Source organism: Phalacrocorax carbo, chromosome 2 (assembly GCF_963921805.1).
Source record: "Phalacrocorax carbo chromosome 2, bPhaCar2.1, whole genome shotgun sequence".
NCBI classification, from domain to species: domain Eukaryota; kingdom Metazoa; phylum Chordata; class Aves; order Suliformes; family Phalacrocoracidae; genus Phalacrocorax; species Phalacrocorax carbo.
The window spans coordinates 55519599-55580546 of record NC_087514.1 but is presented as its reverse complement, the minus strand read 5'-3'; the positions used below and the strand labels follow the sequence as shown (position 1 = coordinate 55580546).

Below are 60948 nucleotides of genomic sequence, written 5' to 3'. Positions count from 1 at the left end.
CTGCTATAGTCAGTAATTCAGACTTGACAGGATTAGAGCACCTCTACATTTTCAAATATATAACATATTGCTGTATCTTCTTAAATATCCAGACAAAAATCTTTTTCTCTTCCCCCCCCACCTTTTTTTTTTCCCTTTTCAGCCAACAGCTAGCTTCCCTGGGTTGATAGAGAGAGAAAGAGACTTATGGCGGCTTGTAAATAATTTTCAGGTTTTTGGACATGCATATAAAATTTCTTTGCCCAACTGAGTCAGCACATGTCATTTAAAAAGGCCTAAAAAAATGATCCCACAGACTTCATGATCCAGCGAATAAAGAAATCAGAATATGGATATTTACACATTTTTTTTGCTTTCTTGAAATATTGCAAACCAAACTGTGAATGCTTCCTCTTCATTACCCTCTACTAATATGGTAAAAGTTGCTCTTTATCAGGTAGGACCAAGGCTTAAGAGTGGCCTCAGCTGCCTCAAAGGATTTCAATTAACCGTGTGGTGAACAAACTGTCTGGTTACTTTATGGAAGTAAGAACACTATTACTTGGATGTCCTCTTCATGCAAATTTTTAAAATCTTGAATTTATTGACTTTATTGCCTTAAAATTAAAATGTTTAATTCACCCTACTGATCCAAATGTCCCTCTTTGGATATCACAGTGTGTAAAACTTTCAGATAGCCTCTGCCATCAGGGTGGGTGCCTTGCCCTCTGCAGAGGGCATGCTGTCCCCCTTTTCTGAGCAAATACTACCTCTTTTAGCCTAGGTCTGCTGAGTCCAGTCCTAGATCACCAGCCTCCACCACCAAATAAAGGATTTTGGCTTGGAGAGGGCACAATGGGAGCAATGAACAAATGCAGCGTAGCAGTTCCTCAGTTTCCAGACAATCCTGGGGTTATTAGAAGCCACTGTAATTTAGAGGAGTTTTTATGTCCTCCTGGAAAGTGAAACTGCTGTTAAAGCAGAAGAGTGACATACAAAATGTTCAGATTAAAAATACAGATGAACAAGAAAAAGAATTACTTATCTTTTTGGGTTTTCAGAGCTACTCTATTGTGAAGTATTGTTTCATGGCATCAGTAGGATGTGTTGCCCTTTTACAATGTCATGTAGCATAAATTAAACTGAAAAAATTGACTAAGTCTGAAATTAAGGGACAATTTCAGTTACTTGCCTTCAGAAAGCTTTCTCGGGGAATTCTGTACACAGCTGCATTATCAGTTCATATGCAACATGAATTGATAGAGGAATATACGTAAAATTAAAATACTGTACCTTAAGGTTCTTGCATTCTAATGAAGGGTGTGGTAGTCTGGAAAGGAAAAAAGATCGTTCTTGTATTGTACAGAAGCCCAAATGCACAGATGGTCTCTGTGTTGGTACACACACAGAGAAATCAAAACACAGCTGTAAGGTCTAATTTTAGGGGTCACTAACCTTGATCATGCTCTTTTAATAATCTTTCTATTTGAGAATTCAAAGATTCAAGGAAGGCAGAACCTTGAGGGTCTTAACCAGTCCTTGAAACTGGTATTCACAGCATGAAATCTGATTTTAGAAACAATATTATCAGACTGCACTGGTAAATTGTGGCTTGACTCTGAGATCTTTCTCTGGTGTAGGTACAAAATTAGGATATTTCTGGAAGCTGAAACATCATCTTAAACACAAAAAACACAGAGAGTTCCACAAGGATGTTTCAGAGGAAAGAAATGTGCTAGGAGTCTAATAACACACTCCTGTGTCAATCATAACGCAGATAAAAAGCAGAAGTAAAAGTCCTCCATCCTTCAAAACCCCCGCCAAGCTACCTCTCTTAACAGTTCATCCCTCTGAAGAGGAACTTTGCTGGGGTTTTCTGGTAAACAAATGAGGGATTTCTGAAAAAGTCCTAAAACGGACCTTGTGCTTGAAATTTCTGTCTTTTCCTTCAGCATTCCCAGTTGAATCTCACCAAATTAAAGATTTTATGCATTTTGGACCAGCTGCTGGTTTTAGAAAACTGCAGAATTTGCTACTTTCAAATGTACTATTTATTTGAATCCTTCTTATGTGACAGCTGACTCACAGTAAGCAGACGAAAAGTGTCATTAAAAAGTAACTCTTCATGTAATTTTATTCAGTTATAAAAATCTCTGATATGTAAATGGAATGAAATAAACCAAGTGTATGCATCTATGAAAACATAAAGTATAAGGGAGGTCTCAGTCCTGTCCTCCAGTGACACGGCAGCATTTGAACAATGCCCTGCACAACCAATCTGACAACGCTAGAAGAACAATCCCAATGTACAGTATTTCTGCAGTAGTGAACAGAGCTAAGCTGAGCCCAGGATGAGTTAAACCTCAACCCATCATATACTGGATTCTTGGTTGCTGTTAAGAATCTGTCGTCTGAGCATCATCTGCAGTTTTTAGGTTTGCTTGTGATGGTGTAGATGAATAATATTTCAAATTGGCATTAAAGGAAAGTTCCAGAACAAAATCCACTCCCTATCATATTTTTACCTTATGAGCATAACTCTGTATACTCCCTCCCACATAACTGCTCCGTTGTTTTTCAAAATCAGAGTGATTCCCTACATTCCTGGTTAGCACATTCAGCAGTTAAACATAAACCAGAAACCAACACTGACTATCATTAAGCATTCCTGTGCCAAATACCTTGCTGAAGCAAAATGATAAAAGCTCAGCACGTCATTCGTGGCAGGTATGACTGTTTTTTTTAATTTTTTTATGCTTCTATTAACATTCTTGTTTACTATGTTGTCACAATTACTTTTATTTGTCTATATAATTCCATCTTGTTTAGTCTTGTGAGCCATTATTTCTGATTCAGTCCTGTGTCACGTACTAGAAAAAGGAGGCAGGAGTTCACAGATCATTATTATATATTGTAATGAACTGCTGGGGAGCTACCGTGATACCACGTGAGTTGGCAAATGCTATGTGAAATCTAACTCTAAAAGGCAACCAGAAAAAATGGGCACCTATTTACTCATGTATTATTCCCACTTACCCAGAATGTGCACAGGCTCTGTGTGATGAACACACAGTTTGTTTTCTGCTTCCTACCCAGATTTATGTCTATTAGTACAGACCGTTCCCATCTGACTGTCAAAAACCTTTCCACTGACTGCTTTCTTCAATATGTAGGGATTTTCTTCCTTCCTACTCTCTTCCAGGGGCTCCAGGCACTCCAGAAAAGGGTGGAAAGGAATGAGCAGTGCACAGGCCCTGGTCCCTGCAGCTACAGGTCACGGATCTGAACTGGCTATCAGTGCATCACCCATACAGTATTTTAAACCCTGTATTATCAAAACCCACTCATTCCTGATGGTGCAAATTCGTGAGGTTTTCTGAACTTAGTTGAAAATGGCATCTGAGATAAAACCACAAAACGAAAAATATCAACTAAAGCCTATGGCAATAGTATAGACACATATGGAATGACGTACCATCAGTCTTATATGTTATACCTTGCTGTTTGTGGTCTTCTCCATACACTGATGCATTTATGTAGATTACAGGGTTGACAATGAGAAGGAGTATCTGTCTCTGGAACATTAACAGGCTTGATTACACCTCTCCAGTACTCAGAAGTGACGTACACTACTAGGATATTTCCCAACCCCATTCCTTCTTTTCCAAAGTTTGATAAAAATGAAAATAGTATCAGTACACGAAGTACTTGACTGTGCAATCTGTTCCTCTCCTTTGATAAGTACAGTATTACCATAAATTCATAACACAATGGGTTCTTCTTACACAATAAAACCCACCACCGTATCTGCCCATTTTGAGTCAAGCAAGGACTGGCAGATATAATTTCCAAGAAAGGCTGCCAGACACAGACAGAACAAGTAATGGAAAAAGGTGGAATTCCTCTGGTTTTCTCTTCAAGTGGAAGAATTGAGAGTTAGGATTCCTTTGTTTCCTGATACTTAAAAAAACCTTCCTTATCTTCTTTATAAGGGCTGCTTAAATAGCAAGAGGGGAAACAGTTAAAAAGTGCATGAATGTGTGTAATAAATAAAGTTATTGAATCCTCCTGAATATTTTAAATAGCTTTAAAAATTTTGGCTAGAACCCCTCAAATAGAATTGTCTGCAACAGGGGATCACTGAGATCCTATTTTAAAACTATAATATTGTGATAAAAATGTGAATTGCTTAGCTTTTTCTCGATTAGGTGTAAGAGATTGTAAAGGTGTGAAAGACTGGCAAGCAAAGAGTTTATGTAGATACAGTTTTTTTAAAACCCTGCGTTCTTTGATTTTCAAGCTCCCTATGAAAATAGCCAGCCAAACAAAAATTAAGCTGTGCCCATATAGTTCCCTTATAAGCAAGAACAAACACATTTTGGCATAACAGAGATTTTTCACCTTACCTTTCTGACAAAACTAATTCTGGTTAAATAACTCAGTTTAAGCACTAAAAAGCAAAGATAATCTCTCCTCTCCTCCCCAAGAGCTCTTTCTCTTTTCTCTACTCTTCCAACCACAGATACTGTCTGTATCTTCCCAGAAGATCAAACAACATTATCAAAATTACAAAACCTTCTTCTCCAAGGGTTTTGTGTTTTTCTTCTGCCTAATGATGTTTTCAAACACCCAAAACATAACAAGAATTTCCTTGCCAGACAGAAATCCCCCAAAACACTACTGGAAAAAGCTAAAACAGATAAAAAAATCCCTTTTAAGAGGTTGCTTTCTTGGTAAACTCTCCACTGTAAGTCAGCCAAAATAGTCCACTCTGCTTCTAGAAGATACCTTAGCATTAGTTGTTTCTTTCATTGACTATTTTTCCCTTAGAGAGGGAAAATTCTTGTATTCTTTGTTCTTTCTCACACGTATTTTGCTGTGATTGCCTAAAGCTCCTGCCAACCTTATCAGACTTAGTTGTTACATTTGGGTAGTTCAGAACTTAGTTCTTGGAGAAATAAACCCAAACCAGGACGTTGTAATCTGGAATTCTTCTTTTATGCACACCTGTTAGATATCCTAAGAACTTTTGAGACTAGTAGCACTGGTTTTGGAAGACTTTCTGACTAGCTTTAGAAAGCAAAATTAAGGGAAAACCATTTGGCCATGGACCACACTTTTAGCAAATAGTTATTTTTTGAAATAGGGTCAATGTTCTTTGTCTGTACATCCTGATTTACATTAGCTTTTTGCTTTATTCAGGAATGTTTTCCATCCTCATCTGCTTGCTCATTGCTTGCTGCAGTGTGAAAAATTAATCACTAATGTTTTCAACCATACAAATCACTGTTTATGGACTGTCTTGCACAGAGATAATATTTTCTTCTTTATTATTCTTCCTATTGAAACCAATATTCTAAAAAACAATAGTAAAGAAAGATGTTTTGACCTCTATATATTTAAAGATATACACATTTGCCTAACTATTTAAATCCTGTTCTCATTTAGCTGACGTTAACCAGAATAACTCAGTTGATGCATCATGCAGTGTGATACATCAACTGCATGGGGCATGAATGAAGTGCTGAAGAATTTGATCAAGAAAAAGTGTATTGACTTAGAAAGTAGCTGGGTTTCAAATGCAACTAGCGGGACATAAGAGGAGTAGCAGATGTAGCTCTAACACTGATTTTGTCCAAGAGGAGCAGCTATTAGGCAGTCAGTAGACACCATCCTTCCTTGTGAAGCAGAAGTGGGTTTTCTGCAAGACAACTGTTTGGCTATTGCTGGCTGCGGGCCGAAATACCTGTGACAAATATAAGCATCTGCTTATGAGCAACTGCTAGTCCTGTGTCACATAGGATATGAGATGGGATTGGAAGAAATTCCACACATGAAGCAAGAGATCTTGTAGCAGAAAATTAAAACTTTACAAGATACCTTATCGAGCATGTCCTTAAACTTTTCTTATCCCTACTTATTAAAAATAGAAATAGATCCTTACTAAAAAGTTCTAATTATTAATCTTAAAAAAAATTTGTTATTGATGACATTTTTTGTGATGGTATTCATGACCCCTTTATTTAATGTTTTTTTTTTTCTACTTCTAAATGACCTTATTAGGACCATGTAATTTAATCTAGTTATGTCTAGTTCTAATTTAATCTAGTCCAACTCATAAGAGCAGGAACCCATCTGTTCACCTACTTTATATGTGAAGCCATTTCTTGACCTAGTTTTGCATGAAATATTAAGCTTAATATACTTTTCAACATGCCTGGGCTGAAAAGAGACCTGAGCTTGTAATGAAATATGGAAGGTGTTGATCTGAATGCAATGACTATTGAACAGTAGTCTGATATGCTGCATTTTGTAGAGGACAGCAGTATTCATGTAATGTGTAAGGACATCATGAAAGCATAATATTTTCCATTTGCAGTATTGACAAATGGTCTATTTATGTCATCCTGCTCCTGCTGCTTATTACAATGTCGGCAGATGGATCTCAATGTAGGAGAGACCAATCAAACAACTTTGCCAAACTGAACAAAAGTTACGGTATGAATAACCTGTAAAATGAGCCCAATTAAATATAAGAAGTATGGTGAAAATACAAATTAATGTAGCAATATTACTCTTTCGTAGCAAGTGATCCGGTAATTAACAGGATCCATATTTTTAACTTAGCTTACCCATCCTATAAAAAGGATTAGTAATGGCAAGCCTTTGCAGCCTTTATACTTTCTTACTGTAATTAATCTTATTTTATAATCTCCAGGCCATTCTGAAAGAATTAGGAGTCAGGTTGCTCTGAGACCAGAAGTCATTTCTTACATTACTAAGTTGAATGAAGTGATCATTGTTGGTCTTAAGAATAGTTTTCTGGATGGATCTTCAGAAAGTACATTTTTTTACCAGTCTTTGGGGAATGAAGTACTAGAATGACAACCTTTTCCAAACATGATGAAAGAATGAGAAAGCCACAGCAAAAACAAATTTGCTAGATGAGAAGCCCTTGTCACTGAGAGGGAAAAATTCAAATGCAAAACATTTCAATTCTTTAACCCATAATGCTATTTTAAGTATTGGCATCTCTGGAGTGGAGAGGTCATTTTAGAAAGGGAATAGCAGCTGCTAATTTGAGAGCTAGGAAGACAACCAAAGGTATTTATGGTAGTTGTAATAGTATGAAGTACGACCTCCACAAAATCTCAGGAATCTGCTGGGAATGGACTACTCTAATTATTAACAAAGCTTCAATTACAACCCACACCACATGCCAACAGTTGTCAGTGGCTACCATATCAAAGATACTTAGTGAGCCTACAAGGATGTAGTATAAGCCTGGTTCTCTGTACCCCAGTTGTGAGAACATATTTAATGTTAATATTCCTATGATACTACTGTAAGTATTTCAAACATAAAAGAAAGAATTTTTTTTTGCCAAACATGAAGAATGATAGATCTATTTGGTCAGATCAGAAAGACAGTGAATTGCCTGGGGGGAGGGAGGAAAGTATAGTGTTTTGGTGAACTGAAGTGAATTTTGAACTCCAGTTAAATTCACAATTTTAACCTGAACGTGCTTCTCTGACATCTACTATCTTGTAAATGCCTCTACATTTACATCTAGAAATCACTTCTGAAATAATAATTTTCTTTTTTCACAGGTTGGATATAATAATCAGTGATCACACTTTAATTTGTGGTTACTGAAATGATAATATCTTGAAAATTGGATATCCCTGTCCTACACAAATCAGAGTGGCCAGTTGGTCTGTAAGGGATACTGAAGCCACCAAACATTGAACAAAGAAGCCAAAAGGTAAAGCAAGAATTTAAATAAGGATTTATAAGAGCTAAGCCTCCTGCAGACATGGAAAATTTTGGACAGAAGGAGAGTGGAAAAAAATGGACCAGCTTTCACAGTAGGAGAAACCCAGTTTAACTGTTGGTTGATATCAGCCAAGACAACACAAGTCTCCTTCCTGAATATAGTTGCTGTACCTTCAAAGATTCCCCTGGGGAAAGGTGAGTTACCTTTTACTTTCAGGATGTCTGTTGTTTTTTTTATCTGTACACATTTGGATTCTATTTTTAGCTAAAAGAAAGTGCTACAGTTAGAGATTTGTGAACAGCATGTGTGTAAAGCAGAAAGACTCGAAACTGCATGAGGTTCCTGAGAAGGATGGGTAAGGGGACTCTGAGAAGTCTGTGCTGGGCTCAGTGTCAGGTACTTATATCTCAAAGGCCTGATTGTCAGAGGAGATGGCAGGCAAGGGCCCCCACTTGAAGAACGAGAAGGCCCACAAAAAAGCAATGTCTCATTGGCTTATGCTGAAGTGGAGATGTTCAGTGGGTGAATTTTGATGAGAAATCAACCTTGTTTCCAATTTAGTGTTAAATGAGTGACATAATGTCTACCTACATTCAATTCTGTGTTCCATTCACATATACTTTGCACTTCTATAGGATTTTCTAATGCGGCAAAGCCTTTTTTTAACAAGATCAAATGACCTAACTGTAACCTGTAAAGTAAGCATTTTACCCCTATTTTCGAGGAATCTGATGCACTGGCTGATTAGATGACTGACCTGGTGTTACACCCAATAGAGGTGCGGCAGAACTCAAAGCAGAACATTGATCTTTTCCTATGGCTTATTACCCTGTGACTTTTTATGGCAGAAAGTCAAACTCTTTAGCTTGTTTCCCATCAGTCCATGCCTTTTGTATGTGTACCTCAGCCTCTGAAATCTGCCTACCAATCCCCTCAATGCCTTCATATCCATCCTTCTGCATCTTTTCTGAGGATTGTCAGAATTTCTCAGCAATTCCAGTTGCCATCTTTTCTCCATCGGTGATCTGCGAGGTACGTGCCATAGCTTGGCCAGCAGCCTATGTGTCAGTTGGCTCATCAGCAGGTAGAACACAGAGATGACTAATTAACTTACAGTTTTGCTCAGAAAGACCACTAACTGGGCTTCTCTTCTCCAGTCAGGGGACAGTTTTCATGAAACTTGTATGAATTTAACTGTCTTTAAGATTTTAATTCTCCCATTGTGCCTGTTTAGATTGGCCAGTCAGTTCTTATTGATAGGAGCGGGGTTGACATAAAAGATGTGGTTGCAATACACCTTGCCTTGAAAGAAACCAGTTAAAACCAAACCTAATCTCAATGAAGTATAAACTCCATATATTAAGGAATAAATTACTATCCACTGAAAAAGTAGAAATAAACTTTTATGGGATTGTTCCTAAAACAACTTAATGCTGAGTTTCCTTCACTTTCCTTTGAAACTTCTGGTAATTTTGAATATTTGATGTAAGGAGAGAAATGTCAACAGTCAAGGCACAAATTCTCATTTCTTCTTTTTTCCAGTCAGAAGAGAAATTGCAGTGAGGAATAGATTCCATATGTCAATTGATCTATGAAGCTGAGCTAGATCGTTCAGTCTTTCACCCCTAATTGTTCAATAGATCCATTACACACCATGATTTTTCATAGCCAATTTTTGACTAAGGAAAAGGCCACTGCTTGACAAATGGTTCTTCTGTTCCTGTTCTGTCTGAGCCTCCTGATCCCCCTTTGTTTCCCTGTCTGGCATTAGCCTTCCGTTTGGCTGAGGTACAGGTGGGTAATGTTATTACACCGGGAGTGCTTGGCTTATGTTGCTACATTTCTGTCAGTATTTATCATAACAAACACTTTTTCCCTTTCAGTGGATTCCTAATTAGAGTCTGAAAGCCAACTCAAGGCTGTCTTAATATATCAAGGGCCTAGTTCTTCTTTCAGTTACATAAAAGTAAGTCCAGGGCAGTTAATAGAATCGATATAGATTTATGCCAGTGCGATCAAAGTCTAATTCAAGTTTCTGCTAAGGAATAAATTTTCAGCTATTTGTGAGAAATAAATAACTTGAGGCATTTGTTGTGTTAGTAGCTTGATGAGAAAATGGCAGTTTCCTTCATGATGATGATTTTCCCTCTGCTTTATTCCCGTGGAGGATGCCTGGTCATGATGAACACCTGCGGATGAGAAGGCTGCAGGCAGCATTACTGGAAGTAGCGTCCAGGTTAGCTGTCAGTAGCCGGCATGGGTTAAATGCCTTCAAAGAGCTACAGCAAGAAAAAACTGTGAGGACAGGCTCACTCCACAGCTGGTGACAGGATTGGCCAGAGGCACAAGGTATTTTAGGTCCTCTATTGCCCCTTGCACAGATAATGTCAAGTACAGAAGATTGATAAGGACATTTCTTGCAGGAATGTAATGTCTCCTATCTCAGAAAGAGAGCTAAAGCAGAGATCTATTCACACTCGAGCAAGCATGCTGGAGTGAGCACACTGGCCCTCAGGGCTTGCTTTAGGAGAACATAATACCACAAAAATACCATCAGGACTTCTAGCAGGCTCCCCCAAAGGGAATCTGACATACAGATAATGTAGGTGGGGGATATTTTTTTCATTAGGAGACACTTTACATTTACAGGTGTACTGTAAATGAATCCGCTGAGGGTTGGAGATAGTCACATAACCTACTATAAACACACAGCACAAATGAACAGCCTGGTCCTTTTAGTCTTAACAGGAGACACAGGCTTGTCCAGCACTATCATGCTCATGCTTAAAGCAGTCTGAGCTGGATTTTTTTTTTTAAACTGAATTAATTCAAAACAATCATAGGTGATATTTATTATTTCCAGTAAAAAATGAAGAAATCATACTCTATCTATCATGTAAACATGCATAGGATCTTTGCCTCGTAGAGTCTCATATGGAAATAGATTCTCAGTATGACATTTCTTCTTCCTTAGATTAGTGTGAGTGAAACTATTAATTCCCAAGACTACTATTTTTCTGTTCCTTAATTTGATACTTCAGTTTTAATTCCCCATTTAGTTTGAGTATACCAGTTTATTTCAGTTACAGAGCATCTGAAGTTAATCGTAGCTTTGTCATTGAATTCAACATGCAAACGTGGAATTAGGGCAGTAGAGCAGGAAGCAGATGTCCAAAATTTTGCTGCCAAACCAAGGCTTAACTATGTTAAGTCCAACATAAATGCTTAGCTCTCTGAGTTTCTTTGATCCCAGGTCTGTCTTCTGACCAAAAGGATCAGATTTAGACCAACACTATGTTTATTCTGACTTTTGATAGCTAGAAAGGTCATAACAGAGGAATCAGTTGTTGATAAAGAATGAGCAGGAAGGAAGGCAACCAACGTATTTCCAGACTTGGTCTATGTTTTCTTTGAGGAACCTACGAAATAGACTCTTGCTTTGTACAGGGTAGGTATTTTTATTCCCAGAACCTCAGAACCAATCAGTCTGTATGTAATTCTGGTGGGTACCTCACTTTACCAACTTAGGCTAATTACTTACGGCTTCTGTAAAAAACGGCGCTGTCATGCGGATTCTTACAGCTGTATCTATACCAATTAAATTTGAAGCTGGCCTTAGCAACCCCAGGCACATGAAAAACATGGAGTATCGAGATTTCCAAACTGCTAGAGTGTTTTTCGGAAGTACAGTATCCTGATACCCTGGTTTACAGGAACCAATTGATCCCAGCGTATAATATGCTGAACAACACACTCCTGAAAGGAATTTGCTGATGTATTAACAAATGGTGGTCCCGAGCTGTCCTGTTTTAAACTCGATCAAGGTTTTTTTCCACTGAGCACTTGATATCCTAGCCACATGTAAAAGGGAGGCTCAGTCCTGAGAAGAAAATTAGTGTAATCATTAGTGGAACAGCAGTGGCATCTTTACCAAGGAAGCCAACTGATGAGGCAGGGTGTTTTCAAAACTTTTCTTGTAGACAGATGTTCAGTTGAAAAAGCTCTGATTTTTCTGCAAACTTGCAGGAGGAGGCACAGGCACTTTGGGAAGTAGATTTGTTCATTAAATCACTTCCTTTTGATGTTATCCCTTCACACATGGATAACAAACAAGATAATCAAGCAAATGATCATGGCTGTTAAAATACAACTGTGTTACAAATAAAAGCATGTGCTAGGAATTTCCCACAGAGATGTTTTGAATAATACAGTTACATTGCTGTCCATCATGCAGATGCCTTTTCTCTTTTGCCAAAATTCTATGCACAATATAGAGCTATTTCACATAAAATCTATATGCAAAGGATACTTTACATTTTAATGATTATTTATAGAGAGTTATATAAAATTCAGCACCTTTCATCACAGAAGTGGTAACAGAAAGATAGTTTTAACAAGATTTTACAGAAAGCTACAAGCTTTCTATAAAAAACATAGAGCTAGTTGACTAACAAAGTGTCAGTCTGATATTTGAGATTAAAATGTATAGTGGTGCATTAATTTTAAACTGCTAGGATGACAAATTTCAAAAAATCACAACTTTAGGATGCATTTCCAACAGCTCTGTGCCTATATGACTCAGTGGAATGCTCAGCTTCTTTGAGAAAGTGGTGTTGATTGTAGAATTTTTCAGCTAAAATGAATCTTTAAGTGTCAATGCAGGATCACGAAACAAGGAGTTGCTGTTTTCTTTTCCTGTTTTTCTGTCATTTTAGAAACTAGTTGTCAGTGTTCCTCTCCCCAGAATTAGAAAAGGGGTTTTGGCATGTAGTTTTTGAAATGCATTGAAAAACTGGTGAAGTAGCGATTCATTTCTTCAAAATATACATTAAAACATAAAGCTTCACAAGTTTTAGGAAGTGATAACCGTATGAAAAGCACTGATATTCTAATGGTAATAAAATTTTGCAAGAAATGTCTGTTGTCTGACAATAAATTGATTGTAGTTCATAATAAATTGCAACTCATCTGGTGTCTGGCTGTTTCTAATAGGTTTGTACCCTGGAGTTAGATTTTCTTATTGTCCAGAATTTGTTGAACTTTGAGGCATGTTAGACTTCAAGTCTTATTTGATCTTAAGGCCATTTCCTTTCTTAGGACTCTGCTGAAGGGTGTAGGGGGAAAAGATCTTCCTGATTTTCATAGGTCAAATCTTTATCTTTGGTTAATTAGTTTAATCAAACTGATTTGGTACTTTTAAAGTTATTGCATTCATTTAGGTAATTACAGTGCACATGCCCTCATAATTTAATCAGGTAAATATTTCACCTCTTCAGTGAGGAAATGGCTGACCCTCTTCTAGTAAAACAATGTTGGATAGATTTCAGAATGCTTTTTCACGATCCATGATAGAGCTAGATCCAGCTAAGTGAAGCCAAATGGAGCTAAAGGAAGAAGTAAAATCCTACAGCTGATAGTGTTCAGTTTTCTGCTGCAGAACTAAAGGGAACAAGTTTCTTAAGACTAGACTAGGTGTAGATTACAGCTATTTCTGGCCACCTAGCACATTTAGATCATGTTTCCTTGCAGCCATTTGGTACATGAATTTAGTTTAAATTTTATCTAAAATGTAAGCACATATGGGAGTATATCTGAGGTCCTACGTAGAGATGAACATCCATGAGATCCTGCCTGAATGTTTGGATGGTAGCATTTGGGTAAGATGGGTACCTATCCCTTTCCATCCCAGATTGAACAGGAGCCTGGGCACAGATGCAGGGTCCATATGATCAAGGAAGCAGGATTACATATTCAATGTGGAGCATACCTACTTGTGCAGTACAAACACAATTTCTGGAACTTCAGTCCTTGAAACAAGTATACCTTGGAGTACAGGACCAGTTACATTTAGAATTGGGCTTTTTAAAAGATGAATTAATTAAAAATACAGGGAAAAATCACACAGAAACCTAAATAAATGGTCTGTACGATATGTATAGCATTAAACAATAGATCACCTGGGACAGCTACCTTCTCTGAAGCAAAAGAATATGCCGTGAACAGAAGTACACACACTGTGGTAAATATTGGTGCTGAAGCTGCACAGACATCCAGACCAGTGCTGAACTTGGGCATATATTAAAAATATGATCTGGCTCAGATAAGGCGAGGTAATGATTGTCTGAAACATAATATATGTAATATTTGTAACGAAACACATTACTAGTGGTATAATAGGTAATTGTGCAACTCTTTCAACAAAAGACATGTTTAAAACTGACTGAAAAATGGCAGTCTTTTTGCTAAAAAGGTTCCACTTTTTCTCCGTTTTGAAAGGAGAAAAGATTAAGCTGGTCTTATTTACAGAGTGTGATTACACTCAGCTGAGTGCTGTTAAAAGGCACCTCGTTTAACTTTACCTCAAGACTGCAGAATCAGCAGAAATAAGAAACCATCATGTGAAAACACAAGATCTATGAAATGCCTACCTGAGTTCAGATAAGACATACTAATATGCATCCTATCTTATTTTAGGACTTTAAAGCAGTGGAGCTGCTTTAAGTTAGTTGTCTGTGCTGCCTATTGCTCCAATTCAATGTCAAGTCAATGAGAAGTCAATGAGAAGTCAATGAGAAGAGAGAGGTACATCCAAAAGGGCAATTTTTTCCCAGCTGAAAAAAAGTTTTCTGAGTGGACAAAAATTCCATTAGATAGTTCCAGAAATGAGCCACAGGATCATGCAGCATTTGTTCAGAAGGGCAAAAGGTAAAATTTTCTGGACATGAAATCTTACAATCAATGCCGAAGGAACAGTGCAGTGATGATTCAGGTCTGTCAAGTGTAATGCAAACTGAAGCAAACATTAATTGCAGACCCATATGATTTAAAGTGGTTCCAAAAGTACAATGTGATGTTATTCTAAGGGAATTATGCTTTATTTTAACTATGGAAATAAGAAAGAAGTTCAAAGCAAAATTTGTTTCATGTTCCAGATGTAAAAGCAGTAACAATATGTGTAACTATTTATATATATATATATATTTTTAAGTAGTATCACTTTCTAAACAGGAGATGCAGTTGCATTCCTGCTCTTAAGCTGTTAACCTTCTGATCTAGTACAGCAGTTAAAACTGAGTTTGCTGTATATGCCAAAGAACCATGTTTAGTATGCAGAGACCATATTCTACATATCCTGATATTTTCTAAATCCTAAAATGTAATTTATTCCAGTGATCCTTCTCCAACAAAAATGTAATTTCCCCCAATCAGCAGAGTAAAGGTTAATTGTGATAAAAGGGGAAAGCAAAGGCCTTTATGAATGAGAACATAGAAGAGCTTGCGTCTTGAGTTAGTTGCTGATTGTATTTGCAAAGACAAAATGAGACAGATTCACACAGACTTTAATAGAAGTCTATAGCTTAAACATTATCTCAGAAGATTTCCTGTGACAGTACAGAACTCCCAGAAAGAAAATTCTCTTCAGTAAATCCAAGTCCAAGTAAATCCAAGATTTGCATTTAGAAAGACAGGCTTAATGTTCCAGTTTGTTTCATATATTATTTAAGCATTCTACATTTAAGCCAAGTTCATTTGGTATTACTATTAGACCTAAAATATACTAAAGAACAAACATGAAGATCTTGGAGTGCTAGCAAGCAAAGAAGTTACAATATGGGTTAGGACCATATTTTGTACAATATGGGTTAGGAACCATTAAGACAGACTGAAGGATTGAGGCAGATTTCCAGTGAGCAAGAGAAAAGCAAGAAGTTAAAAATCAGTGCAACAAATCAGTCTACCATACTCTTATCTGTATTTGAGCAATGAGAGCTTAAGTGGAGATAAAAGTACAAGCAATAGGTGATATATCTGAGAAATCTCAGGCAACTGCTGGTGGAAGCAGAAAAGGTAAAATTGCAGTTCTGTGAGGCACAGATAAGGCAATAAGAGAACATAGTCCCTGCCAGGAAAATCACTGCAGGCATCAGCACTGCCTTGGCCCTTAGGTACAGAATTGTTCAAGAGACCAAAATAACCAGTATCACCAAGGCTGTGTAAGCATGGTGGAAACTAAATTCTATCAGTTCACTTAGTGTGATAGCAAATATATTGGTGCACCTTTAATCAGGCAAGTGAGTGTAGGTAAACACCTATAAAAGTAACTATATTTGCTACAAACAAACTATGTGTTTCCAGAAATCTGAGCTTAGACTTAACTGACTGATCCAATTTGAGTGCTTGAATGGTTCATAAAACTGACAAAGCACCTCTGCTGACAAATCTGATTACTAAGCACCTACCTCCTGATTCCCAAGGGCTTATTGAACATGACATGCCCTACATGTAAAAATATTTCACCACATCTGGTATAACACAGACAGACTTCATAAAGCATGATATGACTTGTTGGCTGTCTGTGTCTATATTACATTGGCCAGACAGATTTCCCGGCAGCACACAAAATAGTTCCTATGTTCCAATAATAATAATTCCAAAAATAATAGTAGTAGTAGTAACAGATCTTAAAGGAATTTCGAACATCCAGTTCATCCTTTTGCTGAAACTTTTCAGCTATGACAGTTCCAATATAGAAGAGAGCGAAAGGATAGCTCCCTATGTCTTGTAGAGAATAAGCTCTTTTATAGATCCTAGTTTGGCATTTCCCACCCCTGTTTTTTCTTTCAAGAGTATAACATTGTTAATGGAGGTTTAATTTGTGGTCCACACTAGCCACATGGACTTTTTTCTTTAATTCCTGTCTGTGTCCCTATTTGTGTAACTAAGGAGTTCTACTGCAATGTGATTTTCTTACTGAAAGGTATAAGAATATTTTGAACGGAAAATTTGTCTTCTAGGTTGCTTGAAACCACTTACAGGCCTAATTGGAAAAACATCTTTCTCTACAGTCCAGACCATTAATTTAAATGTGTGATAGTGCCAGATCCATGACAAATTATGGAATCTTTTTGATTGTTATTGTATTTATCCTAATTTGTACACAGTTATCCATTTAGAACATTAATCATAAGCTCTCAAAAAAGAAAGCTTGTTCACAGAAATACCTGGTACAGTCTGAGCACCTACAGAATAAACCTCCTGCATTATGTCAATAAATCCTCATCCATCTGTGGATAAAACAGGCCCATGTAAGAGCTTATGAAAATTAAAAGGGAGACACCCACAGGATGAAAATGAGTGGAACCTGCTGAACTGTTAAACAAAACCAACTGTGTTCTAAGTACTGGTAGAGGTTCTAGGTGTTTTGGGGTTTTTTTGTGGTTGTTTTTGTTAGGGTTTAGTGGTTTTTTTGTTTGTTTGTTTGTTTGTTTTGGTTATGTTCATGTTTTTGTTTTAATTTTGTTTTGTTGTTGGTTTTTATGTTTACTAGCCCTGTCCCACTTTACAGTAACATAGTGCATAATTTTTTATGCACAAATTTTCTTTTTTGGGTAAAAACCTCAATGTTAATATTTGTGTTGATAAGCTTAGCCGGTGCAAGAAAGTTTAGAAGAAGTACAAAGACAATACTGAGTACAACAATAGCATGCTGAATTGTATGAATATAGATTAAAAAAATAAAATTTGGAAGAATTCCTAATGAATGCATACGCCAATTTCTTCATCAAGGAGTCACTTGTTCTTAGAGCAGACTACTCCATAAATTCCTCACTCCAGAGTTCAGAAAGGTAGGATGAGAAACATCTAATCCAAGTTAGAGACAGAATATAAGATAAGATAGAGTGCTAGTATAGCATGGAGTGACAAATATAATAACTTTGTGTATAATCTGATTAAATATCAAACAAAAACTTGATTTGTAAAGCTGCCGAAACTTCTGTTCCTTCTGGCTTTGCAAGAAAATGTGTCCTTTAGCTTCTAGTTAATGTGTTCCTTTTAGTAATTGCTGCTGACATACATCTGCAACACAAATAAAATATTTTAATATAATTTCATATGTCAGATAGATGACAGTCCCTGTTACATTCTTCATTTCCATGTAAGTAAATGACAATAAAAGGCTTTATTTGCCACTAGTGCAAAAGTTTCCAGAATAAGCTTCTTCATGTAACTATATACAGGTACATAGTGTTTTGTACAAGCACAGTGAAATAAAACTAGCTGCATTTAGTGTCCTAGAGGAATCCAATCTGTGGTTTAGTTATCCTAGGGAAAAGTCTATACATACTATATAATGTAAATGAGAAAAAGTCAGTTGTTATTATGTGATATTCAGTTCTTTGGAGCCAATACAGGATTTATGACAGCAACATTATTATTCTTAATATAACACTAATATGCTATTCAGATAATACTAAAAAAAATGAGAAAACAGCTTTAACATCCGCTCAGATACAGTTCCTGACTAATTCCAGAGAGCAGCGGTGACAACACTAAATTGTAACTGAGACCTTTGCATTTTTAGTTGTGATTGGAATGTGGCAAAACCTACACATATGCAAAAACTCCAGCCATGTTTCTCCATAGAAAGTAGATTTCTCCTTATGGGACTGGATTGCACTGAATGCTGCATAGATTTTCCAATAGTCACAAGCCAAAGTATGATTCACTCTAAGTTCTACCAAAGCTGACACGCAAAATACAGAACATAGCCCAAAAGATAGTGCTCTTAAAAGGCAGCGCATGCCATATCTCCATCTGTGGTTATACCGTCACTGCTGAAGGTACTAGGTGTCTGAATGGCCATAAATTAATGGTTTTACACAAGCATATATGTATTGGGTATTAAAGTAAAAAAGGAAAACCAAACAGCCATAAATAATATTCAGGAATATCCCTGGTAAAAATAAATCATGGTGCAAAAAAGAACCAACCAAACAACCACCTGCCCTCTTGCTATGAAACTGCTGGAAACATCTGGAATATGAGAGTAAATTAACAAGATTGAATAGATGCCTATATTTCATGCCATGATTTGCCATGAAATATAAAATGCGAATTTTAAAATCATAAATATTAAACTTTAATTCATACTCTTATGAAGTATAAACGCTAATGCGTCTTCATGGAGGGCTTGGGGATGCATTAACTGTGATAATCCTCTTGTTGCCATACCAATGGTGTGGCATACCGATGATTAGATCCTCTTAGGCAGAACGTACAAGATCTTACAAAGAAACAATTACCATTCTGCCCATTATTAGAAGTCAAGAACATATCTTTTGAAAAAAAATACATTTTTGTGTGATGTCCCTACTCATTAATTGGAATAAAATACTTTTGAAATGTTTCATTCTACCAGTTTTTATATCTTACCAACCTAGATATACCCATTATTGACTTTTTCTGGCTATTTTCAAGGAATGTATCAATAACTGTTTAAGGAATTCATACTTTTTCTGGCTCATACCTCTCAGGCTGGGTTTTATTTTCAATGTAACGATATACTTCAAGCCTCAAATTTCCAAACCTCTCTAAAACTCAGATATAATGGGTCAGAAGGTGCACTTGGTGCATGGATGAGGTAATTGTTTTTCCTTGAGTTCCCTGCCAAAATCCAAGGAACAGAAAACAGGCTGCTGACAATATTTATGCCCTGAAGATTGGCGAGTCTGCTCTGGATGTGATGTGTTGCTGTCTTGTGGATACTGAATTGACATGCCATCCAGACATGAGAGGAAGTGTGGGCCAAAATCTTGGGGCCAATTAAATTTCAAAGTTCTCATATGAAGCACTGTTGTGCTCAAAGGAAGGGTTAAGGATATGGTTATATCTGTACAATGCTATACTGGCTGTTGAACAACTGAATTATCTCGTGGTCTCACATACGAGTGTTGGGGGAGTCATCTTGTGGTAGCCCTTGTCGGGGAGACGAGACAACTATGCTTTATTAGGCAAGGTTTTACAGCTGACAAAACTGTGACACAAGCACAAAATTCACAAATGTAGTAATGACCAAGTAATTATTTGTGTACTCAATATTTGCCTCACCAGGCTAATCCTACTCAATACATTGTACAGCTCTTCCAGTGTTATTTGATGTTTAGAATCAAAAACAGATTAATTTAAGAAAAATAAGTATAACATAAGCATAGTAACTAACAGTAACCCAGGAAGGGAAGACTTTTTCTCAATGAAAAGTAGTAAGTCATCTGTAAAATCTAAAGACTTCCTTGAGGAAGAATATATTAAAGATCTCAAAGCAGATAATTACATAATGAGCCATGAAGTGTTATGAAATTAGATAATTCAATATTAATTTCCAATATAGGAAGGAAAAACTGCTCAAAAAAAAAAAAAAGATTTAGAAATGCTCCATTGTCTAAACCTCTGGAGCTAGAAATAATTGTCATAATATTTAGCGGAATATTTATTATAATGTTTCTAGAATCAAAGATTCTCCTTCAAATATTTTAAAAATTTTGGGAAAGAATGATTTTGGAATATATATATAAACTATTTCAAGGTATAATAGTCAACTTTTATTTTGTCTGATGAAACGAACCTTGACTTCAGAGGTCTAAAAAAGAGATTAACTAAAGCAAGCCTATTAAAGGATTTACTGAAGATTTTTGGATGTCCGCAAATGTAAGTTCTTTCAGACGAACAGCATTAAAATTACATAAAACTGTCTTTCTAGCTATCTTCAAAAGACTTATCTGCAGACAAATCATTGTAGCTTGGACAACCGAGTATCCCAATTTATACCTTCTCATGACCTACACCTGGGTTGGGGCAACAGCCAGTATCGATACAGGCTGGGGGATGAAGGGATTGAGAGCAGCCCTGTGGAAAAGGACTTGGGGGCACTGGTGGATGAAAAGCTGGACATGAGCCAACAATGTGCGCTTGCAGCCCAGAAAGCCAGTCGTATCCTGGGCTACACCAAAAGCAGCGTGGCCAGCAGGTTGAGGGAGGTGATTCTGCCCCTCTGCTCTGCTCTGGTGAGACCCCACCTGGAGTAAACTTGTCCAGCTCTGGGGTCCTTGGCACAGGAAAGACATGGACCTGTTGGAGCAGGTCCAGAGGAGGGCCACAAAAATGACCAGAGGGCTGGAGCACCTCTCCTATGAGGACAGGCTGAGAGAGCTGGGGTTCTTCAGCCTGGAGAAGAGAAGGCTGCGGGGAGACCTGATTGTGGCCTTTCAGTACTTAGAGGGGGCTGATAAGAAAGATGGGGGAAAACTTATTAGTAGGATCTGTAGTGATAGGACAAAGGTTAATGGTTTTAAACTAAAAGAGAGTAGATTCAGACAACACGTAAGGAAGAACTTTTTTATGATGAGGATGGTGAAACACTGGCACAGGTTGCCCAGAGATGCTGAAGATGTCCCTGTTCATTGCAACGAGGTTGGACTAGATGAAATTTAAAGGTGCCTTTCAACCCAAACCATTCTCTGATTCTATGTCCTTTGGCACTGAACCTGTCACCATTCTTTACGGGTTAGTTTTCTGTAAAGTCCGATGCAGATATGATGGTGTTCTAAAACTTGATGCTGCAAGTTTGTGCTGTGGATGCTGTATAATTGTTTCTATTAAATGAGCCAGAGCAGCCAACTTATCTGCTTCTGTTTTCCTCAGGCAAAATTACAGAAGTTGCCTGCAGCAGAAGTTGCTCATGTAAATCCACTGGTAGCTGCTTTGGAGCAGAACAATGATAGGACTAAACCAAGTCTGTTTACATCCATATGCAAACACATAGTGGATCATACAAACAAAACTTTGGAGAGTCATTTATAAATGTCTTTTCATTGCTTTCAGCACAACTGCTGTTAAATCCCATTACTGTCTTATAATGATCAAAAATTATCATCTGGTTCACATTACCCTCTAACCAAATTAGTCCCTTTAATTACAAAACCTGGGAGTTTGCATCTACAATTCTATTTTAGTTAGTAGTTTTAAATCTGCAACTTTTTGGTAGTTCCTCACACTTACTAATTTTACATTTTATGGTACTATTATTCAGGCTGGAGTTTTTACTTGTGATTAATTACATACCATTCATCAGGCATACAGTGAAGAAGTTTTAAACTTTTATTATATTGAGATGGTTTTGTTACTTATAAGATTGTGGACAACAAGTTCTAACAAATGTTACTTACATGGATTCATAATTTGTGAAAAACCCTTTAAAACTGTGTTACTTTGCATGAGAATACCTTTAGGATGCTGCGCCACTAACCGCACGTCTTACAGTTCTTTCTTCCTTTGTATACTTTTTCCTGGGCATTTGCACTTCACAGAACATTATTTAACATTTCCCGAAGTTTCATCAGGCTTAATTAAAATTCACTACCCTTGGAGAGGCAGCATTAATATTCCTGTTCCACAAATGGCCCTGAAGTCCAGTCTTGCCCGGGGTCCTCATGGCTCAGAGGAGAAGAGGCGACTTGAGCTGACTCTAGCCCCAGGTATAATCACTCCCCTGGTGCATAAACCCAAGCCCAGTGAAACCTTCCCTCTGCCCTTTGGAATCCACACGGCTATTTTATAAAGTTTTGTAAAGCTTAATACTACTACAGGAAATTTCAGTTAAATGAAGTTATGCTGGTGAAGCATAGCAAAAGGACTAAACAAAGCTGTTTTAGCAGCTTGTGTTTTATGAGAAACAGAGGTAAAGGAGAAACCACCCACATGTTCCAGGATAGCAGAGGCGGTAAGAGAGTACAGTCCCCTTGAGCTTTTGAGTGCTACGATAATCAACAGAGCTAAATAAAATGCAGAATTCCCTGGGCTTTTGGCAATATGAGCCTTCAGAAGGACATAAAATTATTACCAACACAAGAACTTAAAATCTTGGTTTTAAAAATCCTGCCTGCTTTCTCTAGCAGCAGCACTAAATTGTCCCTGAAGTTGGCTGTGTAGTCTGTCTGATCTCCCTTTTTCAGGATTAGATAAGGGAAATGAGGTTACTGTATTATTGATAAAAACAACTGTATTAATGGCCTCCTTTTGGATTAGGCCAAAGAAAGTCTCTACACTTGATATGCTAAAGTTGAGAGAAAGCTTACAGTGTTTATGAAGCGTGGGACCAGCATGCTGGATATGAATGTGTAAAACAGTCAGCATTAACATGCTGACTACTGCGAATAACAGAGGATAATATTCATTGTGAACTGGTAAGGTTAGTTAGCCCAGCAAAGCAACAAAAATCTTTGCTGAAATCCCCTCTCTCTCTGAATGTGCACCTACGCACTGAGAAAAAGGCGCTCTCTCACACACTGTTGCTCAAAATGCTGAATTTATGAGATCTTTTAATGCAAAACCATCACTTCTTGTTTTCCTCCCAGGGGACTTCTCCATTCATTACCTGAACTCAAGCTACTCCCACTGCAGACTGAGCAGGCAACTACCTTGCTTGCCAAAACAAATGTTGCCAAGTCCGGCACAGGGCTTCTCTAAACTGTGGCATTCAGTTATTATATAAGGCACGTGCTGTTTACTTGGGTAAAAAAAAAAAAAAAACCCAACACTTTGGAGAGTGGAAAGATATTTTGTAAAAAAGAAGATTCCTTTGCACTTACAGTCCTTTAAAGAGAATGCTGGTGTTTAGCGATTGACAACACCAGTCCATATAAAAAAAAAATCTTCATAGTAATGGTATTATTAAGCTTTGGAGCTAGGGATCAATGAAACTTCATGGGGGTTTGTCCGTCTCCATATCCTACTATTTCTTAGGGGGAAATCTTGTTGAAAGGCTGTGGAAACGCTATATAAAATTCTTCCCTTTCTTGCTTCACCACGATCCAGGGACACTACCCCTCAGCCTGGCTCCCCACTCATCTATCCGTCAGGTCCTGGGGTCTGATGTCCCTTTACAGCAACCCTGTTCTGCTGCAGACCTTTGCTGCTGCTTTTATTGCTGGAACTTGCTCCAGATAACATGTATGAAGAAGGAAGGGGTTTGGGCAGCATAGTACAGCTGGCTCCAGCCCTGGCCAACGCACAGGGAGGTACAAGACTGTTCAGAATAAAGCAATGGGATCCAGGCAGGAAATGTTGTTCAAATTCATGCTTAGAGAATTGCAAGAAGGCTGTTTCTGAAAAAGAGTGCTTTAAAGAAGTTAGGAACAAAATATTTTACTAATAGCCCAAACAGAGCCTAATTATGAATCCTTTCAAACTATTTCCTCTTGGCCAGCCTAGTTGAGCTGGAGGGCTGCTGCAGACGGGAGGCAGTATAGCTGTAGCAGCTGAACACTCCAGGAGAGCAGAGATGCAGAACACTTATTCTGTATTCTTAAAGCTGAGGCAGTTAAACTATAAGGTGTAATTGCAACAGCTCAAGTCCAGTTTCCTGGATAATTCCCCAAACTCCCCAAAATGGAATCTAGAGCTGCGTTTTCTTTGTAAATTTGTTTTTAAAATGTGAGATAAACATGAAGATTGGCTATTTAAATAAAGGAACGATGAATGTAAGTAATAAGTGTCTAGTGGCTGATTGATCAGAGAGAGGAAGAGATCGGTACAATTGTAGGGCAATATCATAAATCTTCCATGTTTTAAAATCAAGCACCGGTGCTGATTAGAGGAGTAGGATCACCTCCCTCAACCTGCTGGCAATTCTTTGTCTAATGCAGCCAAGGATACCACTAGTCTTTTTTTCAGAAAGGGCGCATTGATGGCTCATGGTCAACCTGGTGCCCACCAGGACCCCCAGGTACTTTTCTGCTGAGCTGCTTTCCAATAGGGTGGCCCCAGCCTGTACTGGTGCATGGGTTTGTTCCTCCCCAGGTGCAGGACTTGGCACTTCTCCTTGTTGTACTTCATGAGGTTATATTGTGGGAAAGAAAAGAATCTGACCTCTGGAAAAAAAGAATCCTAACACTGGAAACTTTACTTCTCTATGACCATTGAAAAAGGGTCTTCCATTAAAATATATAAGAATATACAAATATATAAGTATATACAATATATTTTATAAGGGGAGATATATATTTTTTTTCTAATTCTTAGGTGCCAAAAAGACACTTCAATTTATCTTTCTTCTGTCTATTTTCTTCTGGCCTGTTTTTAAGGATAAAAACAAATGACAACTGTAGTTTTCATAGGTATGAATACTGATCAACAAAGCGGTAAATATTCATTCATCTTCCTGAAGCCAAGCTAGCTTTTCCCAGGCAGGCCGCATTTCTCAAGTTATCCTCTAATTCTACACTTGGTTTGCACTTGTACTAATTTACTCAGTAAAGAAGTCAGACCTGGAGGCTCCTTGGTCCTGCTGGAGCTTTTAAAAAATGTCTGATACCACATTTGCTGCAGTCCAGTCCTAAGGTGCCACAGGACTCCTAAGCAGAAGTTAGATAGCATTGTTATTAATTTAGCTGTTTCATCCTTGAGATCTCTTAGGGCTCTGAGGGACACAGGATCCAGGCCTGGTGATGTTTGTGGTGTTAATTTTGTCAGTTTGTTCTATGGCCCCTCTTACAGTCACTTCAGTTTCAGACAGACCCTTTGCTGACCCCACTCCAAGAAGGAAGTTACAGAGGGGGAATTTCTCATATTTCCACAGTGAATGCCAAGGCAAAGAATTTGCGTAACATTATATCCTGATCATCAGCTATCCTTACTAAAAATGTGTGGGTTTCTTCTCCCGATGTGTTTAAGGGATTTAGTATTAGGTTTTATTTTATTTGCTAGTTATTAGCTTTAAATTTTGGTTTAGTCTGCCTTATTTTGATTTTCATTCAATATGCCTGAATTTCTGTCGTCCTCTTTGTTATAGTAATTTGAATACGTATGATTTCAGCAACTGGAAAGGTGTTTTCCTGTTTCTGACAAAAACTCCTTTCCTTGCCATTCTGTCTTGTTTTCCTCCTTATTTAAGTCTGTCTTACTGCAATGCAATATGCACATTGCCTGTAAGAATTTAATTTTCTTAGCTCCTCCTTTCAGCCTCCCTTTTCACAAGCTCCCTCATTTTTATATAGTGCTTTTTTTTCATGACTTCATGGAATAGTGCATGAACTGGAAGGTTTGTTTTGCTTGTGTAATCTTTTTCTTATTAGTGGAAAGGTGTACGAGGCCACAAATTATTTTTGTTTCCACAGCACCAATTCCTGTATGCTAAAAACAACGTGATTCAATAGAAATGGACCAGACAACTTCTTGAGTGGTAGTTGAAATAGTCATGGCAGGGAATCATGGTCCAGATGCGATCTCCAGCTCAGGAAGTCGTTACCTAATTGCTGGAAACTGAGATGGCGTACCAGGGGAAATATTACCCTTTATGCATTCTCCATCTCCTGTATACCTCCCTAAGCATACCAATCACTGTCCAAGACAGGATATTGAGCCAAATGGCTTTTTTGATACAACTCCATATGTTTGTTTTTATAAAAAAGTAAATCTGTTAAGAAGGAAATGCTTCATGGAGTGAGTTAGATTTACCCAGATCTCCATTTCATAGGAAAACAGTGGAAAGAGTGATGATGTTATTCAATTATTCATTTTAAAACAACTTTAAGTTTAAAAGTACGCATTAACTTATGAAAAGAAGACAAAAATAAAGTGAAACAATGTTGCTCCAACATAAAGTTTCTCCTGATCCAAAAGTATTTTTCTTCCAGTATCTTCCTTTTCTGAACCATGTCACAATGGTCAGCATTAGATCCTTTCAGAGCATCACAGACTTTGCAACCTATAAAAGCTTTCACAAATCAAAACATTTGAAGCCTTGAAAATACAAACAGCCTCAAGAATGCACAAAATATAAAGCCCTTCCTGGCATATGAGAAGAGATTTGATTATATTGAAATGAAAGGCTCCTGCCATTGGTGTTTTCTTGCAGTTGCTATTATAAAAAGCATTAGGAAAAAAACAGACCAAGAAATGCAAATTTAAAAGTAAGCTACAACCAAGATGCAACCTGAAATGCTTTTGTCCTCTATTACATGCTTCCCAGTCACACTCTACTAAGCTTCTTCACAGCTTGAGTTCACCTTTGTATCTAAGTTCACCTGAAGAAGCCTGGCTGCCTCACCCAGCTTTCATCCTGTTAGTGATGGACATAGTTTTTTTTTAATTTCTATGGAAATGGATTTGATTACAAATATGAACTGACCTTGAGGATATTTATTGGTCATCAGCTTGGAGGAACACACAGTTTGTTATGATTCTGGGCTGCTTCTAATGGTCTGCCCATACAACCTTCTCCACTGGTAATTCCTGTGAATTGGGGTGGCCTGTTAATTTGGCCTACTGTGGAATGTAAAAATTCTGAATTATAGAGTAAATTTTAACTATTAACTATGATAATTTATCAATGCATTCCTAACTGCTTCAGAAAATGTGTCTTGTTCTCCTTGCTGTTTTATTATCCATAAAGTTATACCGGCTTTAATAAACAGAAGTAAATAACATGATTTTAATGAATAATTTTATAATATAACATTAATATATATATATCCTAATTACAAACGTACTAAATCCTATGAAAAGAAGCAGAAATTCGGTCATTCTTAAAAAGTATTACCTGACTTTGAACAGAGCAGCATAACTGAGATAAAAACTGCATTTAAATTAAAATGCAATGCTGTGAAATGAAAGTTTGAAACCTAATCAATTCTACTATGTCCACTGAACACTTAAGTTGCAGGAAAGGCTCAGTACTTTTACTGAAAGAGCTCTCATCTTCAACTACTGGGAAACAAATAAATATTTATATTAATGCTTGTCCTGTATTGGGGCACTTGAGCATATACCTGGTAGGAAACTTACTACATAGGTTTAGTATGTATGGGGCTTTCCCGGCAAGAGAAAAGATAACATTGGTAATTTTATAACCAGCCCTGTAGTAATAGCTTGTGTACAGATATTTGAAGCGACTTGCATATTTCAAAACACTCAGTCCCGAGTTAATTTTCCTTTTGGGGTCTAGCTTTACTTAATAGGAAAGCTTTTTTGAAATAAATCGATTTACTTCGGTAAAAATTCTCAGAAGTACTGCATTTTCCCTTGCTTTTTGTCAGGATGTGAAGCCTTTATATCTTTCCACAATTTCTGCAAAGCCTTGAGCCAGCTCTGCCTGTTTGGCTATAAAGCTGTTACCCAGCTGTCAGCTTGTATGGCAATATTTGTAATCGCTCCAGTATCTCATCCTAAGTCTGCTTAGGCTTTCAGGAAATACGTGTTCTGCCTTGGGCATGCTCAAGCACATGGTGCAGTTGTTAGAATAGTCACTCTATACTAACCATCATCATACCCGTTAAACTGGTGATTTCCCTTGCAATCATGACAGAAGAAAGTGCAATGTTTAAAGCACCATCTCCATTTATTAATTCCTAAGTCTTGCACCTTGCCTAGTTCTTAGTCCTCCTTTCTTCCTTTTTCTTCACTGTTTCTGCCGGGCCCTTCTGCTTCCTCTGCCCTTGCTTAAGTGCACACATTGCTGCATAGGAGACCTCATTGGCACCTCCATGGCACAGCCCCAAAGAAACAAAGGTTCTTCTTGTTGTATCCCTTTCCTTTGGATTTAAAATTAGTACTTCTAAGATTTTCCCTCCCCCTGCAAGGAATGAATCATAGATTTAGAAAAATATTCTCACATAAAGGCAGTAACAATGGCTTTAAGGAAAGATAAAAAAAATAAATAGTGAAATACTCAAACTGAAAATACAGCTGTAATATGATGATAATATGTTTCTTCCCGAAAGGAAAAAATTTTGGAAGAAAATATAAAAATTATTGTTAAAATTGGACCTTTCCTATAAAGAAAAGTCTGTCACACTATAATGGCCATTTCTAAATAAAGGAATCTTTGTTTAAAAATATTGTTTACCTCTAGTTTCTTATTTTTTCTTCCACATAAGAACAAGTATTCTTATGTCCCCAAAATACAATAATCTCTAAATGTAATAATTTTAACATGTGCATAAAACCTCAGAAGACACTGACAAAACATGCTGCTTATTTAGGTATGCACAGGTTCAATTTTATACCAAATTTCAGATGCAGAATCTGATTCAGCCAACTCATTAAGCACATACATTGCTTGAAGCTGGGGATAACTCTGTTGACCTCAACAATCCTATTAACAGGTTTACCTCGATGTTAAACCCACCAACGTCTCATTAAAATAAACTACACTGACTATATAGACTTTTAACTCACAGCCCAGGCAGATATACATGATTAGTCTTTGCTAGGTCAAGACCACAGTATTCACTCTATGACAACTTTATCACTTACGTGTGATAAGGTATTCAATTAAGTATAATTATAGGTTCTTGTGTCTGGACCAATTTAAAAAAAAAAATTAGTGCTTTGGAAAAGTTTTGGAAATAACTAATTAGCTTGTACAAAGAACATGTTTTCTTGTCTCATCCTGCAACCAGCACAAAATCTTCCCTTCATCAAACACCGACCTGGCTTTTTCTCCTCTCTTATTTCCCATCTTAGAGATTAATAGATGTTTTGTAGCTGCAACAGCTAATAATTAAAAAATTGGAGGAAAACTACTATAATGATCTTAGAGAAAGTATATATTTATGTTTCAGAACCTCCAGAACATAAATTTCATGCCTTGCAGTGTGAGTGCATTCACAACTTTGAAATCTACAGCCTTTTAATGTGACTCTTGCTAGTTACTTATTGCAGTAATAAATTTTGTAACATCAGATAAAACATTTCTAGGTGGGTTCTCAAAGTGGAAATCGTAAGTGCCATGCTGCTTATATAAAACACTGTGCTAACAAACTGACAGTATTTCCTAATTAAATGTGGTACAAGTTGTATGATGCAGTGGTTAGTAAATCTATGTTACTGACTCAGGAGCAAGGCACACTAAATTATACATGATGATCACCGGAAATTAAAACAGAATATCTACAAGTTTAACAACCAAACAACAGATGACTAAATGTAGGCTTAATTCCCCTTTGAAATCCACAGAGAGTTTAAAAGTCCTTTTTCAAAACATCAAAATGCAGGTGAGAAATGTAGTATTGTTTTTAGCAAAATATGTGCTTTTTAATCTAATGCTTCCCAGGTGAGTTTAATCATAAAGAAAAACAAACCCAGAAAGCTCCAATCACAGGAACTGTGAATTAAATGCAGTCCACAGCTCAGGAAGTTGCGGTCAAGAGGGAATCATCAGCTGCTTTATATGAGAGGCAGGTGTCACTGATTGTCACCCAGCTATGTATTCCTTTACTAAGGAGTTCCTTCAACTTAGATGTAACCAGGTGGAAAATGTCTGAGTAGTGGAGTTGCAAGAGAGATGGTTATTTAGCTTAGAAGTGTGCGAAGAATTAACTGGAGAGGTGGGAATTCTTAGCAGTTATTGATACTTTGTGGGCTATTATCATTAATAGCTAATAAAAATTCAATGGATTATCTATTCATTTATAGTATTGAAAGAATACACATCTTAAAATGGCATTCAGAGAAAACAATCATTTTAAGAAAGACTTCATAACAAAGCAAAGATCTATTTATGTTTTGACGATACAACATACAGTTGAACAGAGTGTAACAGAAAGTTAGATTTTCTGCTGGATAGAAGTATGCTTTACAGGAGGTCACACTAATGGGAATGGTTATCTTAACTTTTTAATCAATGTGCATTAAAATAATGAAATAGAGAATGAATTTTAAAGTGAACATATCAGTAGCAATGGTATTTATAACATGAATCAAGTAATAAGAACTAAGTTTAGATGGCTCTAATAGCAAGACTGTTTCAAGGACCATCTTTCCTATGGATATTGGAGGTGTTTATAAGGAGAGAGAAAGAAGCAAAGCAGGAGATTCTTCTTCTGATGGAGGAATTACTAATATTTTCTTACTTATCCAAGGGTGTTCAATAGCCAAACAGAAATAAAGGGATTAACTTAAGCCGTCTTTACTTATGCTGTGCTTACATTTCACTCAGGCTTGTGCTACAGCAGTCCTGTGGTATGCCAAAGCACTGAAGACACAGCAATGGGCTGTGCATGTATATGAGCTTATACACATTTATCTGTATGTTCAGGTGTGTTGACTGACATTTAACTCCCTTGCACTATTTGAAAAGAATTATTTGAAAAGTAAGGGTTTACTGAATAAGCTTAAATGCAGAATAACATCTATTCACAGATGGATAAACAGTAGATTTGCATAATATATATGTAATCTGATGGCAAGTATTAACTGATTTTTTTTAACTTGATTTATTAAACAAAATAATTGTTTATGTAACTAAATATTTAGAAAGTTTTAGGATGACTTCCAAGGACTCAGGTAAGCTTTGGATCAGGTCTTCAGAAAATCCAGCATGTTAAATGACATTGGCCCATCCACTCATAGCATTTTTTTATACTATACTATTGGAAAAAGTGTGTTTTGTAAAGAAGCTATGGACAGTTTATAGTGCAAGGTTCTTTCAATAACCTTTGAATTATTTATTTATCTTTAAAGATCCAAGATGATTATAATTAAATATAGAGGATTAAAGTGCAATATTTTAGACTCCATGCAAATAGTAAATGTTCATTAGTAGCTGAGATATACTGTCTGGTCATTGTCACTAAACGTTCATTCTTATCTGAATAACCCATGTGTGCAGTTAACAGTAGGTTTTTCTCCTACAGAACCACTTTAATTTCTTAAGTAGCACCTCTGAACTATTGTATCATTACCTCTTAAACATCTAAATAAGGCTAAACTTGTTGTTAATGAAACTTTGAGTAGAAACTATTCTTTCAGACAGGATAAGCTTTAAAAAAAAACCACTACTGTTATTAGCATGCTGACAGCATTTGTACTATTTCTCATACAAGCTAATCTGCAATATTTAAACATCAGCCCAGAAAAGGTGAGAACGTGATGGCTGTCCTTCACGAAGGAACGGATTTATTTTCCACAGATAAAATATATAATTAAAATGATAAAGGAATGTAGAGTAAGGAATAATTAAGAATTAATGTTAAGAAAAAAACCTGAACAATAACTCATGGCATATTAAACATATCCATAATTAAATATTTCAGTTTAATGTGATATGCCATAGGAAAGAACATTAGTTATAACACAGTCATTGGCCATATACTGTGAAAAACTAATATTCTGAGAGAGGAGGAGAACAATCGTTGCTAATCTATTTGCAAAAGCAGATGTGACCTATCCCCAGATTTCTTTTCACACAATTACTCTCTATATTTTTTGGAGAAAATTTACAGTGAGGCTAAATGCTGTGTAAAAGTCTTTTGCCTGTGCTTTACCAGCAGCAGATGATAACCCCCACTTCTATTAGGTGAAGGTACACAGAAAGATAGATGAATACGCTGGGTTTATGCTCTGCCAATCAGGATGACACAAATCTACTTGTGCTTGGATCAATCTCACTGTTATGTTTGGTCAAATAATTGCTTTTAAGTAACATTACTTGAATGCTCATCTCCTGCTAAGTGATGTGACCTCATGAGTCTTGAGGAGTTTATTCTACAGACAGTTTATGAATAAACAAGCAGAGGGGCTCCTTGAGACAGGACTTCTGCTGGACCCCAGGAGTTTCAAAGGAAATTAAACACATCATCTCAATGCAGACTCTGCCTTCAAAATCTTGAGAGTGCTGCTAGATGGAAGCTAAAAGGAGTCAGACCTTGCTGTGCATGCCTTGCCCTTCTGTTTTTCCCCAGAAAAGAACTGTGGTTATTTGCTGTCTTTCAGCTCAGCATTTCTTTAGTTTTTATGTATTTGCTTAGTTACCTGAAAGTGGGTAACACTTTTTACATGTGTACCAAAGGGGTAAGATTTCTGGAACCAAACGGATGACTAGACAACAAGAACTAACCTCATGTAAGTTTTCAGCAGGCAGTTGTGCCAGGCCTTTCTACACAGAATGACTTTCTACCCAGAATGACCCCGTGTGAGTGTCACCAAGCATGTACATTTATGTACAAGCAGCTTAGGATAGGTTCCCTTCCTCTGAGAAAGTGGAAAGAAAATGTCAGGTGCTACCAGATGAAAGAAATTTCTTGATCATGTTATCTCCAGAAAGCCTTGGAAGGTCTTGAAATTATTTTGCTATGAAAGGTCCATGAGACAAATGGCCAACTTGAGTCTTTCGTGGAAGGAAATCCTCTATAAGAATGAGCTTGAACAACAAAAAATCCAGCTGGTTTTGTAGTCTAGTGTTTTGGAGGAGGCGACAACTGGTGAAGGTGTTACATGGAAACTTCTTGCTACTGTAGTAACACAGCTCAAAATAGTCTCCACAATCACAGCATACACTAGAAGTCCTTTGTCACAATCTTTTAATTGAAAACTGTTGGGAAAAAGCATTGAGCAATGATAAGTTGATGAAGGAGTAATAGTAAGGCAGTCTTGATAAACCATGTGACTTGATTGATTACTTCAGTCTCTCATTCACCAAAGAATAGCCTTCCCTTTTATTAACTGATAGTTGATTCATTTCTGAAATGAAAAGCTTGAAATATAATTGCAGTATAGAATTAAATAGCTACTGTTAGAAACAGAAATTTTACCCTGTGTTCAGGGTAAAATACTGTTATATTGCAAAGATTACTGCAATAACAGAATGTAAAATGAAAGCTGAAACTAGCACTTATAAGCTATAAAACTTGCACTGTATTATATGAACTACCTTGCAATTGCATGAAAATAGTGTATATTAATTTTCTAGGAAATACTGGGACAATCTTCACAGAATCACCGAATCAGAGGTTGGAAAAGACCTCAGGGATCATCTAGTCCAACCGCTCTAGGAAAAGCGCAGTCTAGACAAGATGGCCCAGCACCCTGTCCAGACGACTCTTAAAGGTGTCCGATGTGGCCGAGTCAACCACTTCCCTGGGGAGATTATTTCAATGGTTGACTGTGCATACCCTTTTACATAATAGTATTTCTTCCAAACTTCTTTACTCATTACCATAATCTGATCCATCATTACCATAATCTGATCCATCTTGCAATTAATCATTATAATTATATGTAGGTATATGGTCATTTCACGTAATATAGTTTTAACAACAAGCAGTTCTTTAGCTCTAGAAATTGGTCACCAATGCAAGGGAGCTAATTGGTGATGTCAAGATTGGAGGCAGCCTGGACTGCAGTGATGATGCACTGGTGGAGTTTGCAGTCCTGAGGGATATGGGTTAGGTGAAGAGTAAGGTCAGGACCCTGAATTTTAGGAAAGCAAACTTATAGCTCTTCAAGGAGTTAGTCAATAGGACCCCCGGGAAACCACCCTCAGGGACAAGGGACCAGAACAGAGCTGGCAGATCTTTAAGGATGCTGTCTATAGAGGGCAAGAGCTCTTGGTGCCCAGGTGTAAGACACCAGGAAAGGAAGGTAAGAGACCAGCATGGCTGAGTTGAGACCTGCTGGTCAAACTAAAGGGCAAGGAGGAAACGCACAGGCAGTGGAAGCAGGGACCGGGATCCTGCGAATAGTATAGGGATGTTGCCTGGTGGTGTAGGGATGGGGTCAGGAAGGCCAAGTCGTGGCTGGAGCTGAACTGGACAAGGGATGCAAAGAACAATAAGAAGAACTTCTACAGGAATGTCAGCCAGAAAAGGAAGGTCAAAGAAAGCGTGCCCCCCTACGATGAACAAGACTGGCAAACTGGTAACAATGGGCAAGGAGAAGGTTGAAGTACTCAATAACTTTTTTGCCTGTCTTCATTGGCAATCTCTCTCCCCACACCTCTCGAGTGGATAGGCCTCAAGGCAGGGACTGGGGGAGCAAAGTCCCTCCCACTGTAAGAGGAGATCAGGTTTGTGACCACCTGAAGAACCTGAACATACGTAAATATTGGACCTGACGAGATGCATCCCAGAGTCCTGAAGGAATTGGCTTAATGTAGTTGCCAAACCACTCTCCATGATATTTGAAAAGTCATGGCAGTCCCGTGAAGTCCCAGGTGACCAGAAAAAGGGAAACATTGCACCTATTTTTAAGAATGGTAGAAAGGAGGACCTGGGGGACTACTGCCCTCTCAGCCTCACTTCTGTGCCTGGGAAGATTGTGGAACAGATCCTCCTAGAAGCTATGGTAAGGCACCTGGGGGACAGGGAGGTGATTTGAGACAGCCAACATACTTCACCTGCGCCTGACCAATCTAGTGGCCTTCTTTGATGGAGTGACTACATCAGTGGACAAGGGAAGAGCCACAGATGATGTCTATCTGGACAACTGTAAGGCCCTTGATACAGTCCCCCACAACATCCTTCTCTAAATTGGACTGTTTGGTGGATGAGGAATTGGTTGGATGGTCAATTCAGAGAGTACTGGTCAACAGATTAGTATCCACATGGAGAATGGTGAACAGGTGGTGTCCCTCAGGGGTCTGTACTAGGACCAGTACTGTTTAATGTCTTCATCACTGACAGACAGCAGGATCAAGTGCACCCTTAACAAGTTTTCAGAAGACACCATGATGAGTGGTGTAGTTGACCTGCCAGAGGGATGTGGACAAACTAGAGAAGTGGGCTTATGTGAACCTCATGAGGCTCAACAAGACCAAGTGCAAGGTCATGCACCTGGGCTGGGGCAACAGCCAGTATCGATACAGGCTGGGGGATGAAGGGATTGAGAGCAGCCCTGTGGAAAAGGACTTGGGGGTACTGGTGGATGAAAAGCTGGACATGAGCCAACAATGTGCGCTTGCAGCCCAGAAAGCCAATTGTATCCTGGGCTACACCAAAAGCAGCGTGGCCAGCAGGTCAAGGGAGGTGATTCTGCCCCTCTGCTCTGCTCTGGTGAGACCCCACCTGGAGTAAACTTGTCCAGCTCTGGGGTCCTTGGCACAGGAAAGACATGGACCTGTTGGAGCAGGTCCAGAGGAGGGCCACAAAAATGACCAGAGGGCTGGAGCACCTCTCCTATGAGGACAGGCTGAGAGAGCTGGGGTTCTTCAGCCTGGAGAAGAGAAGGCTGCGGGGAGACCTGATTGTGGCCTTTCAGTACTTAGAGGGGGCTGATAAGAAAGATGGGGGAAAACTTATTAGTAGGATCTGTAGCGATAGGACAAGGGGTAACGGTTTTAAACTAAAAAAGGGTAGATTCAAACTACATGTAAGGAAGAACTTTTTTATGATGAGGATGGTGAAACACTGGAACAGGTTGTCCAGAGTGGTGGTAGGTGCCCCATCCCTGGAAACATTCAAGGTCAGTTTGGGCAGGGCTTTGAGCAACCTGATCTAGTTGAAGATGTTCCTGCTCACTGCAGGGGGGTTGGACTAGATGACCTTTAAAGGTCCCTTCCAACCCAAACCATTCTATGATTCTATGTGTTTCAGCCTCTGCATTTAATGGCAAGCTTTTCTGTGAAGCATAAAGATGCTCTGTTAGGGAGAATGGTCTTCGTGTAGGGTTTAATTTCTTTTCAGCACAGTCCTGTAACATCCGGATTTTAACTTCCAATGCCCAGACACAACATGAGACAGTCCTGCTTTCTCTCAGGGTTAAACTGCAGATTTCCTTCCTGGTTTAATTTCAGAAGTTGCACACAGCAACCTTGGCCTCCTGAGTGCTGCTGATCCCGATGTACCTAATTTGTAATTTAAGCAACGTTTGACAAGTTTTCATTTTATATAAAAAACCTAAAATCTCTATTTTTTTAAAAAAAGACACACTCCAAGCAAAACAACATTAAAATGCAACATTTAGAGACCTGCAGTGTGGCACATTTATTCCAGCAAATAAAATCTTTGGAAGAAGTTAGTGGGTTTTGTTTTAGGTTCAACAAAGGTTTTGCAGGGAGGGTAACCCAGATTTCAGACTGGGAATACAGCACTCTCCCGGAACAGCTTCAACAAAAGACCTAACTAGAACTGCATCCTGACACTTTATGCCTTTTGCCTGAGTTTGACTCGTGTTTTTCCAACTTCCCTGAGCTTCTGAAGGTAAGATATAGAGGCACTTCCTTCTGTCAGGGAATTCTTGCAGCAGTGTCTTCAAATCAGGATATCGCCATGTTTTTCATGGGTTGCAGAAATAATTCTGAATGCCTCATTACCTGCCAGGAGAATACTCTAATAGGAGCTATGTCCTCTGTTATCAGAGCTCAGACAAAATCTATGTCTGCCACCAGAAATTATCTCTTAGTTGTGGCAAATCCTCTGTGCTCCTCATTATTCCACCATCTGTAAATCATGGGTACACATGCCCTGTAAATATGAACTATGCTAAATAATAGTGTTGTAGGGGTACTTTGGGTCCCAGTGAGGCAGTAGCTCAGGTTTATTCTCATCTGTGAGCAGCTGGCTGACTTGTCTCTTTTACAGGTGAATCTGTTCAAATATTGGACAAATAAGGTCTAACCTCTCGCCTTCCCTCTCCCTTTTGCCTTGGCTGATGTTGTGGACACTCCCTCCTCACATTAATTATCTGTGGCTGTAAGACCACCAAGGTCAGCCCTGCCTCTGCCTTGTAATAAGCTCCTCTAATATTGACACAGATTGCACTGGCAACAGTGTGGATTTTGCCAAGATACCTTGCAGGGACTTCCCTGAATGAAGTAAGCTGAGTGAGAATTTAAGATTTTGCTGGTCTCACTGGTGGATGCAAACCAGTAGGCTGAAGTAATATACCAGTAAAGATGTTTTATGAGTAGACATGACCAATGTGAACCCTGCAGAAGTAAGCAGAAGAAAGAAAAAAGAGGCTATGGGTAACATGGTTTGTTATTAATGCTGTAAGATAAGACCCAGGCCAGATCTAAACCCTGCTCTTACTCCTTTTTTCTACCATCAAACCTTTTCTTGCTGCCTGCACAGTTAATAGCCCACACAGTTAATGGCTTGGACATAACACTAATGCTTTTCCCACCTGCCTTCCTCCTAGCTAGCTTTGCCCATGCTTTCATCCACAGCCCCTTGCTAGTGCAGCTGCTATGATCATTGTCATTGTCCAAACCCTCCAATGCTCAACAGAGTCAAGGAGGGAAACAGAAAAGTGTGAGAAACTCTCTGAATCCTGGTAAGGATGAGTTAGGGTTGAATTTATGTTGAGCAACATGGGCATTACAAACTAGCTCTCTGATCACCTGGTTTATCTTAGATTAATAGGACTTTGTGTTGCAAAATATCCTGCGGATATCTTACAGTGCTCTTTGCATGTGTGCATGGACTTATGTTCTCAGAGCAGCATGCTAACAGACACTTATACTTACATATATGTACCTATATTTGGAAAGCTTATGACCTTTTATTTGGTACTTCTTTTTCTTCTTGCCTTTGTTGGGGATCTTTCATGATGTTACAGATAACTGAACACAAGATTAATTGATTGTCACTTTATTAACAAAAGAAAGCATGAAGAAGTAGGCTGGAATTCTCAGTGAGCCACAATGAATTACCTGATTTGACTTGCCATGCACTATTTTATGACAAAGCTGATTGACATTCTTCTGGTTACTGTTTACTTAAATATAAGCTTTCTACCAGAGACTAAACAATGTATAATCCCTACAGAAACCTGAGCTGCTTATATTAACCTCAAATGTGATGTAAAATGGAGAGCTGTTGTTATTCTTGGCTCAGTAATATGCAATTATGGTAATTTCTACCAACGTACTCAGTGCCTGTGTTTTTGTGACGAAACAGAAGAGGCCTTTGCTCGGCTGTTTCTCTTCCGTTAGTGACAGGATGACTTAACCGCGTTAATGGAGGCTAGGGACTTTCTTCTCAGAGATGGCTTTGCCTGCACTTGAGAGTGAGACGAAATGTATGGAGGGGTTTTATAAGCAAAGTGCTTTATTATGCACCAAGGCACATAGGTACGTGAACACAGAGGCTCTTATTCCTCCCAAGTGGCCAACATCTTCCTCACTTTAATGGCTAGCTCCAAGTATGAGGTTGCTAAAACCCTGCTAATAGCTGTTTGTCCAGCTAAGTTTAGCAATTTCTTAACAGAGGCTCAGAAACCACTGGCAGGAGCAATGCACAGAACAGTAGGGAGTCAGCATACTCTGTTGTCCCATAGTTTGTTAAAAATTCCTATGAATATCAGGTATGGGTGAAGGAGACATAAAGGCTTTTACCAGAAATTCCAAAACTCTATTAAGAACAACAAAGATTTGAAAAGTAAATTACTAATTTAATAACTAATTATAAAAAAATTAATTAACTTCTCAGTTTCAAGTACATGACTAGGTCTTTTGAAATAATGCTATAGAATGAAAGCTATGGGGTTTTAAAAAAAGTGTTTCTATTCTTTACTATCAACTTGGCAAGGAGAAAGAGTGAAAAATAAGGAAAAAACCTTGCTTTGCATGCTGGTGGAGCGGATGTTGGATTCATTCTACTCATCCCACAAACATGTGAAGTAGGAGATGGAATAACATGTTCAGAGAAAAAAACAGGTCTTGCAATTTATATTTCCACTTAGCATAGAAAGTGAGAGCAAACAAAATTAGAACAGAATTAAGCTTTTTTTCTTCACCTAAAAAGAAACCGTATGAGCAGCAGGAGACGTGTAATTTCTTTGCCAGACATGAGATTCTTATTACATTTGCCAGAGCTATCTAAGTAATATTATTGTTTCTATTGTCATAGGCATCATTAAACAGAGAACCTATAATTTGCCTGAAATACACATTTCCTGAGTCATAACCACCATTAACTTGAATTATAAGTATTCATAACTCAGAGCCTTCATTCATTATAACTGTTAATATTTTCTAGCACCTACTAATGATTTGCAACAAAAATATTTTAGAAAGATGTTCTTTCCTCTAAACAATTGACAACCAAAATCGAACATGGGAACATACATAAGGCTAGAATTCACATTCACTGAGAAACCGGCATCCCTTTCAGCAGACACTAAGTAGTTTATGACACATAGTCAAGTAGTTTACGGTACTAGTATACCACCTATATGAGGCTGTAGTAAGTTCTGTACTCCCCAAAACAGCTGGTCATGCATGCCAAGATACAAAATAGAAGGTTCAAGATGGACTGGTTGGTACATCTGAACATTCACCAATTACCAACTGTATGAAGCTTAACAAGGGCAAGTGCCGGATTTTACACCTGGGGCACGGCAACCCTGGATGTACATACAGGCTGGGGAATGAGAGGCTGGAGAGCAGCTCTGCAGAGAGGGACCTGGGGGTTCTGGTCGATGGCAAGTTGAACATGAGCCAACAGTGTGCCCTGGCAGCCAAGAGGGCCAAATGAGTCCTGGGGTGCATCAAGCCCTGCATTGCAGCCGGTCGAGGGAGGGGATTGTCCAGCCCTGCTCTGTGCTGGTGCGGCCTCACCTCGAGTGCTGTGTGCAGTGTTGGGTGCCACAGGACATGAAGGATATAAAGCTACTAGAGAGTGTCCAGAGAAGGGCCACGAAGTTGGTGAAGGGTTTAGAGGAGAAACCGTACAAGGAGCAGCTAAAGTCACTTGGTTTGTTCAGCCTGGAGAAGAGGAGACTGAGGGCACAAGGGGAGGAGGAGGGGCAGGCGCTGATCTCTCCTCTCTGGTGACCAGTGTCAGGACCTGAGGGAATGGCAGGAAGATGGGCCAGGGGAGGTTTGGGTTGAACATTTGGAAAAGGTTCTTCACGCAGAGGGTGGTGGAGCACTGGAACAGGCTCCCCAGGGAGGCAGTCACAGCTCCAAACCTAACAATATTCAGAAAGCACTTGGACAACACCCTCAGAGATATGGTGTGAATTTGGGGCTGTCCTGTGCAGGGATGGGAGTTGGACTCGATGATCCTTGTGGGTCCCTTCCAACTCAGGACATTCTGTGATTCCATGATTCACCTCCCTTGGGGACTTGCAGTATTTTCAAGGTTTTGAAAATATGTGATGGGCAATGGATTGACAAACTGGCAAGTGTTACTGTTTTTTTGCAGATGACCAAACCCTTGCTCTTAAGTAGGGTAAATACGTAGACAGTGGTGAAACCTTGACCACATTACAGATGTACAGTTTGTAGATAATACAGATCTATTTAATTGCTTTGTTAATTTTAAGAGTGTAATTGCTGCATACTGAATCTTGGTGTTGTCATTGTGTGGAGCTGAGTGTAATCACACTGCAACTTTATGTCAAAAATAGCTGTTATTTATATTTCCCATCTCTAAGTACTGCCTTTCAGAAAGCCTCCTATTCACGGTGGATATTTCTGATCATGACTCATCATTTGGCTGAATAAAATCTAAACAGATTAAAAAAAAATTATACAATTTAATGTCTGTGAGAACCCACTAATTCTTCTGTATATTTCTGCAAAGTTTGTGTAAGGCCTCTGTTATTAGGTTGATTCAGCTCAGAAGGATGCAGTATTTGGCTTTTATGACTCTGTATAATCCTTTGCCCTTAGTTCAAGATCCATTGTCCCCTGACTCACAAGTGATGAATTACAAGATAGTGCTGCCAATTTTCCAATACAACAAAATGAGAGATATAAACAATAATTTCCTCATAAGAGCAATATGAACTAAGCTGGGCTTAACATAACTGAAGTAAAATCTGCACAATAATAAAACTAATTTTTCTTACATACTGTGATTCAGTGTCTCCTTTGGGTCCCATATTTGAAATTTTGGGTATAAAAAATGCAGAATTCATTTCTATAAGGCATCAACCAACCAAGGCCAAGTCTGGATAGCATTAATCTATACATATGCACATGTATGTATATATGGATGGACATGCACACATTAGTTGTCAGTATTATTAATACTCAGAGCCGTAATTTCTTAAGACCTCGTACCTTCTCACAGTGATTTTTTTAATTGTAGGTTTAAAATTGAACAGCTCTGTACCTTAAATTAAGATCTCTTTCTGACAGCCACTTTTTGCCCCAAGTTCACCTTCTGTTAAAAACTCTAAGAAACCTTAGAAATATTTCCTTTTCCTCAAAACCTTATTTCTGTATTTTATTTCAAATGTTGCTATACCAAAACTATAACTTATCCATAACTTCTGTGTGCCTTAGGGCTTTGTTTTAACTACCGTGATGGTCAGAGGCTTTGGGACTGCTTTGCAAACCACTGCTTCCTTCAACTCCTGAAAAGTTTCATGGTTTGTGGAACCAAAAATTCAAGTTACCCTGTAAACTGAGACATGCAGAAAAAAAAAAAAAGGACACCTAGTAGATCAGTAGGGGAAGAGCTACCGATATGCACAAATACAGCTATATGCAAAAATGCAGAAATGCTGATGTCTGCACATGCAAACCTTGGAAAAATTCCACCTCATTAATGAATCTTCCTCTCTCTGCCTTCACTGCATGTTTTTTTGAGTAGCAAATGTCATCCTTTTTCATTATGTTTGACCTTGAAATATCTCTGTCAGTACCTATAAAAGGGTGTAACCCTCCTTCATTATTACTCCTAAGCACTACAATATTATCCAGAGCTGCTTTTCCCAGCTTAACAGCTGAAATCTCTAGGAAGAGGAGAAGAAGAGAAAACTGAATCACAAGTCAGAGTGAAGGTGAGCTAAAAAAAGACTGAAACTAGTATGGGGATTTGAAGAACAAGCCATAACAGCCATTGCAGACTAGTAGGAAGCAAAGATTTTTGGCTATGATGCTTTGATTGATCTGAAGACTGAGGAGTAAGGGCCTGAAAGAACAGGTTACAGCAGATGTAGGAGAAAGTGGTGACAACAAAAAAAGAGGCTGATAAGATTTATTGAAAAGGGCATTTTAGAGGGGGTGAAGAGAGAAGAGTTGGAAAAAATCCACAAAATCAGGCAATCTAGTAACAAAGAAACAATAATGGTGTAAGGGGTTAAATAAAAGAAGGGAAAAGAGATAATTATTTAAACCTTCTTTCCATTTTAAGCAGGCCATGATGATAAAATGTACCAAAACCATTGCAAAATACAATATTGGTTAAAATCTGGGAGTCTGGAAGTAAGGTATTCCCTTCACACTTATCAAATAAGTAACATTGCACAGAGGGAAGATAGTTAGGCAATTTTGGAACTGAGTAGCCAGGCAAAAAGCAACACAAAAGCCGTCTGTCTTCTGAACCATGAAGCAGAGATGTGGATGAGCATTAGGAAATTCATACTCCAGTGCACAGAGGAGGGGATCTTACAGAAGATACCTTTTTGTAGCTCACTGTGTATGTGGTTGCAAAATGTTGCATGCAAAAATGAGGAGGAGGAGACAAGATATCAGATGTGCTAGTGACTTATTGAGTAAATGCTGATAGGAAGTTGGGATTTGAGCATGCTTGCCTTCTGTACATGCAAATTGATATAGCACCAGCAGACATCTGGGGCAGCTCTTTTAGTGACTTTCATTATTTATAATTTTTGGGAAGCAACAATTTTTGGCAAGGATGTTCTTGTTAACATGAAAAGAAGACAGCATAATAAAGGGCTGAAAGAAACCAGTTGAAAGATTAAAAGAATGCTGCCAGGAGATTTGTGTTCCAGAAGGCTTCCCCATTGAGCAATGCTGTTTTACCTAAATCTTGCTTGCATGCTGTCTGCAGGCTCAAACTGAGATCTAGAAGCTGTTTTTCATGGCAGAGAGGTGATGTACAAAAACCACATGTTCTGAAATTCTGGCTGTGCAAGATAGCAAATGATAACAAAGCATTAAGAGATGATGTTATCACTGTACCCTGTAATATCCAGTAAAGTTGGCCTCATGTGTTCTGATAAGGTAAGCAGAAGCAAAGTATGTGTGCAAAAGTTGTCCCTCAGTCATCTGCACGTATAGACTGCCAGGGTCAAGTTGCCCTCTCCCAAATATAGCCTGGACCTAGTTTAGGGGTAGCCTGGACCAGGGACTTCTCTGAACAGGCAGTCTGGATGAAGCCGTGGCATCTGTGTAGAGGGTGCTGGTTTGCTGTTGTTTTCCATGACCCTTTAGGGCTGAGGGCTGCGGGCTGCCTTCACGACTCCAGCTGTGGGAGAGTGCACAGAGAGAGTGAAAACACTCCTCTCCTCCTGAATCTGTTTAAACAAATATGATTCATTTACTCTTGGAAATGAAATTTTGTCTTAGAGTAGAGCTGCAAACAACTACTTCCCTAAACAGAAACCTCTAAACTGTGTAATGCTTATGTTTAGACTCTTGCAAAAGGAGTAAATTCACAACATTAATTCCAATATCTAAGTGGGTACATAAGTATATTCTTTACAGAGGTAAGACAAATTGATATGATGGTTGATATACTTCAGTATTTTACATGTTCGTAATGAACACAGTTCCTAGTCAACAAAAAAGATGCTAATAACTGCATCAGTGAAGCTAAAGTAGGAGGCAGTATTGTGCATAGAGATTTGGAAAGATGGCCATAAATGCAGTTATCAATAGTAGATCATTTTATAGACATTCTCAATTTTTACCTTGAAAAACTTTTGAAGTTTTGCATTTAACTCCAATCTCTTTTTTAAAAAGTTACTTCTGTAAATGGCATCTGTAAAATCTTCCAAGTAAAAATGCTCAAGTTAACAATACTCTTGGAGATTCACATACATTCACTTTTCTCATCTCAGGTAAGCAGCCAGAGAAAAGAGCCTTTGTTTATAGTTGGCAATGACATATGAAATAATTTTAACTACCTTTATGTACTTTTTCCCCCCCCAAACTTCTACAGATCCAAGGGAATTTTGCCTAAGAAGAAAAATAAGATACTTCTCAGAAGTTGGGGTCTCTACTTCCACCCATGACTTCAACACAGCACTACCAATACACAATGCATAATCATCCAGAATACTCCCTCAATTCTCTGCAAAAACACTGTCATATTTGTTTACATGTTCAGGCGGTTTTGGTGCATGTCTTGTTGGCAGTTCTGAAAGGGGTACATTCTTTAGTGATGACACACCTTGGATTCCACCCCAAAAGTGCATCAGACTGCACAGGATGTGTTGTTATCTGCTCTGTAACACATAGATAGTAAATTAACTGCTATCAGCCAGACGACAGACAGCTAAATTGAACATTTTCATATAGTTTTCTTTAATTGGTTATATTTCTTGATACTTATCTTTTCTGATATTGCTCCTCTATCAGATATAAGAAGATTAAGTCTGTCAGAACAGTTGTGGAAATTATTAGACAGCAAAGATACCACACATTATTAGGTAGCAAAGATATGACACTTCATCAGTGGCACGTGCTTTTCACACTAATGACCTGTGTGTTACACACATTCACAAGCCCTCGTTTCATGGTTTTACCAGTGCATTTTATCCTATGGAAACAACAACAACAAAAAAGATTCACAGCTTTATCAAAGTGCCAGCAAATGCTTTGAGTCCTTGAGGAGCCTAAAACAACTGAATCATGAAGTGTAATAAATTTAGGAATGCACATTTAGGGGGTGTGTGGCTGCATTTTTGGGTGGATTTTATGACTTTTCAGTTGAGTACAATTGGATTCCTTATAAAAAATGAATTTCAATATGTACTGGAAGTGAAAATCCTGAATGCACAGAGCATAATTTGGGAAAATTATCCTTTCAATCAAAATCAATAAGTAAAGAAATCCAATAGTCAGAAAAATGCCAAATTCACTCATTCATTGAAGAATAAATTATATTTCAGGGCATGTCTTCCAGCTATTAGCTTACTGAAAAATATCATATGCTCCAGTAATATGCACTAGACTTTTACATAAATGCCTGTCTAAGAATTTACAAATGCCACTGAAAGTTTCTTATTACTACAATAATTCAGGATGTAGCTATGCCACCTGTCATGGAAAACACAATGGTGGAACAGAATCCCATGACATGAATACATGTTAATATATAGAATCTCTGTCCTGCTCTTTCAGAACATATCTGTGTAATGTTTTATAGCAATACTGGTACATGCTGTAGATCTGAAAGATAAAAAAAAAAAGCAAGCAACTTGTTACCACACCAGAAAGGTGATCTGCTACAAAATCCAAGTAAGCAGAGATGTTGCAACAATTAACTAGGCTTGTTATTATTACTAGCCATCATCTCTCTGTGAAAGGAAGTTTCTTGAATTGCTGTGTATGATGGTGGTTTGTTAGCTGGCTTACAACGGTGCTTTATCTGGAGGACAGAAAGCAATGGCTTGTGGTAGAAAATAGCTGTATCAGGAACAAGTTTGTACCTTACATAATGTGTTTTTAGGTTGACTCAGACATTCTCAGTAACTACATGGTATTTTTGAGGGGCAGCCCTTGTACTAATGGGAGTGGGTAAGAAAGCATCACAGAGTCTAAGGCAAGGACTCCATAGACCAGGAATTTGCCTTTTTGCAGAAAGAATGTTTAAGACAGCTTTATACAAGGTCATTTAACACAGTGTATTTTAGGACAAATGTATACAGATTTTCTATCTCCATGTTGTAATCAGCATCTCTGATTAAAACATTTGCTTTCTCATTTCTGCACCCTCATATCTTATGGTCATGACAACATAAAATGGTAACTTTCAACAAATTATCTTTGCCTATAGTTTCTGATATTTGTGTCCTACATGGCCAAGTATAGATACTCATTATATAGTCCTACTTGAAAGATGTCTTGACTTGCTTGCTTTTTTTATATATTGACATTTGAAAAACCTCCAGTCTGCTTTCTCATTGGTTACATCTTGCATCATAGTTTTTGTGGAAAAAAAAAAGTTCCCTTGCCCTGTGTGTCCCCTAAATAATGAATTATTCAACCACTACACTTAAAAACATTATCTGTGTTTTTAGTTCACAGTACATTAAATGCTGCAGTGACATCAGTCAATTGACTTTATTGTGCCGTCCTCAGAACTGTAAATGAACCAGATTTCAGCTGCAGACAGACCTGTGACCTTGAGTACACTGTTTCTGTACAGCAACACAAAAGAAGACCATTATAAAGTAAATTTCTGTAGAAAATAATCAAGAGAGTAGTGATTTAATAAAAAATTGTAAGAGGGATTTGTAGTTCGATATAAAAACCCCTTAAGCCTATGTACTGATTGTCATTAGCCTTGACAAGTACACTGGGCTACATTAGATAACCTCATTAGCCAAGCATAGTTTACTCCAAGTCACAGATGTTTTTTTGAAGGTTAAAACTGATAATCACTTTTTGATTGTAAGATTGATGTTGAGAATAAAGGTGTGTAATTTCCCTTATGTTAAAAGCTGAGGGTTTCTTGTATGTTTTATAATGTTTTTGCTTTGTTCTTCTGGAAGTGAAAACCTAAATGTTAGCAAGGATCGTGGGAATTTAAAATTAATAGTGCCTCTTCTTCTCAAAATATTTCTGTTGATTTTGTAGCTATGCACTTGATAGTTCATAAAAACAATAATAATTTCAGTGCCAAAGTACAAAGAAGAAAAAACAGCCCGAGGTAGCGGTTTTCCAAAACTGCAGATACTATACATGCTAAAATATGTGGGAAAAAAAAAAAAGATTGTTGTTGGCAGAACATAGAGGGCAGTGATTAATCTCAGGAAGAAAGGGGCAGATGTCAGACATTCACCAGAATGCAACAAAAGTGAACGGCATTTAGAAAAACAAGATGCTTACGTTGCCCCAGGATAGCTCATCTTCAAACAAATACAGTAAGTATGACCAAATTGGCGCTTATCTTCAAAATGTCTTCTGTGATGGATGGCACAATATTTCTTCACTCCTTTTTGCACTTCTTAGGACATGTTGATTTTCTGAAATGAAAGCAAGATCATTTGAATACAAGGTCTCATGTATGGATTGCATAATGGGAAGTGGAAGAATCTTATTTATGCATCTTTCTGATTTCTTTTTGGAGCTCTTAGTACATATTCATCAGACAGACTTAATTGCTTTACTTCTGTTGAATTATGAAAACACCCACTGTAAGAGTCTCCATGTAATATTGCTTCCCATGTTTGTGCATTAAATCTCAATTATCTTGAGGTAGAAGCTGGAGTCACATCTGTGTAATGATGTAATGTCCACAAGTTTATGGGTGCTTCATACACCAGTCTGGAAGGGAACTTCGTTTTCATACTGAGATGGAGACTTTACACAATAAGGCTGGTTCCTGGTGCTCTAAAGGCTATTAACAAGCATTTAGGCACAAGACGCAGAAGAGTGGCTGCTGCTTTTTTTATTCCTGTGAAATTAATGTTTCATCACTACATACTACAAAAGGTGAAATATTTACAGTTCTGTTTGGTGCTAGTAAGATAAAAGGTTTTTAATTTATGGGAGGAATTTACCCAAACCTTAATTCTAATGCTCTGTATGTTTAGCTGGAGAATACCCAAGTCTGGACAAATATAAGACAAATTGAGTGTAAATTCTCCATACCTGTGGCTGAATGGTGTCAAGGTGTCATAGGTAATCTGAGCTGGTAAACACTTAGAGTGGTCTCTGGCATGGGGACCAGCACCAAAAATACACAGCACAGCTAGGGGGTTAGTGTGGGCCAGGCACCATCCCCAACACACAGTTTGGATGCTGCCAGCCACTTCTGAAGTGTAAAAGAGTTTAAAATGTAGGTGGGCTGCTCTGTGCTGGTTGCTCTGTGCCAGGGAGCATACCGTGTATCTTAAATTTACCAGGATAAACGTGCTTTTCGGTTTGCTCCCTGCATGCTCTGATTTACCATACGCTATGTTGCTTACAGGTGAAACCAAGGGATTTCTGAGATGGGGGCATGCCACTACCACCTGTGCCTGGACCAGCTGCTGCAGTGTGTTATCGACCTTTACAGCACCATCCCCTGCCAAGGCTGAGGTGGGGATGTCAGCCTGCCAGGAATGGCCTTGGTGCCGTGGGCTGTGATGGAAGATAGGGTATGAAGACATCCTGGATGTGATTATTATTGCCACAGAGGGGACAGAGGCAACTGAGCTACACTTCACGTGTCCCAGCAACACAGACGTCTGGAGCTGATCCAGACACCATTCTGGGCCTTACCCTTGACATCTCTTCCTTTCACTTTTTCCCCTTTGGCTAAAAAATTAACCACAGACCTTTGCGGGGATTTGTGGGTCCAGGCTGCTAGATACTGAAGCAAGTTTCACACGAGTATGTCTGAGTTTCAGCAGTGTACAGCAGTAATATTTTTTTTTCAGAGAAACATCACAAGAAGAGAATAGTCTCCTCAACCTTCATTTCATATTAGTTTGTACTCCACCCCAACTACCTGACAGAGACCTCTCAGCTGGACAACTGGACTTCTTCACGCACTAACCCGTCCTATAATTTACAGTGTCTATTCTTCAGGTTTCACAAGTATTATGCCAGAGACTTATGAATCAGCCTCATAAATTCACATGGAGCCCTGGTTCCTCTTGTAGCAATGGTGCGTACCTCCTGCAGTTCACCCGGTTTCCATACAAAATAGCCAACAGCGTGGAAAGTGTTTTGAGGATGAGTTCAAGGACTAGCCTTTGAAGTGGCTGTTCTTATGAAAGGAAACTTCAACGGCAGGGTGTATAAATTTGTGACAGGGATTAATTACAATACAGAACCTAAAAAAATGCACTCATAATGATTGGAAATAACTACAGCAGGGATAAGCCATTTGTGGTGTGAATACATGACTCAACAAACTCCCCTGATAAAAGGCTGAAAGCACTTGGAGAAGGTACTTAAAATATCTGCTGATCTGAATAACCTTTTTTTTTTGTAAATAGATTAAGCAATAAAGGCTGCAGGACACCAGAGGAATGACTTGTCTGAAATATTGCTAAATGCCTTCTGAAAGGCATGTAGTTGAGATAATATCTCTGGTTGGAAACAAACTGGATTATGGAAGTCCTGTCAACTAGAGAGATTATATTATGCGTATATGGATTCACCCAGCAGCATCAAGTCAATTGTGATTAAGGGAGAAACCAAGCACTGACTTAAAAGTAGGCCCATAATGTGTTCTCAAACCAGTGTCCAGGGAGCATTGCAGTTCACAGCAAGTATGAGTTTAAAAAAAAAAATCCTCAATCATCTCTCTCTAATTCACAGTAAATAAAATAACTTTCTGAACAGTTGTGATTCATTGCTAGTAGGCAAACTATGAAAATTGCATCTCATTTTTTTTTTTTCACACAGGTTTTAACACTCTTGTACTTAAAGAACAGAGCATTTAGAGCAGTGGGTTTTTTACCACATATTCCATGTCTCTTGCATCAGGCAGGGATCAAGCTTCACACATGATCCTGCAAACAACACACATCTGGAAATCCAGAAATAACTGCATATGTCATGTAACACTTGCTGATTACTGACAGGCTTCACTGTGGAGCTATAAGGAGTCACGCTGAGACCTCACAAAATCTGACTGCTCTTCCTTCCATGTCTCTCCCACCTCATTTGCACACTTTGGCAAGTTTTGGCACCTGGAGTCATCCGGCCTCAGTGTTATATCCATCCAATCTATCCACTCATCCCATGTGCTTGTAATCTGTAGTGAATTTAGCTTTCATTATTGGCAAAATTTATAAGCTGAGATTAGTTTATCTTTGTAGTACAAACTAGGTGGATACTTCTGTGGCAACATACTATGAACAGTCTTCTGAGAGAATAAAACACTAAAAGTCACCCTAGCCATTTTGGAAGACGGGATCAAAATTCCTTGGAAACAATCCCATGAAACTACTGGAACTATATTATTTTTAGGTTCTAGTTTTGTAAAGACCTTTGAGCAGCGCACTGCCAAGCTCTGCAAAGCCTATGTCCATTTTCAAACCTGATTCAAGCAATAAAGGTGCAAGCCACAAAAGAAATCTGATGGTGCGATGGTACCTTGGGGCTTTCAGCAGGGAGATGAGGGATGAATGAAGTCCTTGCAAAAAGAAAAGTGATCTGAAACTGAAACTTTCCTATAACAGGAAGGCACTCTGACTTCCTTACAGTTCACAGGATACAGGTGTTTATCTGCTTTGCCTTCAGCCTCCTACACCCCGAGCTTTCTTTAGAACCAAATCCAGTAAGTGTGGTCTGAGAAATACAAACCAGTTTGGGCCTTCCAGGTCTTTTTTTGAAATCTAATGTAGTCAAAATATGAGATAGCTACCTAGCCCCTCAGCATTACCAAAGATTTAGGATGCTCTAGGCTTGCCAAGAAATAATCTGGAAAGTGTGCAGGGAAGGATATGGATGGCAGTTTAGGAGCATGGGGAACTCTAGCAGTGGTTTATGGAGTATGGATTTGGAGGCGATGACTAGTCATGTTTGTTCTTTTGTGGACTCAGTCCTTAGTCTTGTTAAATGCCAGTGGGACTTAGCATTCTTCACGACCAAGTCATGACTAAAAGTGAGTCTGCCTCATCTAAATCACTTTGATTTTATAATATTAGGCAAACTTAAGAGTGACTTCAGAAGAAGGTGTTTGGGAAGAGCTTGGTCACAGAACAGATGAATCATTTCTTCTAATAGCTGAAAAGGAGGGTTTGGGGGTAAAGGAACAGGCCAGAAGCTCTTGAACTCATGGTGGGAGGAGGAAGAGAATATTTTCTTAGCAGGAGGTACCTACAGTCTCTGCCTCCAAGCCCTCATCCGATCTCATTCCCCCAGGCTGCAGCATCTGACACAGACTTTATCGCATTTCCTTTCCCCACAACCTCCCCCTCCCCTGCCAGCTCCAAGTGGAGCAGAATACAAGCAAATTCCTCTGTCCTGCCCACGGCTGCCCTTCTTTCTCCTGCGCTGTTACTACTCATCAGCAACATTTTCCCTGGCCAACCATTCAGACCTAGCCATGTCTGGTGTCCCCAGGGCTGTTGATGCAGCACATCCCAGCACACAGGAAAGGACAAAAGAAGGCATAGAGGCTTCAGAGGGCAGTCACAGTAACCACGGGTGGTAGATTAAGTTGTGGCATGTTCATATGTGTGTGCATACTTGGCATGCTCATGCCTTCAGCAGTGAAGGTCCTAATAGCATCCTGAACATGAGCACCACTCATACATTGCCTGCCTGGTCCTTGCTGCCTCAGTCCTGAGCAGAGGAACAAAACCTCAAGGTGGTTGTGCAGGGCACAGCAGGGACTTGAAATTCAGAGGATGTGGGGAATGTTTTGTCTTGTCAGTCACATAGACACCAGATCCTTGTAGGAAGTTCTGTCTTCACAAGGGCGTTCTCCCAGGATAACTGCTACCCACGGAAGAAAAAGGTCACCATTCTTTCTTCCATTACCCTCCACCAAGGTGTGTTTGGTTGGCAAAGGATCAAAATGAAGCCAGGAATGGCGCAGGCAGCAAGCATTGTGGTTTCACTCCTTAAACAGCAGACATAGAATGAGCAAGAACAGAAATAATTCCTTGCTTTATGTCAGACCTCATCGAAGAGGGAGCAGTAGGAGCTGATACATGCTCCCAGCATGTCAGTCGGAAAGGCAGAAAAGGCTGGGATTAAATCCCCAGTTCTGGCTCCTTGTCTAGAGAGAGAGAGGAGCCTTCTCCAGCCCATGAAAAGTAATTCAATGGTGACTGAGGCAGCTGCAGGTTGTGAAAATCTGAGGTTCACTAAGACAGCGAGAGCAGCAGCCTTCAGAATTATTGATGCCAAAACAACATACATTCAACCTCCTGCAGTTGCTGACAAAGTTTACTGCATGCTGTGCTGGATTTTGGTACAGATCCTGATAATCTCAGAGGTTCTCAAGACTCTGCAAGGAGGTAGCAGTGATTGAAGAGCATCAGAATGAAAAAATTCTCTGATATCCACCTTTAAAAATGTATCCACCTCAGCAATTACACTGTCTGATCATGCATAGCAATGATACACTATGATATAGATAAAAAGAAGATATAGTTTGTGTACACTTACAGGAAAATGAAGAACAATGGTTGAGAGTGCTCTTGATATTAAAGCTGTCACCGAAATGAGGTTTGATTCTGGTAAAGCTGAAGGCTGTTTCTAAGTTTGGGTGCTGACTCAATGCCATCTAGTGGTGGTAGGGTTGGGTTGTTGGGTTTGTCTTTTTTTTTTTTTTTTTCTGATTTTATGGTCATGAAGTTCACAGCCAATTTAACATCATCAGAGTTCCACTTAATAAGTATAACAATCTCTCAGTGTTTTTCATACCCTTGTGAAAATCGTCTAAATATTCCTCTAGGCTGAGCAACTAAAAGCCATTGATATATAACAATCAAGATATGCACAAATTCAGAAATATTTAAATTTTCATTAGTTCAAATAACCATACCCATCACAGACTAAGACTTTTTTCTATTGAAGGCAGCATTGCATCACAACTTATCCAACACTTCCAATTTTAAAATAACATCTTTGCTTCACTATGGCCTAAGGAAATAGGAACACCAGACTGACCAGCACAAATAACCTTGCATCAATTTGCCTAACAAAAGTTATTTCCTCTGATGATAGGCCTTACAATGAGCTGCATTTTCTTAGCTTTTAATTATGAGTACCATGTTTCCAGGTGTTTGCCATCACACCTGGCCCCTCAGCAATAAATTCTTCTATGTCAACAAGAGTTGACAAGAACAGGAGTTAACAAGCAGGATTCATTTCAAAGCTTCACATGAAAACAAAGATGGTCTGAGCCCCCTGCCATCCTATACATGAAAAATGAGCTACTTTGGTGGTCTGTTATTTGCTTGCAGAGTACTGGCAGAAGTAAAGTGTCAGAAACAAATGTAGCCTTATCTTATTATCCCTACAGGCTGGCTGTGGTAGTGAGTGTAAATTAGAAGATACACAGAGTTGTGAACACTGTACTTTATAAGGTGGGTGTCCTGAAAGTGCGTTCTATTTATAACTGATAATTTTCTTAATATACTCCTCACTCAAGGGTTTATATTAGAGTAGATACATTCATAAATATTTGGTATTCTGTTCAGTGCCATGCATTAAATGCAGCCTTTGTATAAGCTGTTGCTTTAATTTGTTCCTAGTATCAGTGCTGACCTACAGCTCACCTGGCAACAGGGACAGAGGAGATAAGGGAATTCAGTACGGACTGAGTGCTTAAGACACAACTAAAGGTGACAAAAGAAAAAACTCTGTGGGCAGGAGCTTAAGACAGCTCTGGAAAAATTGCAGTGAGATGATTCTTTGCTTTGTGTTTATTATATTGGTTTTTTTTTTTACATGGTCCTCTTTTTGTGTTTACCCCTACTCTTTTTCTTTTTCCCTTATGAGTTCCATGAGGCTCCTCAAATCTGTCCTTTTACAGAGATGCAAATTCAGGTTTATCTTGTAAACAGTGCTGGTATAGGACATTGGATTTTGAAAGCTTGATTACGGCTGCAAACTTTTTCCCCCTTGTGAAAAATCCCTCTGGGACTTCATTAAAAAAAGGCAACACGTTGGAGCTACAGGTCCTTACACCTGCGAAGTTCTAATATGTTTTTATAAACTTAAGTGAATGAATCTGAAATCTAAGAAATTTTGTAAATTTCTTACATGAAAAACATGAAAAATCTGTACATGTACATTTAACATCTTCAACTGATACATATATATATATATAAAGTAATTTGCTTTATATAAGAGACTGGAGTCTTTTATAGATAAGACTAGAATCATATACAAGCCTTGTTTCCTTTCCAAATTGTTGTAGTTTATGCCATTTCTGACAGTACTTGAAAGAATTAAGAACTGCTCTGGTCTGCTCTTGCAAACAGGAGAAAAATCAGCAATAAATGAAGGAAAACACTGTCGGTGACACATTGCTTTAATTTATTTCCATCAGAGGCAATGCAACGCCTACTAGAATTAGTTACCTTCCAGCGAAGTCCATTTTTCAACAGGAATTTGATAACTGACTTGTATGAACAGCATGAACCCTCAGAAGTTATCGGAAATGCCTACACCACTGTACTGTAACATCTTCTCTGCATATCTTCTTAGTTGCATCAGCTGGGGCTTTAGAAGCTTATAAGCTAGTATTATTATCAAACACTTTGCTTTTCCTGTGCATAAAGTCATAGATTTCCCAGCTGAACTGGATGCTTGGGAATTACTTCAGAGGAGGTTTAGAGCTTTGGGAGTGAGTCCCCTGAGATGTGTTTGTAAGAACATGGTATGAACACAGTAGCTGGCGGCAGTGTGAACAGACTGTAGCTCTTGATACTCAACCTTTCCTGTACACTTCTTCCAGCATTTATTTTAAGCCCTTGCTTTTAAAATCTTGAGAGCCAAAGAAATGAAAAATACTTTCTTCCACCTCTTCACAGCTATGTAGGGATTATGCTTGAAGTTTAGACTGGGCTGAGTTTCAAGCTTGCCAGATGTCCAGTTTAATTTCAGGAGGCCACCTGATGAAAGGCTTTGGGGAAGCCAGCTAGCATGGGCTTGGCCATCCTCCACCATCCCCTCTGCCTCGCAGTGATGTCCAGTGCCCAGTGTTGGGGAGACAAGATGAGCCCTGACTTTTCCTGCAGCGAGTATCACATATCACAGATGGGGTTTAATGGTCAGGCAAATACAAACCATTCATTGGTGGAAATTTGTATCTTTTTACCAGAAGCCACCAGCTGTGTCACTGTCACATTTGCACTCCCACTAAGCCATTGGAGTTGAAACTTTGTCTTGGCCTGTGCCCACCTCCCATTGTATTAAATCCTGACATTAACCTGAAATGGCAGGGTCTGTCTATCTAGCTGTAAATTAGACAATGCAATGGATCGGCAGCTGTAGCACCCACCGCTGTGTGCCAAGCTTCGTCTGGTGTGAGAGGCAGCTCTGGCATTATTAGTCACCCATTGGCTAGGGCTGTGTGGGGTTCTTCTGTACATCTTCATTTTTACAGATGGGAGCTACATAAAAGTTAGGCCACTCAAAAGTGAAAAAAAAAGCAAAAAAATCGTGCCCTTGCTGAGGTCTCATGCGACAACAGACAGCTAAAAGCTTTTGGGCTTTGGAAAAAAGTTCCCCTCTCTCTTCCCAAAGCCTTGCACTCACATTGATCATAATTTCAACAGAGAAGTGAGGGATGCTGTGAGAACCACCCCTGCAGTTTGCGATGGTTATTATGATCTAATTGGTTAAATAGCACTGGCCTCTTTTGAATACGTTTGAAGATACTTTTAATTATAAAATCCAATGAAATATCCTTCATGCTTTATTAAGAAGCAAGAACTAGTAGTCACTATTATGAAGAATTTTTTTACTGATGAAAGAAAATGAACGCCAAATAAAAAGATAATGAAATGACACTTACTCTTTTCCTCCTGTGAATGAATACGGTATTAGAATTTTACTTCTGCAGAGCTTCCGAGCACTCCTGGTACGTCTTTGCACAACAGAGAGCTAATGGCAATTCCTCAAAGAGTTACATCATAAGGATATTATAGGGCTGCAGATGTGCCCTACTTATACACAGGCTACCCAGAGGCATTTTCTTGTTCCTCTTCTAATTTCCTTGTGCTTAATATTTTATGGAAAGTTCTAAGAAAAAATGCCTAATTCCTGCATCTTTAGATGTTTAAACACCTTTGAGAATCTGAACATAGGACAATTTTGTTAAAATGTATTATTCTTGTATCAGTTAGTATCAATTGCAACGACTAGTGCTGTGATGCCCTCTTTCTACTAAAGAATCTGCTTTTGAAGACAGAACAAAATTCAATCAATCTCCTGAACACAGTATTGCCCTTCTGTTTTCAATCACTGCTTCAACACTTCCTTTTTCTCACCAGGTGTTTTGTAAGAAATGATTGCTTTCCTCCAAAATACCATGTAACTTTAAGCAACTGGTGGCTGATCAGGTGTTAGCAAGACAGAACCTTTTTAAACCACACATTTGTGTGGCATCTTAATGAACAGTGTTTTTGCAGGCAAAGGATAAGCATTACATGTGTGCAATGGCGTTCCATTTTTCTCTCCCAAGTATTTTCACATGGAAGACAACTTATCAAGTGCAATTTAACAAAATGCACTGAGGAAAAATAGCACTAAATATGAGTTTACAAAACATCCTGCCTTTTTTTTTGGAATAGTTCCCTCAACAGGGGAATTCCCTTTCATTTGAAATCCATTCAGCATTGTTACATTGAGCATCCACGACTCCACAATTCAAAAACTGACTAGAATCTGTCAGGTGACTCTAGGACAGAAGCGCTGAACTGATGTAATATATTCCTGACACTAGGTGAGTTAAGTCAAATCTCTTTTTTTTGCTGATAAATGATTTTTCTTTCCGCAGAAGTGCAGCACATATCACATTTCTGACTAGACTATGCAAAGACTGCAGTACCTACTCCTCAGAATAATAGCTGTGCATGGATATGTGTATATATAGAGGTCACTGATAATGTGAATAGGGCTTTCTCTCTCTCTCTCTTTCTTTCCTTCTTTCTACTTCATCTGTAACAAAGTCTCAGTTATTTTTACACCTTGTCTTCAAATAAATATTCTGCCCTACAATATATTTACTCTAGTTTCCTAGACAAAGCAACTTTTGACCTATGCTTCACATGAAATACAAATATGTTTGTATTTCCTTCTCAATTCAGGAAAGATATTTTCAAATGCTGCTCATCAGCCAGCTCTCAATTTTCCTGAAAAGAAATCCGCCTCCTTTGGTGAGGAATAACAGCTATATCCCCTCAATGGCATTCAAAGGGAATTTAGAGCCATGGGGCTAGAATAGTCACTTATTGTGGACAGGACTTGTTTAGTATGCATGGGAACTTCCAGAAATGAAATTGTATTTCATGAATAGCATTCCTACAGTAACCCTCCTCCCCCAAATCAGATGCTCCCTCTTCTCTCTGCACAACCACTGAGAAAGGAGGGAATAAAACATACTGTAAGCCAGCCTCAGCCATCCATCGCTAGGCCTAATCATCAGCAATTGTGTCACAAAGTAAAACCTGGTCTCAGTAACTCTGGGATTAGGCATTTGAAGTGAGCTTTAAAATGGAGATTGCAAGAGAGTGTCAGAGCACTCTCACCAGATTTCCAGCTTCCCTCCATGTTCAAGGACTTCAGATAAGGAACCATTTAATAACAGCTTTACTCCTAGTTTCTTCCTTTATGAAGAAAGCTGCAACAATTTGCCATGCAGGCTATAAATATACTTTTGTCCCTGCAACCGAGCAAGATCTGATTTCTGTTTCTGTAACTGCTGCATTACACAAGCTGACAAGTTTTTAGTTTTATTGAGTTTTTTCTTTAGGCTAGACATATTTAAATATTATTGAATAATGACATCAGAAAAGAAACTCCAACTATGTTAAAAGAATACACTGATTGGTATCGTAAGTGAAATGAAAAAGAAATAGGAAGGCTTGTCTGGATTATAAAAGTAAGCAAAAATTCTTAGGAAAAGCTGCTAATAAACACATCTGGCAATTTAGCCACATCACTGAATCCTACCCATGACAAAAGGGAGTCTCACATCTGTCAGAAAAATGCATGTACTTGCATTTTCCATAGACATCCTCAAAGTGGCAATATATATAGCATATTTTTCAGTGAAGATAAATAAAATCACAATCGCATGCTAGCTGGTATGCTGTAACCACTAAAATGTAATTATGCTCCAGAATTACTCTTACAAATATAATCTCAATGATACTATGTTCAAGGGGGAAAGAACATGAGTTAGAGTCAATGCACTAATTGGTCAGAACACTACAGCAAATCAGAGCAAGAAATTAAGAAAACAGGAAAATACCAGCTGATAGGAATCGAGATTTTGAGTAGCCTGAGAGCTTTTCTACATTGAACGGAATCAAAAGCAGCAGGAGGAAGAAACAGCAGCCACAACACAGGAAGTATTGAGCAAGATGTTTCGAACTACCACAACAAAAATGTGTATTGTCTGCCCACAGTGTTTACTTAGATATTCACACATTAAATGTTCAATTAAAGTAATAAGATCAAAGCAGGTGGAAAGTAGTGCAGGAAATGTCAAATGTTGTTGTATGAATTCTTTGTGCTCTCTCAGAACCACTTGCCACTCAGCTCAATCACCTGTCTTCAGAGGTGGTCAGCTCCTGATGCTTCAGGGGAAGGCTAATAAACAAAACAGGCGCAAAACAGAAGTGATTCTGTGGGAAAAAATCCTCTTTAGCTTTGTCAAGACACTAGAACTCTGGAACTTGAGTTTTATTTTATAATATTTGTTTTACCATAGACCTGTCAGTGTCAGGAGTTTGTTAGGAGTTCCAAAGGACAGGGATGAACATGGGAACTCAGAATTCCACATTTCAAGCCCAGATAGACCATGATTATTATCTGTCTAAGCTCTCACCTGACACATTTCTCCATACACAGGTTGGAGAATATGTGTTCCATCCATGCCCCCTTGCCCAAATAAAGAGCACACTGAAGATCTTTCTAAAAACTGTGCTGTTTCATGCTAAGGATCCTCAGTGATGGCCCATTCACCACTGTTCATGGTTAAACTGGATGAATATTAAACCAGATCAGTTTCCATAGCTTCTAGCTGCAGCAGATGCACCTTCTTATCAGCTCATCAGACACTTAAGAAGGCCTCGTATTTCTTCCTGTACCTAAACACAGTGGTCAAGTTTCTTGTGGTCTTCTTAGGCATCTGGATGAACCAAGGTCCTTAAGCACCTATTAGAATTGTTGTTTTCCAACTCCTGCATTTTCCAGTGTATTTTGAAATTTCTCCAGTTTGCATATTTGTTTTGAAACAGTCAACTACTGCAAACTGAGGCTAGGCCCCTTCCTTGCTTTTATGTCATCATCCCTATGTAGATTCCCTTCCTTATAAAGAAGGGAATATCTATATTCCCTTCCCAGAATTAAGTAATTACAATTTTTATGAAAAATTCTGAGGTAATTACCTAGCACTTCTCAGAGTCATGGCTTTCTGTGACTTCATTTCCCATCCCATAAGTGTTCAAAGTTAAAATGTTCCACTTAAAATGTGAAACTGTACTAAATGAATGAATTCCATTTGTTTAGTTTTACTGAAGACATTTTTAGACATCTAAGTTCATGTATGGGGGGAAATCTTATTTCTAATGTAAGTGGTTGAGCTTATTTTGGAGTTTATACTAAACAAAATAGATTTTCAGGTCTTTTTTAATCAGCAAAAGAAGGTTGCTGGAAGATGACACCTATAACCAAATAAATTATTTCATTTTATACTGTCATCATTGCATAGTTCCTTTTCTTCAGTTATAATCTATTCATTTTGGGGGACTGTATGGCTTGAGAAGAAATTAATCTCCCTGATTATCTAATCTTATTCTAAAGTCTGCACTGTTTTAGACTGAGAATCATAAAGAGCTTGATGAAATAACTGCCCTCATTTCTGAAGTGGTGTAAATAATATGTAGCAATTTAAAGAATATAATCAATTTACATTTGCTTCTAAGTGATGATGATTACTCCATAGCTTAACAAGAGGACATAAGCACCCATTCCCAGTTACAGATTCAATTCAGGACCTAACTTCTGGTTCACAAGATTGAAGACTGTATCCGTACAGCTGTAGATCATTATACATAGATATTGAGTTCAGTTTAATCAGTGTCCTGTTTACTGCCGCAATTATAATGGCTAGAACTTTATTCATACACACAGTAAAAGCAGGAGCAAACAATATGACATCTTTGACACAGACAAGCTTTTATCACATTGTGTATGATGGAAAAATTTCTCAGCTTCTTCATCTTTTCCACATTTGACAGTTAATTTAAAGTACTTCAAGTTTGTCTAGCACCTACACAGTTATTTAGTACAACCAACAATGATCATTCTTTGTAAATAGACACCAAATCTGAGGTCAATTTGAGGTAATTTATTCTAACACACTTGGCCTGAAGATATACATGAGAAGATGATATGAATGCTGGTTAAATGTTTCTAAGTCGATGCGATACATTTTACTGAAGAGCCTACAATAAAATGAGATTTGTGACTCTTCATGCTATTTACACAAGATAAATATTATGTAGACTGCAAATATTTAATCATCTTCATTTTATTTAGTCTCTCCAGCTTAATAGATTACTTCCTCTTTGTCATTCCAGCTAAACTTTGAATGCTAAATAGCCAACCAGATTAGCAGCAGCCACAACCATAAGCAGAACTGACTTTTGATTATTCAGAATGTTCAGAAAATATGGACAAGAGAAGTCTACTGTAAGAAGATGTGAACCTTCACTTACTGAAGCAAATGCTCTAGTCATCAGAGTTGATTCACTAGACCATGACTACAACATGACTATACTCAGAGCAAGATTATAGCCTGTTGTTTAGGGAAGTCACCTGGAAAAGGGAAAAGTTGGGTTTCAGTCACTTCTGCAATTACCCCTTCATTTAAATACTTCAACATAATGTTAGATCCTTCCTCTTGCTGGAAGACTCTTCCATTTCTTTTTGAAGACTATTTCTTTTGTTGGAAAATCCTTGATGATCTTTCTTCTTCTTTTCGATGGGACTTTTTTTCCCATCAAAACATCTCTTTTCCTCCTACTAACTATGTAATACTTTGCAATGAACTTTGCCTGTTTGCCTTTCTGAACAT

General features: G+C 38.4%; 1 long non-coding RNA gene across 1 annotated transcript; it reads left to right on the top strand.

Moving 5' to 3' along the window:
* The first annotated feature begins 2653 nt into the window (after positions 1–2653).
* On the top strand, positions 2654–50733 carry LOC135312307 (uncharacterized). Its single transcript, XR_010371877.1, has 3 exons — positions 2654–2706; positions 7590–7950; positions 48151–50733. It is a non-coding gene; the product is annotated as an uncharacterized LOC135312307 (long non-coding RNA).
* Positions 50734–60948: the final 10215 nt, after the last annotated feature.